At 44.6% G+C, this 72,089-nt stretch overlaps 8 non-coding genes across 8 annotated transcripts; all 8 read left to right on the top strand.

Annotated features, from left to right (window-relative positions):
• The first annotated feature begins 2,305 nt into the window (after positions 1-2,305).
• On the top strand, positions 2,306-2,378 carry trnas-gga (transfer RNA serine (anticodon GGA)). The gene has a single exon. It is a non-coding gene; the product is annotated as a tRNA-Ser (tRNA).
• A 3,530-nt stretch (positions 2,379-5,908) lies between these two features.
• On the top strand, positions 5,909-5,997 carry trnap-ugg (transfer RNA proline (anticodon UGG)). Its single transcript is given in 2 exon segments — positions 5,909-5,944; positions 5,962-5,997. It is a non-coding gene; the product is annotated as a tRNA-Pro (tRNA).
• Positions 5,998-6,913: 916 nt separating this feature from the next.
• On the top strand, positions 6,914-6,986 carry trnas-gga (transfer RNA serine (anticodon GGA)). The gene has a single exon. It is a non-coding gene; the product is annotated as a tRNA-Ser (tRNA).
• Positions 6,987-10,517: 3,531 nt separating this feature from the next.
• On the top strand, positions 10,518-10,606 carry trnap-ugg (transfer RNA proline (anticodon UGG)). Its single transcript is given in 2 exon segments — positions 10,518-10,553; positions 10,571-10,606. It is a non-coding gene; the product is annotated as a tRNA-Pro (tRNA).
• A 916-nt stretch (positions 10,607-11,522) lies between these two features.
• trnas-gga (transfer RNA serine (anticodon GGA)) lies at positions 11,523-11,595 on the top strand. Its single transcript has one exon. It is a non-coding gene; the product is annotated as a tRNA-Ser (tRNA).
• A 4,536-nt stretch (positions 11,596-16,131) lies between these two features.
• Positions 16,132-16,204, top strand: trnaf-gaa (transfer RNA phenylalanine (anticodon GAA)). The gene has a single exon. It is a non-coding gene; the product is annotated as a tRNA-Phe (tRNA).
• Positions 16,205-40,353: 24,149 nt separating this feature from the next.
• trnan-guu (transfer RNA asparagine (anticodon GUU)) lies at positions 40,354-40,435 on the top strand. The gene has a single exon. It is a non-coding gene; the product is annotated as a tRNA-Asn (tRNA).
• A 30,139-nt stretch (positions 40,436-70,574) lies between these two features.
• Positions 70,575-70,657, top strand: trnal-uag (transfer RNA leucine (anticodon UAG)). Its single transcript has one exon. It is a non-coding gene; the product is annotated as a tRNA-Leu (tRNA).
• Positions 70,658-72,089: the final 1,432 nt, after the last annotated feature.

Genomic DNA, 72,089 nt, shown 5'->3' on the forward strand with positions numbered 1-72,089 from the left:
AGAAATTAAGGAAAGTATTAGATCCAAGGAGGAGAAATATCAAATGGCCAGAACAAGCAGCAAACCTGAAGATTGTGAGCAGTTTGGAATTTAGCAGAGGAGGACAAAAGGATTGATTAAGAAGGGGGAAATAGAGTATGAGAGTAAGCTAGCAGAGAACATAAAAACTGACTGTAAAAGCTTCTATAGATATGTGTAGAGAAAAAGATTAGTGAAGACAAATGTGGGCCCCTTACAGTCAGAAACGGGGGAATTTATAATGGGGAACAAAGAAATGGCAGACCAATTAAATACATACTTTGGATCTGTCTTCACAAAGGAGGATACAAATTATCTCCCAGAAATTTTGGGGAACATAGGGTCCTGTGAGAAGGAGGAACTGTATGAAATCAGTATTAGTAGGGAATGTTTGGGAAATTGATGGGATTGAAGGCCGATAAATCCCCAGGGCCTGATAATCTACATCCCAGAGTACTTAAGGAAGTGGCCCTTGAAATAGCAGATGCATTTCTGGTCTTTTTTCAAAATTCTATCGACTCTGGAACAGTTCCAATGGATTGGTCGGTAATTAATGCAACTCCACTATTTAAAAAAAGAGGCAGAAAGAAAACAGCGAATTATATACCGGTTAGCCTGACATCAGTCGTGGGGAAAATGCTGGAGTCCATTATAAAAGATGTAATAGTAGAGTGCAATAATAACTCGTCTCCACTCCTAGTATTTCTAAATCCCACACATTCACTATAATGAGAACAATTATTTCCTGTTGTGTCTCTCTCAGATTTGGAAACTTCACTGTATTGGAGTGAGGTGACATCTACTGGCGGGAAGCAAGAACTGCAATCAAGCTGCAGAAACTCCACAGTCTGTCAGGGTTCAAGAAACATTGCAATGTGAGGAAACAGCGAAGTGGTTTGATTGGGTAGATGGAGACATGATTCCACTTGTGGTGGTGTCTGAAGCAAAGGCCAGAAATACAAAATTGTCATTAATAAAAGAAATGAGGAATTCATGAAAAATGTAGCAACGTAGTGCATGGTTAGAATGTGGATAGAATAGAAAGTGAGATTGGATGGACAGAAGCAGTCTGAAAGGATGGCTGAAACAAAAGGTGAGTGCCCTGAAACGTAAACTGTGTTTCTCACAGCACAGATGCTGCCAGAGCTGCTGAACATTTCCAGCACTTTCTGTTTTTATTTCAGCATTTGCAGGATGTTGCTTTGATCTGAAAAAAAATGGATGATTGGCTGGGGGGTTCGAGTGAAATTCCACAGCAGCTAATAAAGCCTGAACTGTCAGTGGCTCGTTGGTCTAGGGGTATGATTCTCGCTTTGGGAGTATGGTTTAATTAACATGCGAGCGATCCCGGGTTCAAGTCCGGACGAGCCCTCGTCTGCTGGCATTTTTAGATTAAGGTTATCTATTGGTTTCAGCCTTGCAGAAGGTGGAATTGACTTCCATACGGAGCTGGCTTGAGGACCAGACAACTGGATTCAAAGAGCTTGTCGACAAAATTGTAAGTAACTAAATGTCCAGATAGCCAAGTGGGAATATAAAGTTGTTGCTGTAATCGTGACCTGACTCCAAAAACAACAGGACTGGGTTCTGGACTGGAATGGAATGGAATTCTTCAGTGTTTCTGTTGTTTGGCTTGCATTGACTCATCGATTTTCTTGTTTTTCACTTTGTCGATGCCTTTGAATAATTGTGGATCCTTCTTCAGGGTGTCTTCTTTCACCAGGTAGTTCTGACCTCTGATGATGTTGATTGTAATCAGCTTCAATTCGCTGATAGTTTTGGAAGTGAGCAGATTTCCTTTGCTTGAGTCGACAACATGGAACTCAGTCTGACATGTGGACCCATGGGAGGATTTGAATGCCACCCCTGCGTTGGAGTTGCATCCATCCAATAAGAGACCGAGTAGAAGTGACAGTTCTGTCAGTCGAATATGAGACTTTTAATGGCAGGGTTGTGAGTTTGAGTGCCATTCTGTTTTTCCCTTTTGTAAGGCTTCATGAGCAGAGAGTACAGGGAGTGTTTGAAATGAGCAAGTCTCGCTTTGATTCAGGACTCTTACCTCTCAGCAGCATCTCACTATGAAAGATTGAATTTGATCTCATTTCATTCTCAGCTCGGGGTCTGTGCGGCTCAGTGGCACTTCTGGCTGTCTCCCGCTTCACAATCCATCACTACTGAGAAAGCAATGGGGAATATTACTCACATGTTGTGTTCTTTAATTTTTTGGAAAACTTCAATGTATGTATTTTCTTCCAAAACAAGGACACCAAGCCGCTGTTAATGCAGGGCTGAAATAGCTCAGTTGGGAGAGTGTTAGATCGGAGATCTAAAGGTCCCTGGTTCACTCCCGGGTTTTAGCAATTTTGCTTCCTTATGCGTCCCTTGCCTTGGTTCTGATTTTCCAGTTGCACAATTTACTTTGAGATTATTTCCCAAGCCCCATTGGATTGAATTTGAGAAACAACACAGAGTCATTTACAACACAGAAGGTGGTCATTTGGCCTATCACGTCCATGCTGGCTCTCCCCGGAGCAATCTAGTCAGTTCCACTCACCAGCTCGATCCCTTTCCTCCTGCAAGTTTCTTTCCTTCAAGTATCCATCCAATTTCCTTTTCAAATCATTGATTGTCTCTGCTTCCACCACACTCGTGGGCCAAGACATTCCCACACACAACAGAAAAAATTCCACCTCATCAAGGATGGGAAATACTTACATGTTCTATATTTGCTTATTCTCTATTTCTATGAGAATAGACTGGCAGTCAACATGAAAGGAAACCCAAAAATCTTCGTGCAGCATGTAAATGATAAGTGGGTAGTAAGAGGTTGAGTCGCGCCTATTAGGGACAAAAAGGATAATATAAGCTTAGAGGTGCAGGGCAATGTTAATCTACTTAATGAGTACTTTGCATCAGTGATCACTAAGGAAGTGGATTTTGACAAAATATCAGTTGAAGTGAAGAAAGTAGAGTCAATGGAGAGGGTACAAATTGAGAGAGGGAGGTACTAAAAAGGCTGGCTGTGCTTAGGGAAGATAAATCACCTGGTCCGGATGGCTCACATCCCAGGTTGCGAAAGGAAATGCGGATGCAGATAACGGAAGGGCTTGCTATAATCTTCCAATCTTCCCTGGATACAGGGGAGGTGCCAGAGGATTAAACAGTGGCAAATGCGACACCCTTATTCAAGAAAGGGTGTAAGGACAGTCCGGGTAACTACAGGCTAGTTAGATTAACAGCAGCGGTGGGTAAGGTTTTAGAAAGAATAATCAGGGTATAAAATCAACAGTCACTTGGAGAGGTTCGAGTTAATTAAGGAGAGTGAGCATGGATTTATAAATGGGAGTTCATGCTTGACTAATCTAACTGCATTTTTTGATGAACTAACAGAGCAGCTTGATGAAGGGAATGCAGTGGATGTTGTTTGTATGGATTTTAAGGAAGCGTTTGACAAGGTACCACATAAAAGGGCGGTTAACAAAATTGAGGTTCGTGGGACAGGAGGGTCAGTGTCCAATTGGATAGAAAATTGGTTTAAGGGCAGAAAACAGCGAGTCTTATTAAATGGTTCTTTGTCAGACTGGAGGATAGTTGACAGTGGTGTTCCCCAAGGGTCAGTGCTAGAACCACTGTTTTTTTTGCTCAAGGTAAGTGACTTGGATCTTGGAATACAGAGTAGAATCTCAAAATATGCCGATGACACCAAACCTGGAGGAGCGGCAAACAGTGAAGATGATATGAACTGCCTGCAACAGGCCAGTGATAGGCTAGCAGAATGGGCAGACAGGTGGCAGATGGAATTTAAAAGTGACAAGTGTGAGGTGATGTATTTTGGCATAAGGAATAGGGAGAGGCAATATATACTTAATGGCACAGTTCTAAAGAGTGTTCTGGAATAGAGGGACTTGGGGTTCATGTGCATCAATCTTTGAAGGAGGCAAGTCATATTGCGAGAGTGGTTCGCAAAGCATATGGGATCTTGGGCTTTATAAATAGAGGCATTGAGTACAAAAGCAGGGAAGTTATGCTGAACCATTATAAAACTCTGGTTAGGCCCCAATTGGAGTGTGGCTTCCAGTTCTGCTCAGCAGACTTTAGAAAGAATGTGAGGGTCCTTGAGAGGACGCAGAGGCGATTTACCAGAATGGATCCAGGGATGGGGGATTTTAGTTACAAGGTTAGGTTGGAAAAGCTAGGATTATTCTGCCTTTCTCAAAGGAGATTGAGTGGAGAATTGATAGAGGTGTATAACACCTCTAGAGAACAGGCCACCCTGGACTGGGTATTGTGTAATGAGAAAGGATTAGTTAACAATCTTGTTGTGTGGGGGCCCTTGGGGAAGTGCGCCCATAATATGATAAAATTCTTCATTAAGATGGAGAGTGAGAGAGTTGATTCCGAGACTCGGGTCTTGAATCTAAACAAAGAGAACGATGAAGGTATGAGGCGGGAGTTGGCTATGATAGATTGGGGAACGTTACTTATAGGGTTGACAGTGGACAGGCAATGGCTAGCATTTAAAGAGCGCATGGATGAATTACAACAATTGTTCATTCCTGTCTGTGCAAAAGTAAAACAGGAAGGGTGGCTCAACTGTGGCTTACAAAAGAAATTAAGGAAAGTATTAGATCCAAGGAGGAGAAATATCAAATGGCCAGAACAAGCAGCAAACCTGAAGATCGTGAGCAGTTTGGAATTTAGCAGAGGAGGACAAAGGGATTGATTAAGAAGGGGGAAATAGAGTATGAGAGTAAGCTAGCAGAGAACATAAAAACTGACTGTAAAAGCTTCTATAGATATGTGTAGAGAAAAAGATTAGTGAAGACAAATGTGGGCCCCTTACAGTCAGAAACGGGGGAATTTATAATGGGGAACAAAGAAATGGCAGACCAATTAAATACATACTTTGGATCTGTCTTCACAAAGGAGGATACAAATTATCTCCCAGAAATGTTGGGGAACATAGGGCCTAGTGAGAAGGAGGAACTGTGTGAAATCAGTATTAGTAGGGAATGTTTGGGAAATTGATGGGATTGAAGGCCGATAAATCTCCAGGGCCTGATAATCTACATCCCAGAGTACTTAAATAGCAGATGCATTTCTGGTCTTTTTTCAAAATTCTATCGACTCTGGAACAGTTCCAATGGATTGGACGGGAGTTAATGTAACTCCACTATTTAAAAAAAGAGGCAGAAAGAAAACAGCGAATTATATACCGGTTACCCTGACATCCGTCGTGGGGAAAATGCTGGAGTCCATTATAAAAGATGTAATAGCAGAGTGCAATAATAACTCGTCTCCACTCCTAGTATTTCTAAATCCCACACATTCACTATAATGTGAACAATTATTTCCTGTTGTGTCTCTCTCAGATTTGTAAACTTCACTGTATTGGAGTGAGGTGACATCTACTGGCGGGAAGCAAGAACTGCAATCAAGCAGCAGAAACTCCACAGTCTGTCAGGGTTAAAGAAACATTGCAATGTGAGGAGACAGCGAAGTGGTTTGATTGGGTAGATGGAGACATGATTCCACTTGTGGTGGTGTCTGAAGCAAAGGCCAGAAATACAAAATTGTCATTAATAAAAGAAATGAGGAATTCATGAAAAATGTAGCAACGTAGTGAATGGTTAGAATGTGGATAGAATAGAAAGTGAGATTGGATGGACAGAAGCAGTCTGAAAGGATGGCTGAAACAAAAAGCGAGTGCCCTGAAACGTTAACTGTGTTTCTCACAGCACAGATGCTGCCAGAGCTGCTGAACATTTCCAGCACTTTCTGTTTTTATTTCAGCATTTGCAGGATGTTGCTTTGATCTGAAAAAAATGGATGATTGGCTGGGGGGTTCCAGTGAAATTCCACAGCAGCTAATAAAGCCTGACCTGTCAGTGGCTCGTTGGTCTAGGGGTATGATTCTCGCTTTGGGAGTATGGTTAATTAATATGCGAGAGATCCCGGGTTCAAGTCCCGGACGAGCCCTGGTCTGCTGGCATTTTTAGAATAAGGTTATCTATTGGTTTCAGCCTTGCAGAAGGTGGAATTGACTTCCACACGGAGCTGGTTTGAGGGCCTGACAACTGGATTCAAAGAGCTTGTCGACAAAATTGTAATTAACTAAATGTGCAGATAGCCAAGTGGGAATACAAAGTTGTTGCTTTAATTGTGACCTGACTCCAAAAACAACAGGACTGGGTTCTGGACTGGAATGGAATGGAATTCTTCAGTGTTTCTGTTGTTTGGCTTGCATTGACTCATCGATTTTCTTGTTTTTCACTTTGTCGATGCCTTTGAATAATTGTGGATCCTTCTTCAGGGTGTCTTCTTTCACCAGGTAGTTCTGACCTCTGATGATGTTGATTGTAATCAGCTTCAATTCGCTGATAGTTTTGGAAGTGAGCAGATTTCCTTTGCTTGAGTCGACAACATGGAACTCAGTCTGACATGTGGACCCATGGGAGGATTTGAATGCCACCCCTGCGTTGGAGTTGCATCCATCCAATAAGAGACCGAGTAGAAGTGACAGTTCTGTCAGTCGAATATGAGACTTTTAATGGCAGGGTTGTGAGTTTGAGTGCCATTCTGTTTTTCCCTTTTGTAAGGCTTCATGAGCAGAGAGTACAGGGAGTGTTTGAAATGAGCAAGTCTCGCTTTGATTCAGGACTCTTACCTCTCAGCAGCATCTCACGATGAAAGATTGAATTTGATCTCATTTCATTCTCAGCTCGGGGTCTGTGCGGCTCAGTGGCACTTCTGGCTGTCTCCCGCTTCACAATCCATCACTACTGAGAAAGCAATGGGGAATATTACTCACATGTTGTGTTCTTTAATTTTTTGGAAAACTTCAATGTATGTATTTTCTTCCAAAACAAGGACACCAAGCCGCTGTTAATGCAGGGCTGAAATAGCTCAGTTGGGAGAGTGTTAGATCGGAGATCTAAAGGTCCCTGGTTCACTCCCGGGTTTTAGCAATTTTGCTTCCTTATGCGTCCCTTGCCTTGGTTCTGATTTTCCAGTTGCACAATTTACTTTGAGATTATTTCCCAAGCCCCATTGGATTGAATTTGAGAAACAACACAGAGTCATTTACAACACAGAAGGTGGTCATTTGGCCTATCACGTCCATGCTGGCTCTCCCCGGAGCAATCTAGTCAGTTCCACTCACCAGCTCGATCCCTTTCCTCCTGCAAGTTTCTTTCCTTCAAGTATCCATCCAATTTCCTTTTCAAATCATTGATTGTCTCTGCTTCCACCACACTCGTGGGCCAAGACATTACCACACACAACAGAAAAAATTCCACCTCATCAAGGATGGGAAATACTTACATGTTCTATATTTGCTTATTCTCTATTTCTATGAGAATAGACTGGCAGTCAACATGAAAGGAAACCCAAAAATCTTCGTGCAGCATGTAAATGATAAGTGGGTAGTAATAGGTTGAGTCGCGCCTATTAGGGACAAAAAGGATAATATAAGCTTAGAGGTGCAGGGCAATGTTAATCTACTTAATGAGTACTTTGCATCAGTGATCACTAAGGAAGTGGATTTTGACAAAATATCAGTTGAAGTGAAGAAAGTAGAGTCAATGGAGAGGGTACAAATTGAGAGAGGGAGGTACTAAAAAGGCTGGCTGTGCTTAGGGAAGATAAATCACCTGGTCCGGATGGCTCACATCCCAGGTTGCGAAAGGAAATGCGGATGCAGATAACGGAAGGGCTTGCTATAATCTTCCAATCTTCCCTGGATACAGGGGAGGTGCCAGAGGATTAAACAGTGGCAAATGCGACACCCTTATTCAAGAAAGGGTGTAAGGACAGTCCGGGTAACTACAGGCTAGTTAGATTAACAGCAGCGGTGGGTAAGGTTTAAGAAAGAATAATCAGGGTAAAAAATCAACAGTCACTTGGAGAGGTTCGAGTTCATTAAGGAGAGTGAGCATGGATTTATAAATGGGAGTTCATGCTTGACTAATCTAACTGCATTTTTTGATGAACTAACAGAGCAGCTTGATGAAGGGAATGCAGTGGATGTTGTTTGTATGGATTTTAAGGAAGCGTTTGACAAGGTACCACATAAAAGGGCGGTTAACAAAATTGAGGTTCGTGGGACAGGAGGGTCAGTGTCCAATTGGATAGAAAATTGGTTTAAGGACAGAAAACAGCGAGTCTTATGAAATGGTTCTTTGTCAGACTGGAGGATAGTTGACAGTGGTGTTCCCCAAGGGTCAGTGCTAGAACCACTGTTTTTTTTGCTCAAGGTAAGTGACTTGGATCTTGGAATACAGAGTAGAACCTCAAAATATGCCGATGACACCAAACCTGGAGGAGCGGCAAACAGTGAAGATGATATGAACTGCCTGCAACAGGACAGTGATAGGCTAGCAGAATGGGCAGACAGGTGGCAGATGGAATTTAATAGTGACAAGTGTGAGGTGATGTATTTTGGCATAAGGAATAGGGAGAGGCAATATATACTTAATGGCACAGTTCTAAAGAGTGTTCTGGAATAGAGGGACTTGGGGTTCATGTGCATCAATCTTTGAAGGAGGCAAGTCATATTGCGAGAGTGGTTCGCAAAGCATATGGGATCTTGGGCTTTATAAATAGAGGCATTGAGTACAAAAGCAGGGAAGTTATGCTGAACCATTATAAAACTCTGGTTAGGCCCCAATTGGAGTGTGGCTTCCAGTTCTGCTCAGCAGACTTTAGAAAGAATGTGAGGGTCCTTGAGAGGACGCAGAGGCGATTTACCAGAATGGATCCAGGGATGGGGGATTTTAGTTACAAGGTTAGGTTGGAAAAGCTAGGATTATTCTGCCTTTCTCAAAGGAGATTGAGTGGAGAATTGATAGAGGTGTATAACACCTCTAGAGAACAGGCCATCCTGGACTGGGTATTGTGTAATGAGAAAGGATTAGTTAACAATCTTGTTGTGTGGGGGCCCTTGGGGAAGTGCGCCCATAATATGATAAAATTCTTCATTAAGATGGAGAGTGAGAGAGTTGATTCCGAGACTCGGGTCTTGAATCTAAACAAAGAGAACGATGAAGGTATGAGGCGGGAGTTGGCTATGATAGATTGGGGAACGTTACTTATAGGGTTGACAGTGGACAGGCAATGGCTAGCATTTAAAGAGCGCATGGATGAATTACAACAATTGTTCATTCCTGTCTGTGCAAAAGTAAAACAGGAAGGGTGGCTCAACTGTGGCTTACAAAAGAAATTAAGGAAAGTATTAGATCCAAGGAGGAGAAATATCAAATGGCCAGAACAAGCAGCAAACCTGAAGATTGTGAGCAGTTTGGAATTTAGCAGAGGAGGACAAAAGGATTGATTAAGAAGGGGGAAATAGAGTATGAGAGTAAGCTAGCAGAGAACATAAAAACTGACTGTAAAAGCTTCTATAGATATGTGTAGAGAAAAAGATTAGTGAAGACAAATGTGGGCCCCTTACAGTCAGAAACGGGGGAATTTATAATGGGGAACAAAGAAATGGCAGACCAATTAAATACATACTTTGGATCTGTCTTCACAAAGGAGGATACAAATTATCTCCCAGAAATGTTGGGGAACATAGGGCCTAGTGAGAAGGAGGAACTGTGTGAAATCAGTATTAGTAGGGAATGTTTGGAAAATTGATGGGATTGAAGGCCGATAAATCTCCAGGGCCTGATAATCTACATCCCAGAGTACTTAAATAGCAGATGCATTTCTGGTCTTTTTTCAAAATTCTATCGACTCTGGAACAGTTCCAATGGATTGGACGGTAGTTAATGTAACTCCACTATTTAAAAAAAGAGGCAGAAAGAAAACAGCGAATTATATACCGGTTACCCTGACATCCGTCGTGGGGAAAATGCTGGAGTCCATTATAAAAGATGTAATAGCAGAGTGCAATAATAACTCGTCTCCACTCCTAGTATTTCTAAATCCCACACATTCACTATAATGTGAACAATTATTTCCTGTTGTGTCTCTCTCAGATTTGTAAACTTCACTGTATTGGAGTGAGGTGACATCTACTGGCGGGAAGCAAGAACTGCAATCAAGCAGCAGAAACTCCACAGTCTGTCAGGGTTCAAGAAACATTGCAATGTGAGGAGACAGCGAAGTGGTTTGATTGGGTAGATGGAGACATGATTCCACTTGTGGTGGTGTCTGAAGCAAAGGCCAGAAATACAAAATTGTCATTAATAAAAGAAATGAGGAATTCATGAAAAATGTAGCAACGCAGTGAATGGTTAGAATGTGGATAGAATAGAAAGTGAGATTGGATGGACAGAAGCAGTCTGAAAGGATGGCTGAAACAAAAGGTGAGTGCCCTGAAACGTAAACTGTGTTTCTCTCAGCACAGATGCTGCCAGAGCTGCTGAACATTTCCAGCACTTTCTGTTTTTATTTCAGCATTTGCAGGATGTTGCTTTGATCTGAAAACAAATGGATGATTGGCTGGGGGGTTCCAGTGAAATTCCACAGCAGCTAATAAAGCCTGACCTGTCAGTGGCTCGTTGGTCTAGGGGTATGATTCTCGCTTTGGGTGTATGGTTAATTAACATGCGAGAGATCCCGGGTTCAAGTCCCGGACGAGCCCTGGTCTGCTGGCATTTTTAGAATAAGGTTATCTATTGGTTTCAGCCTTGCAGAAGGTGGAATTGACTTCCACACGGAGCTGGCTTGAGGACCAGACAACTGGATTCAAAGAGGTTGTCGACAAAATTGTAATTAACTAAATGGACAGATAGCCAAGTGGGAACATCAAGTTGTTGCCGCAATTGTGACCTGACTCCAAAAACAACAGGACTGGGTTCTGGACTGGAATGGAATGGAATTCTTCAGTGTTTCTGTTGTTTGGCTTGCATTGACTCATCGATTTTCTTGTTTTTCACTTTGTCGATGCCTTTGAATAATTGTGGATCCTTCTTCAGGGTGTCTTCTTTCACCAGGTAGTTCTGACCTCTGATGATGTTGATTGTAATCAGCTTCAATTCGCTGATAGTTTTGGAAGTGAGCAGATTTCCTTTGCTTGAGTCGACAACATGGAACTCAGTCTGACATGTGGACCCATGGGAGGATTTGAATGCCACCCCTGCGTTGGAGTTGCATCCATCCAATAAGAGACCGAGTAGAAGTGACAGTTCTGTCAGTCGAATATGAGACTTTTAATGGCAGGGTTGTGAGTTTGAGTGCCATTCTGTTTTTCCCTTTTGTAAGGCTTCATGAGCAGAGAGTACAGGGAGTGTTTGAAATGAGCAAGTCTCGCTTTGATTCAGGACTCTTACCTCTCAGCAGCATCTCACTATGAAAGATTGAATTTAATCTCACTTCATTCTCAGCTCGGGGTCTGTGCGGCTCAGTGGCACTTCTGGCTGTCTCCCGCTTCACAATCCATCACTACTGAGAAAGCAATGGGGAATATTACTCACATGTTGTGTTCTTTAATTTTTTGGAAAACTTCAATGTATGTATTTTCTTCCAAAACAAGGACACCAAGCCGCTGTTAATGCAGGGCTGAAATAGTTCAGTTGGGAGAGTGTTAGATCGGAGATCTAAAGGTCCCTGGTTCACTCCCGGGTTTTAGCAATTTTGCTTCCTTATGCGTCCCTTGCCTTGGTTCTGATTTTCCAGTTGCACAATTTACTTTGAGATTATTTCCCAAGCACCATTGGATTGAATTTGAGAAACAACACAGAGTCATTTACAACACAGAAGGTGGTCATTTGGCCTATCACGTCCATGCTGGCTCTCCCCGGAGCAATCTAGTCAGTTCCACTCACCAGCTCGATCCCTTTCCTCCTGCAAGTTTCTTTCCTTCAAGTATCCATCCAATTTCCTTTTCAAATCATTGATTGTCTCTGCTTCCACCACACTCGTGGGCCAAGACATTACCACACACAACATAAAAAATTCCACCTCATCAAGGATGGGAAATACTTACATGTTCTATATTTGCTTATTCTCTATTTCTATGAGAATAGACTGGCAGTCAACATGAAAGGAAACCCAAAAATCTTCGTGCAGCATGTAAATGATAAGTGGGTAGTAAGAGGTTGAGTCGCGCCTATTAGGGACAAAAAGGATAATATAAGCTTAGAGGTGCAGGGCAATGTTAATCTACTTAATGAGTACTTTGCATCAGTGATCACTAAGGAAGTGGATTTTGACAAAATATCAGTTGAAGTGAAGAAAGTAGAGTCAATGGCGAGGGTGCAAATTGAGAGAGGGAGGTACTAAAAAGGCTGGCTGTGCTTAGGGAAGATAAATCACCTGGTCCGGATGGCTCACATCCCAGGTTGCGAAAGGAAATGCGGATGCAGATAACGGAAGGGCTTGCTATAATCTTCCAATCTTCCCTGGATACAGGGGAGGTGCCAGAGGATTAAACAGTGGCAAATGCGACACCCTTATTCAAGAAAGGGTGTAAGGACAGTCCGGGTAACTACAGGCTAGTTAGATTAACAGCAGCGGTGGGTAAGGTTTTAGAAAGAATAATCAGGGTAAAAAATCAACAGTCACTTGGAGAGGTTCGAGTTAATTAAGGAGAGTGAGCATGGATTTATAAATGGGAGTTCATGCTTGACTAATCTAACTGCATTTTTTGATGAACTAACAGAGCAGCTTGATGAAGGGAATGCAGTGGATGTTGTTTGTATGGATTTTAAGGAAGCGTTTGACAAGGTACCACATAAAAGGGCGGTTAACAAAATTGAGGTTCGTGGGACAGGAGGGTCAGTGTCCAATTGGATAGAAAATTGGTTTAAGGACAGAAAACAGCGAGTCTTATTAAATGGTTCTTTGTCAGACTGGAGGATAGTTGACAGTGGTGTTCCCCAAGGGTCAGTGCTAGAACCACTGTTTTTTTTGCTCAAGGTAAGTGACTTGGATCTTGGAATACAGAGTAGAATCTCAAAATATGCCGATGACACCAAACCTGGAGGAGCGGCAAACAGTGAAGATGATATGAACTGCCTGCAACAGGACAGTGATAGGCTAGCAGAATGGGCAGACAGGTGGCAGATGGAATTTAATAGTGACAAGTGTGAGGTGATGTATTTTGGCATAAGGAATAGGGAGAGGCAATATATACTTAATGGCACAGTTCTAAAGAGTGTTCTGGAATAGAGGTACTTGGGGTTCATGTGCATCAATCTTTGAAGGAGGCAAGTCATATTGCGATAGTGGTTCGCAAAGCATATGGGATCTTGGGCTTTATAAATAGAGGCATTGAGTACAAAAGCAGGGAAGTTATGCTGAACCATTATAAAACTCTGGTTAGGCCCCAATTGGAGTGTGGCTTCCAGTTCTGCTCAGCAGACTTTAGAAAGAATGTGAGGGTCCTTGAGAGGACGCAGAGGCGATTTACCAGAATGGATCCAGGGATGGGGGATTTTAGTTACAAGGTTAGGTTGGAAAAGCTAGGATTATTCTGCCTTTCTCAAAGGAGATTGAGTGGAGAATTGATAGAGGTGTATAACACCTCTAGAGAACAGGCCATCCTGGACTGGGTATTGTGTAATGAGAAAGGATTAGTTAACAATCTTGTTGTGTGGGGGCCCTTGGGGAAGTGCGCCCATAATATGATAAAATTCTTCATTAAGATGGAGAGTGAGAGAGTTGATTCCGAGACTCGGGTCTTGAATCTAAACAAAGAGAACGATGAAGGTATGAGGCGGGAGTTGGCTATGATAGATTGGGGAACGTTACTTATAGGGTTGACAGTGGACAGGCAATGGCTAGCATTTAAAGAGCGCATGGATGAATTACAACAATTGTTCATTCCTGTCTGTGCAAAAGTAAAACAGGAAGGGTGGCTCAACTGTGGCTTACAAAAGAAATTAAGGAAAGTATTAGATCCAAGGAGGAGAAATATCAAATGGCCAGAACAAGCAGCAAACCTGAAGATTGTGAGCAGTTTGGAATTTAGCAGAGGAGGACAAAAGGATTGATTAAGAAGGGGGAAATAGAGTATGAGAGTAAGCTAGCAGAGAACATAAAAACTGACTGTAAAAGCTTCTATAGATATGTGTAGAGAAAAAGATTAGTGAAGACAAATGTGGGCCCCTTACAGTCAGAAACGGGGGAATTTATAATGGGGAACAAAGAAATGGCAGACCAATTAAATACATACTTTGGATCTGTCTTCACAAAGGAGGATACAAATTATCTCCCAGAAATGTTGGGGAACATAGGGCCTAGTGAGAAGGAGGAACTGTGTGAAATCAGTATTAGTAGGGAATGTTTGGGAAATTGATGGGATTGAAGGCCGATAAATCTCCAGGGCCTGATAATCTACATCCCAGAGTACTTAAATAGCAGATGCATTTCTGGTCTTTTTTCAAAATTCTATCGACTCTGGAACAGTTCCAATGGATTGGACGGTAGTTAATGTAACTCCACTATTTAAAAAAAGAGGCAGAAAGAAAACAGCGAATTATATACCGGTTACCCTGACATCCGTCGTGGGGAAAATGCTGGAGTCCATTATAAAAGATGTAATAGCAGAGTGCAATAATAACTCGTCTCCACTCCTAGTATTTCTAAATCCCACACATTCACTATAATGTGAACAATTATTTCCTGTTGTGTCTCTCTCAGATTTGTAAACTTCACTGTATTGGAGTGAGGTGACATCTACTGGCGGGAAGCAAGAACTGCAATCAAGCAGCAGAAACTCCACAGTCTGTCAGGGTTAAAGAAACATTGCAATGTGAGGAGACAGCGAAGTGGTTTGATTGGGTAGATGGAGACATGATTCCACTTGTGGTGGTGTCTGAAGCAAAGGCCAGAAATACAAAATTGTCATTAATAAAAGAAATGAGGAATTCATGAAAAATGTAGCAACGTAGTGAATGGTTAGAATGTGGATAGAATAGAAAGTGAGATTGGATGGACAGAAGCAGTCTGAAAGGATGGCTGAAACAAAAGGTGAGTGCCCTGAAACGTTAACTGTGTTTCTCACAGCACAGATGCTGCCAGAGCTGCTGAACATTTCCAGCACTTTCTGTTTTTATTTCAGCATTTGCAGGATGTTGCTTTGATCTGAAAAAAAATGGATGATTGGCTGGGGGGTTCCAGTGAAATTCCACAGCAGCTAATAAAGCCTGACCTGTCAGTGGCTCGTTGGTTTAGGGGTATGATTCTCGCTTTGGGAGTATGGTTAATTAACATGCGAGAGATCCCGGGTTCAAGTCCTGGACGAGCCCTGGTCTGCTGGCATTTTTAGAATAAGGTTATCTATTGGTTTCAGCCTTGCAGAAGGTGGAATTGACTTCCATACGGAGCTGGCTTGAGGACCAGACAACTGGATTCAAAGAGGTTGTCGACAAAATTGTAATTAACTAAATGGACAGATAGCCAAGTGGGAACATAAAGTTGTTGCTGCAATTGTGACCTGACTCCAAAAACAACAGGACTGGGTTCTGGACTGGAATGGAATGGAATTCTTCAGTGTTTCTGTTGTTTGGCTTGCATTGACTCATCGATTTTCTTGTTTTTCACTTTGTCGATGCCTTTGAATAATTGTGGATCCTTCTTCAGGGTGTCTTCTTTCACCAGGTAGTTCTGACCTCTGATGATGTTGATCGTAATCAGCTTCAATTCGCTGATAGTTCTGGAACTGAGCAGATTTCCTTTGCTTGAGTCTACAACATGGAACTCAGTCTGACATGTGGACCCATGGGAGGATTTAAATGCCATCCCTGTGTTGGAGTTGGATCCATCCAATAAGAGACCGAGTAGAAGTGACAGTTCTGTCAGTCGAATATGAGACTTTTAATGGCAGGGTTGTGAGTTTGAGTGCCATTCTGTTTTTCACTTTTTTAAGGCTTCATGAGCAGAGAGTACAGGGAGTGTTTGAAATGAGCAAGTCTCGCTTTGATTCAGGACTCTTACCTCTCAGCAGCCTCTCACTATGAAAGATTGAATTTGATCTCATTTCATTCTCAGCTCGGGGTCTGTGCGGCTCAGTGGCACTTCTGGCTGTCTCCCGCTTCACAATCCATCAGTACTGAGAAAGCAATGGGGAATATTACTCACATGTTGTGTTCTTTAATTTTTTGGAAAACTTGAATGTATGTATTTTCTTCCAAAACAAGGACACCAAGCCACTGTTAATGTAGGGTTGAAATAGCTCAGCTGGGAGAGCGTTAGACTGAAGATCTAAAGGTCCCTGGTTCAATCCCGGGTTTCAGCAATTTCGCTTCCTTATGCGTCCATTGCCTTGGTTCTGATTTTCCGGTTGCACAATTTACTTTGAAATTATTTACCAAGCACCAGTGGATTGAATTTGAGAAACAACACAGAGTCATTTACAGCACAGAAGGTGGTCATTTGGCCGATCACGTCCATGCTGGCTCTCCCCGGAGCAATCTAGTCAGTTCCACTCACCACCTCGATCCCTTTCCTCCTGCAAGTTTCTTTCCTTCAAGTATCCATCTAATTTCCTTTTCAAATAATTGATTGTCTCTGCTTCCACCACACTCGTGGGCCAAGACATTATCACCCACAACATAAAAAATTCCACCTCATCAAGGATGGGAAATACTTACATCTTCTATATTTGCTTATTCTCTATTTCTATGAGAATAGACTGACAGTCAACATGAAAGGAAACCCAAAAATCTTCGAGCAGCATGTAAATGATAAGTGGGTAGTAAGAGGTTGAGTCGGGCATATTAGGGACAAAAAGGATAATATAAGCTTAGAGGTGCAGGGCAATGTTAATCTACTTAATGAGTACTTTGTATCAGTGATCACTAAGGAAGTGGAATTTGACAAAATATCAGTCGAAGTGAAGAGAGTAGAGTCAATGGAGAGGGTACAAATTGAGAGAGGGAGGTACTAAAAAGGCTGGCTGTGCTTAGGGTAGCTAAATCACCTGGTCTGGATGGCTGGCATCCCAGGTTGCGAAAGGAAATGCGGATGCAGATAATGGAAGAGTTTGCCATAATCTTCCAATCTTCCCTGGATACGGGGGAGGTGCCAGAGGATTAAACAGTGGCAAATGCGACGCCCTTATTCAAGAAAGGGTGTAAGGACAGTCCGGCTAACTACAGGCTAGTTAGATTAACAGCAGCGGTGGGTAAGGTTTTAGAAAGAATAATCAGGGTAAAAAATCAACAGTCACTTGGATAGGTTCGAGTTAATTGAGTAGCGTGAGAATGGATTTATAAATGGGAGTTCATGCTTGACTAATCTAACTGCATTTTTTGATGAACTAACAGAGCAGGTTGATGAAGGGAATGCAGTGGATGTTGTTTATATGGATTTTAAGGAAGCGTTTGACAAGGTACCACATAAAAAGGGGGTTTACAAAATTGAGGTTCGTGGTATAGGAGGGTCAGTGTCCAATTGGATAGAAAATTGGTTGAAGGACAGAAAACAGCGAGTCTTATGAAATGATTCTTTGTCAGACTGGAGGATAGTCGACAGTGGTGTTCCCCAAGGGTCAGTGCTAGAACCACTGCTTTTTTTGCTAAAGCTAAATGACTTGGATCTTGGAATATTGAGTAGAATCTCAAAATATCCCGATGACAACAAACTTGGAGGAGTGGCAAACAGTGAGGATGATATGAACTGCCTTCAACAGGACAATGATAGGCTAGCAGAATGGGCAGACAGGTGGCAGATGGAATTTAATAGTGACAAGTGTGAGGTGATGTATTTTGGCATAAGGAATAGGGAGAGGCAATATTTACTTAATGGCACAGTTCTAAAGAGTGTGCTGGAATAGAGGGACTTGGAGTTCATGTGCATCAATCTTTGAAGGTGGCAAGACATATGGCGAGAGTGGTTAGCAAAGCATATGGGATCTTGGGCTTTATAAATAGAGGCATTGAGTACAAAGCAGGGAAGTTATGCTGAACCATTATAAAGCTCTGGTTAGGCCCCAGTTGGAGTGTTGCTTGCAGTTTTGCTTACCACACTTAAGAAAGAATGTGAGCGTCCTTGAGAGGATGCAGAGGTAATTCACCAGAATGGATCCAGGGATGGAGGATTTTAGTTACAAGGTTAGGTTGGAAAAGCTAGGGCTGTTCTGCCTGTGTCAAAGGAGAGTGAGGGGAGAATTGATGGATGTGTTTTCGGCTGTGACAGTTTTAAATAAGTTGGCAAGGAAACATTGTTCCCGTTAACTATTGGTACAAGGACTAGGGGACACAGATTAAAGGTTTTGGACAGGAGGTACAGGGGGAATGTGCGCAATAACTTTTTTACACTGATTGGTGATGATCTGTAACTCGCTGCCCACGAGGGCGTTGGAAATGGAGACAATCGAGGATTACAAAAGGAATTTGAATGGGCACTTGAAGGAAATAATTTTACAGGGCTATGGGGATCGAGCAGACAAGTAATAACTCGTCTCCACTCCTGGTATTTCTAAATCCAACACATTCACTATCATGGGAACAATTCTTTCCTGTTGTTTCTCTCTCAGATTTGTAAACTTCACTGCATTGGAGTGAAGTGACATCTACTGGCAAGAAACAAGAACTGCCGTGATGAGATCAGCCATGATTGTATTGAATGGCTGAGCAGGCTCGAGTGGCTGACTTGCCAACTCCGGCTCCTCGTTCTTATGTTCATCGAATCATACAGCACAGAAGGAGGCCATTCGGCCCCATTGTGCCTCTGCTGACTCTCTAACAAAAATATGCAATTAGTCCAACCCCCTGCCTATTTCCCCATAATCCTGGAGAATTTCACTTTGAAATATTTGTCCAATTCCTTTATGAAAGTTATAATTGAATCTGTTTCCACCACCCTGTCAGACAATTCATTCCAAATCCGAATCAGTTACTGGGTAAAAAGATCTCTCCTCACCTCCCCTTGACATTTTTGGCCGATTATTTTAAATCTGTGTCCTCTGGTTACTGACCCCCAGGACAGTGGAAACAGTTTCTCCCTCTCTACCCGATGAAAATCCTTCATGATTCTGAACATCTCTATTAAATCTTCCCTTAACCTTCTCTACTCTGAGGAGAACAATCCCAGCTTCACCAGCCTGTCCAGAGAACTGACACCCCTCATCTCTGGTATCATTCTAGTAAATCTCCTCTGAACTGTCTCAGAAGCTTTGATGTCCTTTCTAAAGCCTGGTGCCCAGAACTGGACACATTACTCGAGCTGAGATCGAGCCAGCGACGCCCACATCCCACGAACGAATAATAAAACACTCCCTAACCAGTCCCCAATTCTTAAGCATTTATCGACGCTCCCTGCCCAGTCCCCAAATCTTATTCATTTAGAAACGCTCCCTGCCCAGTCTCCAACTCGTATTCAATTTTACAAACTCCCTGCACAGTCCCCAGTTCTTATCCATTTACAGACGCTTCCTGACCAGTCCCCAATTCTTATCCATTTACAGACGCTCCCTGACCAGTACCCAAATTTTATTCATTTCGAGAAACTCCCTGCCCAGTCCCTAATTCTTACCCATCTACAGACGCTCCCTGACCAGTACCCAAATCTTATTCATTTAGAGACGCTCCCTGACCAGTACCCAAATTTTATTCATTTAGAGACGCTCCCTGCCCAGTCCCCAATTCTTATCCATTTACAGACGCTCCCTGACCAGTACCCAAATTTTATTCATTTAGAGACGCTCCCTGCCCAGTCCCCAATTCTTATCCATTTCTCGACGCCGTTTCGGGAAGCCTCACTGGGAAAAGCCTCACCACCGCCATCTGCAGGGATACAGATGGGATTGTTCATGTTATTGTGGCCCTGAGGCCCTGATTCAGCTGTGTGAGCCAACAAAGTCTTCTGGCACTTTGTGAATATTCCGCTCCAACTCCGAACCCGCAGCTCCAGCTGCTGACAGAGCTGTCTCTACTGCGCCTGCGCGCCCCGCTCCTGTCACAGATCGGGCGGATTCTAGGCCGCTGAGCATTCTGGGTACCACACCTGTCATTAATGCTATTCTTTCAGCTGAAAGATTTTATTACGTACATTTCATGACCTGGAATCGTCGTGAGTGTTTTCTTTTGCACCTGTCAATGCCTGGGAGGATAGAGTCAGCTTCACTTTGTAGCCATGAGTTTCTGGTGTGAGAAAGTGATGTTTAACTCAGTATATTTCAGTTTTTGAGCTGTGACTGTGGGTATTATTCAGTACCTGTTTGTTTCTGCTATTGCTCTGTGAGTTTCACCACATATCTTTCAACAACTTGTATGTGAGCATCAGCTTTTGTCGAGATCTATCAGTTTCTGAGAAGTGAGAAAGGGTTTGATTCTATCCCTATCAGTTTCTGTTACATGCATGTGTCTTGAATCTGCACCTCCTCTGAGTGTGTCTTCGTCTCTGTACTTGTAGGTGAGTATGTGTTTTGCTTTGTATCTCTCAGTCTTTGAAGTGTGAGCCTGGGTTTGTACCTAATTTCCTTTGTACCTTGCAGTTGGGATATGAAAGAAAGAATTTTACACGTTACCTGCCAACTGCTGCAACGTGACTGTGGGTTTCACACTGTATCTGTCAATTTCTTGTCTGGTAATGCGAAGTTTACAGTGTACCTGTCACTTTCTAGTCCAGGACTGATTGGTTTTACTCTGTCCCTAGCATTCGCTGGTATGTTAGTGTGGGGATTACATTGTACCTGTCAGTTTCTTGTATGTGAGTGTTGATTTCACTCTGAAAAGAATCATAGATCATAGAATAGTTACAGAACAAAAGGAAGCCATTCAGCTCATTGTACTTGTGCTGCTTCTCTGCACGAGCAACTCAGCTCATGCCACAGACTCATGTATTCCATGAAAACATGCAATTTTTTTCACTTCAGATAATTATTTTATACCATTTTGAAAACCATGGTTGAATCAGCCTCCATCACACTCTCAAACAGTGCATATCAGATCTTAACCACTCGCTGTGCAAAATAAGTTTTTCCTCATGTTGCCTTTGGTTCTTTTGCCATTCACCTTAAATCGGTGTCCTCTGGTTACAGAGCCGTGAATAATATTCCCCATTGCTTTCTCAGCACTGATGGATTGTGAAGCAGGAGACAGCCAGAAGTCCCACTGAGCCGCACTGACCCCGAGCTGGGAATGAAATGAGATGAAGTTCAATCTTTCACAGCGAGATGCTGCAGAGAGATGAGTCCTGAATCAAAGTGAGACTTTCTCATACTTTTGCTGAATTTCATTTCAAACACTCCTTGTACTCTCTGCTAATGAAGCCTTAAAAAAGGGAAAAACAAAATGGCACTCAAACTCACCACCCTGAAAATAAAAGTTTAATGTTTGACTGACTGAACTGTCACTTCTACTCGCTCTCTTATTGGATGGATGCAACTGTATTCTTCAATGCAGGGGTGGCATTCAAATCCTCCCATGGGTCCACATGTCAGACTGAGTTCCATGTTGTAGCCTCAAGCAAAGGAAATCTGTTCAGTTCCAAAACTATCAGCGAATTGAAGCTCATTACGATCATCATCATCAGAGGTCAGAACTACCTGGTGAAAGAAGACACTCTGAAGAAGGATCCACAATTATTCAAAGGCATCGACAAAGTGAAAAACAAGAAAATCGATGAGTCAATGCAAACCAAACAACAGAAACACTGAAGAATTCCATTCCATTCCAGTCCAGAACCCAGTCCTGTTGTTTTTGGAGTCAGGTCACAATTACTGCAACAACTTTATATTCCCACTTGGCTATCTGTACATTTAGTTAATCAAGCTCTTTGACTCCAGCTCTCTGGTCCTCAAGCAGGCTCCATATGGAAATCAATTCCGCCTTCTGCAAGGCTGAAACCAATCAATGACCTTAAACTAAAAATGCCAAAGAAGAAGGGCTTGTCTAGGATTTGAACCCAGGATCTCTCACACATTAATTAATCACTCACCCTAAGCAAGAATCAACATGCCACTGATATCAGAACTTCCTTTTAGCTCCTGTGGAATTTCACTGGCAGCCAAAGCCGATCATCCATTTTTTTTTCAGAGCAAAGCAACATCTTGCAAATTCTGAAATAAAAACAGAAAGTGTTGGAAATGTTCAGAAACTCTGGCAGCATCTGTGGAGAGAGAAACAGAGTTAACCTTTCAGGGCGTTTACCTTTTGTTTGAGCCATCCTTTCACACTGCTTCTGTCCACCCAATCTCACTTTCTATTCTGTCTAGGTTCCACCCACTCACTACCTAAATACATTTATCATGAATTCCTCATATCTTTTAATAATGACAATTTTATATTTCTGGCCTTTGCTTTGGACTCCACCACAAGTGGAATCATGTCTCCATCAACCCAATCAAACCCATTCACTATTTCCTCACATTGCAATGTTTCTTTCACCCTGACAGACGATGGAATTTCTGCTGCTTGATTGCAGTTCTTGCTTCCTGCCAGTAGATGTCACCTCACTCCAGTACAGTGAAGGTTACAAATCTGAGAGCACACAAGAAGTAATTGTTCACGTGACAGTGAACAGGTCCCTCTATTCCTGCACACTCTTTCGAACTGTGCCATTAAGTATATATTGCCTCTCCCTATTCCTTCTGCTAAAATGCATCACCTCACACTAGTCACTATTAAAATCCATCTGCACCTGTCTGCCCATTCTGCTAGCCTATCACTGTCTTGTTGCAGGTGGTTCATTTCATCCTCACTGTTTGCCACTTCTCCAAGTTTGGTGTTATCGGCATATTTTGAGATTCTACTCTATATTCCAAGATCCAAGTCATTTATCTGTCGCAAGTAAAAAGCAGTGGTTCCAGCAGTGACCCTTGGGGAACAGCACTGTCGACAACCTTCCAGTCTGAGAATGAACCATTTATTGCGACTTGCTGTTTTCTGTCCTTAAGCCAATTTTCTATCCAATTGGACACTGACCCTCCTATTCCATGAACCTCAATGTTGTTAACCACCCTTTTATGTGTCGCTTCTTAAAATCCACATAAACAACATCCACTGCATGCCCTTCATAAACCTTCTCTGTTAGTTCATCAAAAAATGCAGTTAGATTAGTCAAGCATGAACTCCCATTTATAAATCCATGCTCACTCTCCTTAATTAACTCGAACCTCTCCAAGTGACTGTTGATTTTTTCCCTGATTGTTCTTTCTAAAACCTTACCCACCACTGCTGTTAATCTAACTGGCCTGTAGTTAGCCGGACTGTGATTACACCCTTTCTTGAATAAGGGTGTCACATTTGCCACTGTTTAATCCTCTGACACCTTCCCCGTATCCAGGGAAGATTGGAAGATTATAGAAAGCCTTTCTGTTATCTGCATTACATTTCCTTTCGCAATCTGGGATGAAAGCCATACGGACCAGGTAATTTATCTTCCTGAAGCATAACCAGCCTTTTCAGTACCTCCCTCTCTCAATTTGTACCCTCTCCATTGCCTCTACACTCTCCACTTCTACTGATATTTTGTGAAATTCCACTTCCTTAGTGATCATTGATACAAGGTACTCATTAACTAGATTAACATTGCCCTGCAGCTCTAAGTATATATTACCCTCTGTCCCTAATGGGGCCCACTTCACCGCTTACTACCTGCTTATTATTTAAAGACTGCTCAAAGATTTTTGGGTTCCCTTTCATGTTGACTGCCATTCTATTCTCGTAGAGATAGAGAATAAGCTAAATATAGAAGATATAAATATTTCCCATCCTTGGGTGAGGTGGAATTTTTTTATGCCATGAGTGGTAATGACCTGACCCACGAGTGTGGTGGAAGTAGAGACAATCAATGATTTGAAATGGAAATTGGATGGATACTTGAAGCAAAGGAACTTGCAGGAGGAAAGGGATCGAGCAGGTGAGTGGAACTGAGTAGCTGGCTCCGATAATTGCTGCAGTCACTTCGATCCCCCTTAATTTTGTACAAGGTGACAATGTTTGTATCACGCATGTTTTGAGCCCTTGTTGAGCTGGACTATGGTGGGCTCACTGTCCAGTTCCTCCATGACAGGGAAGTCTGGAATGGCACTGAGAGCTACTTGAATGACAATGTTCTCCGTTATGTAGAGTTCAAGGTAATGCTCCACTCACCTTTCCATCTGCTTGTTAGGTTCAGTGATGATCACCCCTGTCTTTGTCTTCAAAAGGTGCTGATTTAGTTACTACTGGGCCCATTGCTTTCTTAATTCCTTCATACATCCCTCGAGCATCCCCGGATTCAGCAGCAGAGTTTTAACCAGTATTGATTGGTGCAGTGCTGAGCAGTCTGCAGAGACTTGTTTCTGGCAGCTCTGAGAGCATCTCGATGTTGTTTGCTGGGGACTTGTTTGTAGTTCATGAGGGCTCTCCTCTTAGTTGCAGTAACTGACTCCATTTCAGTCCAATAAGCCTCAAACCAGTCAGCATTCCTCCCATCTCTTTTCCTATACACAGTGAGTGCAGAGTTATTGATGGTGGCGTGCGGATGATTCCACTTTGACACTGCACTGAGGCCTTGAGCATTGTTGTCTGAAAGAGCCTGATCGAGGATGTTGAGGAACTCCTGGGTCATTGGTTCGGCAAGTGTTGATCAGAGGACGACCTTTCTTCATGGATGGATGAAGCTTCCTTGGCTGAAGCCTGACCTTGTTACACACCAGGGAGTGGTCAGTGTCACAGTCAGCGCTGTGATAGCTGTGAGTGATGAGGACACTGCTGAGGGTGGTATGTCTGGTGATGATAAGGTCTAGCTGGTGCCAGTGGCGTGATCTCGGATGTCTCCAGGACACCTTGTGGCACAGCTTGACCTGGAAGTAGCTGTTCATCACACAGAATCCATCTTGACAGCATAGCTCCAGCAACCTCTGTACATTTTCGTTCATCTTGCAAATCCCCTGGTGCTCTATGCACATTGGCAAAGCTGTGTAGTCAGTATCCAAGCTTGTGTTGAAGTCTCCTAGAAGGTACAGTCCCTCAGTGCTGGGAATTCTACTGATGGCAGTGTCAAGTGTCACATAGAATTGATCCTTGACATCTGGGGTGGAGGTGAGTGTCGGGACATAGATGCACATGAGATTAACTGGGCCCACGCTTGTTGACAAGTGAAGAGTAAGAAGTCTCTCTGAGCCTACTGTGGGTGGTTCACTCATCTCAAGTAGCGTGTTTTTTACTGTGAAACCCACTCCATGCTCACGAGTTGCCTCTTGGGCTTTCCCCTGCCAGAAGAAGGTGTAGTGTTTCTCTTTGAGGGATCCACTTTGAACGAGTCTAGTTTCTTGCAGCTCAGCAATGTCCACATTGAGCCTTGTGAGTTTCTTGTCGATCACAGCTGTCTTGTGTGTGTCATCAACCTGCAGAAGGTTGTCGGTAAGGCCAGGACACATGGTCCTCACATTCCAGCTTGTGATGCGAAGGACTGGTGTCTTCTTTGTTGAGTTTGTTTTTCTTGGTGCATAGATTATCGATCCGCCTGTTGAGAGATGACTCTCCAAGCTCCAAGCACTCATTGAAGCAAGCAGGTCGTGGCAGGACAGCACCTAACTGACTGGGGGCTGCCCAGCTTGGAGTGAATGGTAGCTATCCAATGAGACACTAAGAGCTCTCCCACTGTCCGAAGTAACCCCTGGCGCTCATACTCTGCACCAATTCAATGAGAGCTTATAATCAGTAACTGTTTATTCCCGGGTTGTGCTAATGTTTAACCAAGAAGCTGGAGTGTCCTCTCCAGGGCACAGGCCTGGGCAAATAGTATGGTGACCCTGAGAATCAGGACTCCCTCTCAGCATTGCTAGTATTGTCCAAAGGAAAGGAAATGCCAGTACTGTTTGTTAACAGCTCTGCTGTTGGAGTTGCTGGAAAACTGCCTGATAAGTAACAGGTAACTGCCTCCAGGACTCCACTCCGGATTTACTCTCCAGGTTTACTCCCTCAGCCTTCTTATTCATTTATTTCGAGATACAGTACTGAAACAGGCCCTTCCAGCCCACCGAGTCTGTGCCGACCATCAACCACCCATTTATACTAATCCTGCATTAATCCCGTATTCCTACCACATCCCCTCAATTCCCCTACCACCTACCTACACTAGGGGCAATTTACAATGGCCAATTTACCTATCAACCTGCAAGTCTTTGGCTGTGGGTGGAAACCGGAGCACCCGGCAGAAACCCAAGTGGTCACAGGGAGAACTTGTAAACTCTGCACAGGCAGTACCCAGAATCGAACGCGGATCACTGGAGGTGTGAGGCTGCGGTGCTAACCACTGCGCCACTGTGTCTTCTCGAGACACCCATCGAGAAGTGAGACTTTTTGCCCAGAGATGGGGCTCTGTTTCTTGGCATCAGGATGGAACCACACACCAGTGGGCCTGTATGACATGCACAAGGATATCACACACTGCCCCATCCCTGGTGCAGATCAGAGTCAGACACTGAACAGATTGCAACCCACAAGGACATCACAACCTTCCCGCTCTCTGGGACAGGTCAGTGTGACACACCAAACAAACAGCACCCCACAGGGACCTCATAAATGCCACGTCCCTGTGACAGATCAAGTTCAGACACTGCAAATATTGCAACCACAGGAACATCACAAATTGCCCCATCCCTCGGACAGCTCGGGGTCTGACATTGAACATATTGCAACAACAAGGACATTACTGTATAACTCCATCCATTCTGAAAAACAAGCATTCACCCTACTTTTTACCCTGCAGCCAATTTTGGATCCACACTGCCACTTCCCCTTTAATCCCATCTGCTTGAATTTTGTTAACAAGTCATAGAGAGATGCAAAACTGAAACAGGCCATCCGGCCCACTGAGTCTGTGCTGACCAACCACCACCCATTTATAGTAATCCTACACCATAATCCCATATTCCCTACCACATCCCCACCATTCTCTTACCTACACTAGGGACAATTTACAACAGCCAATTTACCTATTAACCTGCAGTCTTTGCTTGTGGGAGGAAACCGGAGCACCCAGCAGAAACACACACAGTCACAGGGAGAACTTGCAAACTCTGCACAGGCAGTACCCAGAACAGAACCTGGGTTGCGAGAGCTGTGAGGTTGCAGTGCCAACCACTGTGCCATTGTGCTGCCCCAAGTCTAGTTTATGGTACCTTTTCAAACACAATTTTGATGTCCAGACACGCACCATTAACCTCACCACCCTGGTCAACTCTCTCTGAAACTTCATCAAAGAAATTAATTCATTAATTATTTCAGACACAATCTTCTGTTAACCAATCTGTACTGGCTGTCATTTATCAGCCCATGTTCTACCAAGTGACAGTTAATTTCCTCTTGGATAATTGTCTCTAAAAGTTTCCCCACCACCGACATTAGACTAATTGGTCTGTAGTTCCTGGGTTTATCTCTCTTTTTAAACAGGGCTGTAATATTCACAATCCTTGCAGGCTTATCTTTTAATTCTGGAAAGTCTATTGTAGACAATCACTTTGGGAATGACTTTAACCAATTAAAGCAACAGGATACTTGATTAATAAGTCCAGAACTTTTATTGAGAGTAAAATAGTACTTAATAATTGAAAGTAAAATTATACTTAACAAACTTGCGGAATATAACTTTACAGCTCTGGGGACTGGTCGAGCTTGGTCTCAGAGTGTCACGGTCCTCTTTGTCCAGTCGAGATCCCTCATCAGGTGGAGAACTTGGTTGATGATCTGAGCCTTTACCCCTGAGATCTTCTAGTGTTCCTGCACACTGAAACCTTACAAGCTCCCTACTTTTAACCCCTGGATGGCCATCACACCACCATGTAAAATAATAATTGGTCCTAGCTGTTGCTAGGTACATTTAATTAGTTCTTAATAATGTCTTCCACTAACAGTCACCTGTCCTCAGAATCTCAGACATGAGTACAATGGAGTGGTTTCACACTGTCTCCCAATCTGATCTGAAACAAGTTTCTTGTTCATTAAATCAAGACTCTTGAAGGTCACGATGTACCATACCATGGGTTTTATCAGGGGTCCGAGAAAGATCCATTGTTTGAATACATTTAGCTGAAACTGTCCTTTCCCACACAGACACAGAAACTCACAGTAATTAGATTGAACTACCTTGAAATGAAAACCCATTCTCTCTAAAATGTTTATTGATTCATTAATTATAACTCAATCAAGGTTCATTACTTTTACAATCATCTGTTTCAGGATGGGTAGCTACTCATTAATTATACAGGATATAAACGTTAGTACTGAACACAAAATGGTTCCTTTGGTCATGTGTTCATTATAAAATGGCTTTCTTAACGTTGTTAGTTATGACAATGGATACATGATAAAAATGGTCAAGTTAAACTGAGATCGAACTACCCAAGCTTACCTCCATCCTCCAGTCCTCTGGCGTCATTCCCATATTCAAGGAGGATTGAAAGATTGTGGTTCGAGTCTCTGCTATTTCCACCCTGACTTCCCTCAGCAACCCAGGATGCAGCCCATCCAGACCGGGTGACCTTTCTACTGTGAGCATTGCTAACCTTGTAATTGTCTCCTCTTTATCTATTTTCATCCCCTCCAAATTCTCCACTTCCTCCTCCTTTACTGTGACATTTGCAGCACCCGTTTGTTTTGTGACAGATGAAATGTACTTAATTAGTGCCTCAGCCACACCCTCTGCCTCCACAGGATCTCCTAATTGACCCACCCTTTCATTGACTGTCCATATGTTGGGAAAAGACTTCAGTGTTCCCAGTTATGTGACCTGCCAATCTTTTCTCATACAGCTTGCTGATCTCTTTTCCTTTTTCAGCTCTCCTCTGCACTTTCTGTATTCTGCTTGTTTCTCTACTGCACATGAGTCCTCACATGATTTCTCAGTGAATGGTTTTTGAACTATTTTGTAAAAGGATTTAGTTTTGTAAATTTCTCCCTAGCTCCCCTCATGGTCAGGCAGAAAGTTTAACTGCTGTGTTTTCAAACAGCAACAGCTTTATTTGAAAAGCCATTGGGACAGGATTCCGGGTTTTAATCCAGTCACAAATCTGGTTCTGACGTCTTGTGGCTCCAGCTGTCACATGACCTGTCAGAGGATGACCTCATAATTGACCCAGTCATGGAGCTGTGGGTTGATGTTTAAATTGTTTCAAAATAATTTTCCAGAAGGACAATCAAAATGAATCGATATATAAAAGGTAGATTTTGTGAATTTGTGCTCCCAGTGGAAATTCCTGCAGAGTCTGCTGGTTTTCATATCCCCAATTCCCCACAGGAAGCTCTGTGCTCGGAGTCTGTATTCATTACATCAACATGATACAGAAGCATTTCATGGGAGACCCCAGTGTGAATTGTAGACAGGTGGGTCAGTTTTAACTTTCAAAGTAACACAGAAGCAAAATAATGATGATACTGGAAATCTGAAATAAAAACAGAAAATGCTGGAAATACTCAGCAGGTCTGGCAGCATCTGTGGAGAGAGAAACAAAGTTAACGTTTCAGATCTGTGACCTTTCATCAGAACTGAGCTGAAATTGTCTGAGGGACTGCGATTGTGGAATCAATTTCAGGGTCAAAGACATTGTACTTGGTAAGGATAGGAAGATGGAGATTATTAAGTGCAGTGCTAAAATATAGATGCTTTGACATTATTTTAATCAAAATTGATTTAAACTTTGTGCTCATGAATCCTATCTTTTGATCACAATGACACTGCAAGCAATGGAAAAAGCAAGACTTGCATTTCACGACCACAGGACATTGCAAAGCCTTTTCCAGCCAATGAAGGAAGGACTTTTCAAGTGTAGTCACTCAACAGTACAATAGAGTACCCTACAATAAAGATGTATAAGATTCTCACCACACAACTGCCAGATTATGACCATCCCAAACAAGAGAGAATCTAACCATCTCCCTTTGACATTCAATGGCATTACCATCGCTGAATCCCCCACTCTCAACAACCTGGGGGTTACCACTGAGCAGAAACTGAACTGCAGTAGCCATATAAATATTATGGCGACAAGAGCAGGTCAGAGACTAGGAATCCTGCGGCACGTAACTCACCTCCTGACTCCCCAAAGCCTGTCCACAAGTTAGGAGTGTGATGGAATACTCTCCACTTGTCTGGCTGGGTGCAGCTCCAACAATACTCAAGAAACTCAACAGGACAAAGCAGCCCGCTTGATTGGCACCCCATTTACAACATTCATGCCCTCCATCACTGGCACACAGTGGCAGCAGTGTGTACCATCCACAAGATGCACTGCAGCAATGCGCCAAGGCTCCTGAGACAGCACCTTCCAAACCCGCGACCTTTATCACCGAGAAGGACAAGGGCAGCAGATGCATGGGAACACCACAACCTGCAAGTTCCCCTCCAAGCCACACACCATCCTGAATTGTAACTGTATCACCGTTCCTTCACTGTTGCTGGGTCAAAATCCTGGAACTCTCTTCATTACAGCAGCACATGGACTGCAGTGGTTCAAGAAGGCAGCACAGCACCACCTTCTCAAGGCAATTAGGGATGGATAATAAATGCTGGCCGAGCCAGCGACACCCACCTCCCATGAATGAATAAAAAAAATGATAATATCCTGTAATCCTCCAAAGTAGAAAATACAGATGGAAATGAAAAATAATAAAACACAGTCAGCATGGATTTCACAAAGAAAGACTTGATTAACCTTATCATTGAAAAATCAACAGCAAGAGTAATATAGCAGATGTAGAAGAGTTTTAGTTAATAAAGCCTCATCCATTTATGTGCTTGAACCATCAAATTGTGGGTTAACAAACAAACACACTAACTGACAGAGCTGCATGTTGTGCTTTCTAAATTACCCTAAAGGAGAGTGTTAATGAGTTAAAGCTTCAGGTTGCTGCAACCAGAATAGCCATTGTCCACGATCAGTTTTACTGTCATAAATAAAGGGTGGAAGATTCATTGTGAATCTACAGAAACAGTCTGGTCCTGCACACTGCACACACATCCACGTCATCACCAACCAGCTCTCCTATAATTGGTGCAGTTATTTGACTTTGCCCCATTCGCTCCATGGAATTACTTTTAAAAGATTTTAAATTACAAGCAGTTTTGTTAATATTCAGCCTTTGAGAAGAAATCATTCCCTGGCCACAGTGGAGAGAGCATTGAATATAAAACTGTAGACTACCAGGTAACACAGTGAAAGCTGATCAGCTAATTTATAATTACTTACTTTTCTTATTTTTGCTCTTGCTATTTGGTTTTTCATCATTTTCAGCTCCTGACTGTGGATATTTTTGTGATTAAATGTGAAAAGATGCACTGTTTCTCAGCCCCGGTATATTGGCTCTTTCTCTGTACAGTGCTGTACACACTCAGATACTGACACTGTCTCTCCCTCCCTCAACTTTACAGCCCTGACGGTGCAGAAAGCGCTGCTCAAAGTTACACATTCTGACTGTTTGCAGTTGATTAGTGAGAGATTATTAACGTATCCTTCTGCAGCGCTGCCTCGGTTAATAACAGCAGATCGAAGTCACATTTCAGATACAGAAACAGACGCATCAATTATTCACTCTTTCCCAGAGTGAGTGAGGCCGGGACAAGCAGCAACATTCCGGCCCCACACTCTGCAATTACCCAGCACCAGTGGAAAGCAGTGAACACAGATTCAATCAGTGGGTTAATGTCCATTACAGTGATGCAAGATTCCACAGCCCAGGACAAACATCAAACATCCCCATACACCTAGAACAAGCTCAGGAAAACCCGGGGGAGTTAATATCCCAGTCACTGAGCATTCCAGTCACATTGAACAAGTTCCTGAACTGAGTGAACCTTTCAAAGTACATAAGTGATGACGAGGTCAAAAAGGTCTGAACAGTTAAGGTGACTGAGCGGTTTCAGCTTCTCTGTTCAGGTTGCAGCTTTCACTGGAGGCATGTGCTAAAATCCCACTTCTGACAACTTGATTTTCAGTTACTTTGCAGAGCTTCCTTGAAGGTTTGAGGTAGAGTAAATACTGAGGAACTGTTTCTAACTGCTGAAGGGTCAATAACCGAAGGTTATAGATTTAAGGTGACTCACAAAACCAGAAGGAACTTGAGGAAAAATTCCTTTCTGCAACGTGTGGTTAGCATTTCAGTTATGTGGATAGATTGGAGAAGCTGGGGTTGTTCTCCTTGGAGAGGAGATTTGATAGAGGTGTTCACAATCATGAGGGGTCGTGACAGACCCGATAGAAACTGTTGGTAGAAGGATTGAGACTCAGGTAAAATCTGTGGCTCAGTTGGTCACACTCACCTCGAAATCACAAGCTTCTGGGTTCAGATTTCACAGCTGACACTCCAGTACAGCACTGAGGGTGTTGAAGGTGCTGCCTTTCAGGTGTGATGTTAAACCAAGACCTGGTCTGCATGTTTGGGTGAATGTAAAAGATCCCATGCTGCAATTTCAAACAAGTGAAGAGCAATTCTCCCTGGTGTTGTGATCAATATTTGCCTCTCATTCAGATCAGTTGGTCATTATCACATTGCTGTTTGTGGGTATTAGCTGCTGCATTTCTGACATTACAACAGTGATTACACTTCAAAAGTATTTCATTGTCTACAAAGTGCTTTGATATGTCCAGTGGTCTTGAAAGGTGCTATATAAATGCAAGTCTTTTCTTTCTTTATCACAACACATTGCTGTGTAAAAAATGGTTCTTCTGCCAATCACCTGATATCCGTGTCCTCTGCATACTGACCCTTTTGCCACTGGAAACAGTTTCTCCTTATTTAAACTATTGAAGAACTTCATGATTTTGAACAAATGTGTCAAATCTCTTCTGAATTTTCTCTGCTGCAAGGAGAACAACCCCAGCTTCTCCAATCTCTCACTGAAATCCCTCACCCTGCTACCATTGTGGCAAATCTCTTTTTTATTCTTTCATGGGATGTGGGCACTGCTGATACAATGTGATTCCTGTCAACGCAGCGGCCCGCTGACATCATCGGACTGTGCCAAGCTGTGCATCGGCACAGCTACATCTTGCCAGGATTAAGTGGCACATGCGTAGGATGATGTCATTGCGCAGCGCCAACATCATCGCATATCCGCGCCTGGTCCATCTTCACACACGGGCGCGAAAGCATCATCGTGTATCCAGCCCCTCACTCAGCTGGAGGAAGCGGCTGAATAGGAGACTTTGAGGCTGGAGCTCTCCCCCCTCGGCAACTCGCTCCAGGCCTCGACGCTTCCTCCCCTCAGCTACTCGCTCGACACCTCGATGCTCCCCTTGACAATTGTTCCCCACTCGCGTCATCCAGCTCTCTGGCCACTTGCTCTCTGCCCCCCAACCCCCGCTCCAGCCGCTAGCTCTAGGCCGTGCCACCTCCCTCCTCTAGGCCACTCACTACTCACTCCTACGTCACACTTTGCAGCCCACCTTGCTTCTTCGGGCGGCGCGTGGAGACTGGACAAACGTGGGAGCAAGTGGCCGAGAGAATGGAAGCAGCGCAGCCTAGAGCTAGCGGCTGGAGGGGAGGGGGGTGGGGAGTGAGCGAACGACTGGAGAATGGGGTGACATGATCGGGAGACAATCGGCCAGGGAAGTAGCGGGGGGGTGAGCAGTGAGGTCTGGAGCGAGCGACAGTGGAGGGTGGAAGCGGCCGGTGCAAAGCAGGGGGAGAAAGCGAGTTGTGCCACCTAGTGGTTGCGTTGTCAGCAAACGCAGCCTTTATTGTCCATCCTTAATTGCCCTTGAGAAGGTGGTGGTGAGCTGCCTTTTTGGAGCTGCTGCAGTCCATGTGTTGTATGTAAACCCACAGTGCTGTTAGGAAGGGAGTTCCAAGATTTTGATCCAGTGACAGTGAAGGAATGGTGATATAGTTCCCAGTCAGGACAGTGTGTAACTTGGAGGGGAGCTTGCAGATGGTGGTGTTCCCATTCATCCAATATCCTTCTAGGTGGTCGAGGTTGGGTGTTTGGAAGGTGCTGTCGAAGGAGGCTTGGTGAGTTGCTGCAGTGCATCTTGTAGATGGTACACACTGCCGCCACTGTTCACTGGTGGTGCAGGAAGTGAATATTTAAAGTAGTGGATGGAGTGCTGATCAAGTGATCTGCTTTGTCCTGGATGGTGTTGAGTTTCTTTGGTGTTGTTGGAGCTCCACTCATCCAGGCAAGTGGGGAGTATTACATCACACTCCTGACTTGTGCCTTGTAGATGGTGGACAGGAGGTGAGTTCCTTGCAGCAGAATTCCCAGCCTCTGACCTGCTCTTGTAGCTACGGTATTTATATGACTGATCCAATTCAGTTTCTGCTCATTGGTAACCCCCCGGATGTTGATTGTGAAGGATTCAGCAATGGTAATGTCATTGACTGTCAAGGGGAGATGGTTAGATTCACTCTTGTTGGAAATGGTCATTGCCTGGCATTTTTGTGGCGTGCATGTTACTTGCCACTTATCAGTCCAAGCCCAATCTTGCCCAGGTCTCTCTACATTTGGACACGGACTGCTTCAGTATCTGAGGAGTTACTAATGCAACTGAACATTTTGCAATCATCAGTGAACATTTCCACTTCTGACCTTATGATGGAAGGAAGTTTATTGATGAAGCAACTGAAGACGGTTGGGGCCGAGGACACTACCCTGAGGAACTCCTGAGCGATGTCTGGTACTGAGATGATTGGCCACCAACAACCAGCACCATATTCCTTTGCGAGAGGTATGCCTCCAACCAGTGGAGGTTTTTCTCCTTGATTGCCATTTACTTCAATTTTGAAAGGGCTCCTTGATGCCCTTGGCAAGAGCAGTCACTGTCACCTCACCTCACCTCCTGAATTCAGCTCTTCTGTCCATATTTGAACCAAGGCCATAATGAGGTCAGGAACCGAGTGGCCTTGGCGGAAACCAAAATGAGCATCGGTGAGCAGGTTATTGCTGTGTAAGTGCTGCTTGATAGCACTGTCAACGACACCTTCCATCACTTTACTGATGATCAAGAGGAGGCTGACGGGGCAGTAATTGACCGGGTTGGATTTGTCCTGCTTTTTGTGTACAGGACATACCTGGGCAATTTTCCACATTGCCGGGTAGATGCCAGTGGTGTAGCTTGGCAGGCGGCATGGCTAGTTCTGGAGCACAAGTCTTCAGCACTGCAGCCAGGATGTTTTCAGTATCCAGAGCCTTCAGCCATTTCTTGATATCATGTGGAGTGAAGTGGATTTAGCTGAAGGTTGGCACCTGTGATGCTGGGGATCTCAGGAGGAGGCCGAGATGGATCATCTACTTGGCACTTCTGGCTGAAGATGTTTGCAAATGATTCAACCTTGTATTTTGCACTGATATACTGGTCTCCCCTGTCATTAAGGATGGGGATATTTGTGGAGCCTCGTCCTCCTGTTAATTGTTTAATTATCCATCACCATTCAGGACTGGATGTGGCAGGACTGCAGAGCTTTGATCTGATCTGTTGGTTGTGAGATCACTCAGCTCTGTCTATTGCATGCTGCTTCCGCTATATGACATGCAAGTAATCCTGTGTTGTAGCTTCACTCATTTTTAGGTCTGCTTGGTGCTGCTCCTGACATGCCCTCCTGCACACTTCATTGAAGCACCATTGCTCCCTTGGCTTGATGGTAATGGCAGAGTCAGGGATATGTCAGGCCATGAGGTAACATATTGTGTTTAAATACAATTCTGCTGCGGCTGATGGCCCACAGTGCCTCATGGATGTCCAGTTTTGAGCTGCCAGTTCTGTTCATTTCTTCCCTCAGATATAATTGACTACTCCGCCCCCACCCCCTCCCAGTGTGGTTGACAGGACTCTCAACCTCTGCCTTCCCCCTTCCCCCTTCCCCTCCCTCCCAGAACTGCGACAGGGTTCCCCTAGTCCTCACTTACCACCCCACCTGCCTCCACATCCAAAGGATCATCCTCCACCATTTCCACCACCGCCAGCGTGATGCCACCACCAAACGCATCCTCCCCTCCCCTGTCAACATTCTGAAGGGATTGTTCCCTCCGCGACACCCTGGTCCACTCCTCCATTACCCCCGATACCTCATCCCCTTTCCAAGGCACCTTCCCATGCTATCGCAGGAGATATAATACCTGCCCTTTTCCCTCCTCTCTGCTCATTATCCAAAGCCCCAAACACTCCTTTTAGGTGAAGCAGCGATTTACTTGTACTTCTTTCAATTATGTATACTGGATTCACTGCTCACAATGTGGTCTCCTCTAAACTGGGGAGACCAAATGCAGATTAGGTGGAACACCTCTGCTCAGGCCGAAATCATGACCCTGAGCTTCTGGTTGATTGCCATTTCAACACTCCCCACTGCTCTCATGTCAACATTTCTGTCTTTGGCCTGCTTCAGTGTTCCAGTGAAAATCAACCCAAGCTCGAGGAGCAGCACCCGACCTTTTGATTCGGCACTCTACAGCCTTGTGGATTGAACATTGTGTTCAATAACATCAGAGCATGACTGGTGTCAGGCAACCACAAGCATTAACACACTCTTTACCTTTATCCCAGGACAGCTTTGTTATTTAATCTCTCCTGCCCTCTGCTCTATCAAACACCTTCCCTTTTGTTCTCTCCCACATGCCCCTCCCCTTCACTTGTTTAAAACCTAATTCTTTTCTATCCTGTGTCAGTTCTGATGAAAGGTCACAGACCAGAAACGTTAACTTTGTTTCTCTCTCCACAGGTGCTGCCAGAGCTATTGAGTATTTCCAGCACTTTATGTTTTTATTTCAGATTTCCAGCATCTGCAGTATTTTGCTTTTATTGTGTCAGAAAGTCTTTCCTTCATTCAGGACTCTTACCTCTCTCCAGAATCTCTCTGCTAAAGATTGAACTTTATCTCATTTCACTCACAGCTCAGGGTCAGTGTGGCACAGTGGGACTTCTGGCTGTGTCCCACTTCACAATCCATCAGTACTGAGAAAACAATGGGGAATATTACTCACATGTTGTGTTCTGTAACTTTTTACAAACACTTTAATGTATATATTGTCTTCCAAAGCAGTGACAGAATGGTAGCTTTAGTGTGTTGTTGAGATAGCTTTGTTGAGTTCGTGCTGTACTAACAGTTAAACAGTTCTTGGTTCAATCCCAGGTTTTGGCACTTTCAACCTCTCCTGTGTCTTTTTCTTTGGCTCCAATTGTCAAGCTGCATGATTTACTCTGAAATTAGCACCAGAGAACCAAGGCACCAGCGAGCATGAGGAGCTGAAATTAGCACAGATCAAATCCACTTAATATTTCTGACTGAAGATGGTTGCAAATGCTTCAGCTTCATCTTTTGCACTGACGTGCTCAGCACCACCATCAGTGAGGATGTGATTGTATTTGGAGCCTCCTCGTCTTGTTAGTTATTTAATTATCCACCACCATTCACGACTGGATGTGGCAGGACTGTGGAGCTGTGATCTGATCCTGAGGGAGATATCCATGCGTGGAATGGCAGGATGTATGGAGAGTGATCCTGAAGAGGGTGTCTGAGCCTGGAGTGGAAGCTTTCCGTGGAGGTGCAGAAGTAGGTCATTCAGCCCCAGTGTTTTATAAAGGTTTAGCATAACTTATTTGCTTTTACTCTATGCCTCTATTCATAAAGCCAAGTGTCCTGTTTGCTCTTAGCAACCTTTTCAAACCTTGATTCAAAAAAGATTGGTGTACATTGTCTCATTCTTCCTCCCAAACTGTATCACTTCACAATTTTCTGTGTAAAATTTTATCTGTTGTGTGAAAGCCCATTTTACCAGTGTGATTAAGTTCCTCTGAAGTGTGTTACTGTCACTGGCATAGGACGCAATTCACGAGCATTCTTTGATGCTATCTCTGTGGAAAGAGCAATCTTACACACTAGCTCAAATTGGGATTTTGTTTGTTTAGTATCTTTCCTCATCCACCAATATAAGCACAAATCTGTCTCATAATGTACGGTCTAAGAATGTGCCAATGTTGCAATGTGGTGATAAATTCTTCAGTGTCACAATGTACTCACCAACTGTTTCACTACTTTTCTGATTTCTAGATCCAAGTTTGTAGCTTTCCGCGATCTCCAGTGGCTTAGGGTTGAGCCTCACTTCAACGAAGAAACGGAAAATTATAATTTAAAGATTACACTGTCAATCATTCACATCTCTGTCTTCTCCTGAACTTCGAGTTCAAATTTGTTTGTGAAGTTGATTCACACGTTAAGACAGCACAGTCTTTGTCTTTGTGAAGGAAGTGATTTGGGAATGGCTGTTTGAAACTGTCCCTTCTTGCACAGAAATTCAGTGCAAATACTCGATCACTCACAATTTCCTTGAGAGAAATTTGTTCACAATCGCATTCGACACGGAAACTGCCTCAGCATTAATCTCACTGAAGCAGAATGTGACCGTGTTGTATGTTTCAGAATGTTGGTGCCGTTATTTGTCGCTTTTAACCGAGACTGGGACACAGGGCAAGGTTGATCCGAGGTTGGAATATGTTATCATTCAGGAGCAAGAAAAATCAAAAGGAACAAAATAAGAAAACCCAGTCTCTGGATTTGAGAATCTGTAGATTCGCTTTGGGAAAGTGAATCAGAGCAGAATGAAGGGTGAACTGTCCAGAAGAGATGAAGACACAGCTCAGTCAACACGTTCCCCTGGTTTATGATGCTGGAACATTCCTCACACAGAAATGATTCAACCCAATGACAAACATTCTTACAGCTGATAATTTATGCTACTGATTTAAGGACTGTCTCATGTGGTTACCGAGTGATGACGAGAAGATATTAAACTTTGTTCTATTCAATCGAGCTGTGATGAAGTTTGAATTTTTCTACCTTTTATAAACAGCATTTGAAGGGTCTTGGTAACAATGTTCAGTGTTGATGAGAGTGGGGTCTGGGTGAGAAGCTGCTGAGTGTGACAGGGTCAGGACTGGATGCAGGAAGTTCTCTGACAGTCTCCCTCTATCTTTCTGATGGGTTTGAGTTGATTTACGACTGGTAGCTTTTATTTTACTTTTCTTATTTAGAGATACAGCACTGAAACAGGCCCTTCGGCCCACCGAGTCTGTGCCAACCAGCAACCACCCATTTATACTAATCCTACATTAATCCCATATTCTCTACCACATCCCACCATTGTCAAACCATGTACCTACACTACGGACAATTTACAATTTACCTACCAACCTGCAAGTCTTTTGGAGGTGGGAGGAAACCAGAGCACCCGGTGGAAACCCACAGAGACACAGGGAGAACTTGCAAACTCCACACAGGCAGTACCCAAAACTGAATCCTGGTCGCTGGAGCTGTGAGGCTGCGGTGCTAACCATTGTGCCACTGTGCTGCTGTTGGTGTTTTGATAAATGAAGGAAGTTCCCTCCACCCATTTTCTTTGGACAGACAGTGTGGTACAAGGATGTAAAGGGTTAATGCTGAAGATAGTGGGATCAACCCCTCCCAGTGTCAGAGTGATGATGTAACAGTCACATGAGATGAAGTTTGGGAGAAGAGAGAGCAGCACCAAGGATGCTAGCTTAGCAGGCTTGATGAGTGTGCATCGAGTATTGTGCAAATTAGAAAAGAGTTCTTAGTTCTTTCAGCAGGAACTGTGTCCAGAAAATATCGAGAAACTCACAATTTTATTATTCAGGAGTCGGAACACAGATATTAATTCCAAGTGACAGTTCTGGGAACAATTAACAAAAAAAGTAGAGAATAATATTGCTGACTGATTGAAATCCCCTAGTGAGGAGACAGTTAAACAGGTGATCTGTTGGAGCATCCTTCGATCCAAGGTTTCAGCAACATTTAATCTCCCTTTTCGGTGAAATTCTCTGTTATTTGCAACTTTTTGTATTAGCTTTAATGGGCGAGTGAAAAAACTGAAAAAATTGAACAGTTCCATCCTTTCTTTTCTTCCTTCTTCTCTTCTTTCCATCTGTCCCAGATCAATATAATGATGAGAATCCCACTTTAATCTGCTGTTTCTGGTGTTTTATCCATTCCAATCAAAACTTCAACATTCCAAACAAATCTATTTGTTATTCCACAGTGTCTCTCCATGTGTTTTATTCTGTTGTCTGCTTTCACAGTCTGTTTGATGATCAATGTTACATCTCACTCTCTGTTCTGGTGAAGATCAGAAGCAGTGATATCTGTTTACACCACCCGACAAGTCGGCCTGAGGCTGTGCCTCGCTGATCATGTGGAGTTTAAGCAATTCTTCCAGTCAGTTGGTTCAGTTGTCATTTCATGAGTAATTCGGTCATCATGACTTCGTCAGTGACCTAATGGTTCAGGTGTCTGAGTGATGTTAATCATGATGTGTTGAAATGATTGTATGTTCCAGTCTTTCCGTGGTGGGTTTTCACACCGAGTAGAAACGTGTTGGACATGGTCTGGAAATGTTTCACACCGCTCCATTCCCAACTTCATTTCCTTGCAGAAGATATATTTCCATCATTGCACAGCTGGCTGCACAGCCAGAAACTGTGCTGAATGTGACAGCTGTGCTCCTGCAACTGACAAAGTGGCCGAGAGGTTAAGGCGATGGACTGTTAATCCATTGTGCTCTGCACACGTGGGTTCGAATCTCATCCTTGTCGCTAGTTTATGAACTGTTTAGTGCATTGTTGATGTTTAAAGTCAGCCTCGAAACCTGTTCTTGTCAATGTCCAGACAGTGATTCCAGAATTGGTTATACTTTATTAAAATTGAGACAGACAATTGGAATTCTTCACCCAAACTGCACTGGAATGAAGATCAAATAGGGATCACGAAACAGAGCAGGATTTTTCCTCCGCTCCTTCCTTCCATCTTTACTTTCTCTTGATTTGCACCAAGTGAAAGACAAATGGGAAAAGCAAATGGCGAGGGAGCAGATGCAGAAAATTATCCTTTGGCAAGAAATTTATTTTCAAATCTTCCTGATAGATTAAGTGAGTGAGCGATGCTTTGGCAGATGGAGTTTGAAATGAGGGGTCATCTACTACCTACGATAGATCAGAGTGTTTTTTGTAAGAGGTGAGATGTTAGAAACGGCGGAGGAGCAGAGACCCGAATACTGAATTAATAAAAGCTAGTGGACTGGTAGAAAATAATGTGAAAAGTGAACAGAATACGAAGATTGGAACTCATGTTGCAGTGATATAAAGCTCTGTGCTCCTGAAGTAAATGTCCAAGCCCAGATTGTGGGGGAATCTGTGGAGAGTGATTTGGTTTTTATTCATTCTTGGGTGTGAGTATCGCTGATAAGGCTAGCATTTATTACCCATTCCTATTGCCGTTGAGAAGGTGGTGGAGAGCTGCCTTCTTGAACTGATGCAGTCCATATGGTGCAGGAACACCCACAGTGCTATTGGGGAGGGAGTTCCAGGATTGTGACCCAACAACAGTGAAGAAATGGCGATATCGTTCCAAGTCAGGATGGTGAGTGTCTTGGAGGGGAACCTGCAGGTAGTGAGTTCCCATGCATCTGCTGCCCTGGTCCTTCGAGGTGGTAGTGGTCACGAGTTTGGAAGGTGCTGTTGAAGGATATTTGGCGAGTTGCTGCTTTGCATATGGAAATGGTACACACTGCAGCCACTGTTTACTGGTTGTGGGGGGATTGAATGTTTAAGGTGGTGGGTTAGGTGCCGATCAAGTGCGCTGCTTTGTCCTGGATGGTGTTGAGCTTCTTGAGTGTTGTTGAGTGGGATGTATTCCATCACACTCCTGACTTGTGCCTTGTAGATGGTGGACAGGATTTGTGGTGTCAGGAGGTGAGATACTTGCTGCAGAATTCGTAATCTCTGACCTGCGCTTATAGCCACAGCATAGATGTGACTGGTCTAGTTCCGTTTCTGGTCAAGATGTTGATGGTGGGGGATTTAACGATGATAATGCTTCTGAATATCAAAAGGTAGATTTTTTTTCTCTCTCATTGGAGATGTTCACTGCTTGGCACTTGAGTGGCCAGAAGGTTGCTTGTCACTTTTCAGCTCAAGCCTGAATGTTGTTCAGGTCTTGCTGCTTGCAGGCACAGACTGAAGAGTTGTGAATCATCATCTAACATTCCCACTTCTGACTTATGTTGAAGAGAAAGTCGTCAATGAAACAGCTGGGATGTTTGTGTCTCGGACACTACCCTGAGAAACTCCTGAGGCAATGTCCTGGGCTGAGATGATTGGCCTCCACTAACCACAACATCTTGCTTTGTGCGAGGTATGACTTCAACAAGTGGAGAGTTTTCCCCCTGATTCCCATTGACTTCAATTTTGCTGGGGATCCTTGATGCCACACTCACTCAAGGGCAATCACACTCACCTCTCCTGTGGAATTCCACTCTTACGTCTCTTTTTGGACCAAGCTGCAATGAGATCATACGAACATAAGATCAGAAGAACTAGTAGCAGGAGTAGGCCATTTGGCCCCTCGAGCTTGCTCCGCCATTCAATAGGATCATGGCTGACCTGATCATGACATCAACCCCACTTTCTTGCCTGCCCACATAACCCTTGGCTCTCTTGTAGATAAAAATCTTGAAGACATTCAATGACTGCTCTCTGCGGTAAAGAATTCCAAAGATTAATGACCCTCTGAGAGAAGAAATTCCTTCTTAAATGAAAAACCCCTAAATCTGAAACTATGTCCCCTCGTTCTAGATTCCACCACGAGAGGAAACATCCTCTCAGCATCTACCCTGTCAAGCCCCCTCAGAATCTTATATGTCTCAATACGTTCACCTTTCATTTTTCTCAACTCCAATGAGTATCGGTCCAATCTGCTCAACTTTCCTCATAAGACAACACCTTCATCACAGGAATCAATCCAATGAACCTTCTCTCAACTGCCTCCAATGCAAGTATATCCCTCCTTAAATAAGGAGACCAAAACTGTACACAGTACTCGAGGTGTGGTTTCACCAGCACCATGTACATTTGTAGCAAGACTTCTCTACTTTTATACTCCATCCCCCTTGCAATAAAGGGTAACATTCCATTTGCCTTCCTAATTATTTGCTGTACCTGCATGGTAACTTTTTGTGATTCATGCACGAGGACACCCAGATCCTTCTGCACCGCAGCATTCTGTAATCTCTCACAATTTAAATAATATTTTCCTTTTCTATTCTTCCTACCAAAGTGGATAACCTCACATTTTCCCACATTCTCCTCAATCTGCCAAATTATTTCCTGGAGCTGAGAGACCCTGGCAGAACCTAAATTGAGCATCGATGATCAGATTATTGCTAAGTGTCTGGTGCTTGATAGCACTGTTGGTGAAATCTTCCATCGCTTTGCTGATGATTGATAGCAGACTGATGGGGCAGCAAGTAGATGCCTGTGTTGTCGCTCTACTGGAACAGCTTGGCTGAGGGCGCAGCGAGTTCTGGAGCACAAGTCTTCAGTACTAGAGCCGGAATGATGTTCGGGCCCATAGTCTTTGCTGTATCGAGTGCCTGCAGCTGTTTCTTGCCATTATGTGGAGTGAAGCAAATTGGCTGAAAACTGGAAGCTGTGATGCTGGGGAACTCAAGAGGCCAAGTTGAATCATCCACTGAGCAATTTCTGACTGAAGACGGTTTCAAATGCTTCAGCTTTATCTTTTGCACTGACGTGCTCGGCTCCACCAACATTGAGGATAGGGATGTTTTTGGAGCCTCCTCATCTGGTTCGTTATTTAATTGTCGACCACCATTCATGACTGGATACCTAGTTTCTCAGGGCAGTGTCCTAGGCCCAAACATCCTCAGCTGTTTCATTGATGGCTTTCTCTTCAACATAAGTGAGAAGTGGGAATGTTCGCTGATGATTCACAACTCCTCAGATACTGAAGCAGTCTGTGCCTGCAAGCAGCAAGACCTGAACAACATTCAGGCTTGAGCTGATAAGTGACAAGCAACATTCTTTGATCTGATCCTGAGGGAGATATCCGTGCGTGGAGCGGCGGGATGTATGGAGAGTGATTCTGAAGAGGGTGTGTGAGCCTGGAGGGCAGAATCTGTGGAGAGTGGTCCTCAAAGGATATCCATGTCTGGAGATTTAGGATCTCTGAAGAGGGTCTCCAAGCCCGTAGTGCTGGGATCTTTGGAGAGTGATCCTGAAGTGGGTGTCCGAACCTGGAATGGCAGGATCTGTGGAGAGTGATCCTGAAGTGGGTGTCCGAGCCTGGAGTGGCGGGATCTGTGGAGAGTGATCCTGAAGTGGGTGTCCGAGCCTTGAGTGGCGGGATCTGTGGAGAGTGATCCTGAAGTGGGTGTCCGAGCCTGGAGTGGCAGGATCTGTGGAGAGTGATCCTGACGAGTGTTTGTAAACCTGGAATGGAAGCTTTCTGTGGAGGTACAGGAAGAGGCCATTCATTCCCAGTATTTTATAAAGGTTTAGCATAATTTATATGTTTTTACTCTATGCCTCTATTAATAAAGCCAAGTGTCCTGTTTGCTCTAAGCAACCTTTTCAATCCTTCTAACATTGGTGTACATTGTCTCTCTGCTCCTGCACCCAGTTTAGAATTGTAACCTTTCATTTATATGGCATTCTTCCTTCCAAATTGTATCACTTCACACTTCTCTGTGTAAAATTTCATCTGTTATGTGAAAGCCCATTTTACCATTTTTTTTTAAGTTCCCCTGAGGTGTGTTCCGATCACTGGCATAGGACAACATTCCTGAGCATTCTTTGATGCTATCTCCATAGACAGAGCAATCTTATAAGCGAGCTCAAATGTAGGATATTGTGTGTTTAGTATCTTATTTCACCCACCAATATAAGCACAAATATGTCACGTAAATCTTGTTCACTGCAGTCCCTGCTGCTGTTTGCTGCCTATATTTACAGACTTTTATCTCAACCTCGTCACCATGTTCTCTAATATATTCAGGGGGCATCAGCAGAGAAAATGTTCAACAAGCATGGCAAGTGCAAGGAAATGTTTATTTATGTTATTATGTCATGAACATAATATACAAATTTTTACATGTGTGAATCATCAAGATGTGTCCTCATAAATGGAACCCCGTCACAATAAACACTGTCACCTTTCAATGTTCAGCGGACAGGTTTGACGGCCTGATGTGTGTGATTCCCATATTAATGTGTTTGTACAAAGTTCGGGGAAAGATGGAGATATGAATAATTTACAGGGAAATCTTTTAAACATATTACCACATCTCTCACTCACAAAGATCTGCAAACACATGGATTCCAAAAGAACCTGAGTACAAAATCACCTAAAATAAACACTGCCAGAGAGACTTGCAATAACCTGTAGCTCAGGGAAAGTACATGATGTTATGGAAGGGATTCTGTTTCTTTTGTTAAAATATTTTTTGAAGAAGTCATAATCAAACTGAATAAGTGTAGGACCAGTTCTTTTTCAAGAGGACACCAAAAGAACCAATTTGGCAACTATGTTTACTTGTTGTCACATGATTCAAGTTAAGTATAGAACAGAGCGCCCTGGTAACAGGGAGAAATGTGGACAGAGAAGTCAGTCATGCCCCTTGATTGGACAAGCTTGGCAGCAGCAGCGCAAACCTAAGACGGCAGAAAACTCACAACCTTTGGTTGTAGCAGTAAGTGTGTTTTACCTGCTGGAGTGAGCAGCTGATAAAGTTAACCTGAAGAATCGTCAAGGAAGGAGAGAAGACCACAACCCAGTTTGTTTTCCAGAAGATCTTTAAAAGACCCTGAGAAGTCCACTGAGTTAATTCATCTTGTCGCATGTCTTTGAAGAAGGCCTGCTAAAATTAATTCTCAATGCCTTCTGAAAAGAACTGTTCTAAAATACCCTAGTGAACTGTCTACGTATACTCGGAAGTTAGACTGTATTCCAGTTTTGGAGCAACATATCTCATCTGATGATTTCTTCAAAAATGAGCAAATAAACAGCCCAAGAGGTTGTTTTTGTCTGTAACAGAGTGCTGAATTTTTAAAAAATCCCTTTTATTTTTTAGCTATCCGGTGTGTGTGTGTTTGCATGTGGCTCGAAGATAAAAAAAAGGACTTTAAAAGTTGGTAAAGGTGAAAAAGGAACTTTTAAAATTTCCACCTGTGTGTTTATGCTTCACTTCATGACTAGTTAAAACTTGTTCGACAATAAATGGATAATTTTGTTGTTCATTAAAGAAACCTGGTCAGTGTCTTCTATTCTGGGAAAAATAGAGTACATGATTGACTGTATCAGTATGTGGGAAAAGTTCACATAGATGTTGTGACCTGTGGAGAAGTGGGATGAGAATAAAGAGTGCCCTCCTCTGCCCTTAGTTGTCACAGCACTTGTGATCTGGCTCAGTAGCTTAATTGGTTCGAGTGTTTGTCTTCTAATCAGAAAATCTTGGATTCATATCCTTGCTGCAAAAGTTTAGCTATCAATCATTTACATCCATTTTCTTGTGAACTTTAACTTTTCTTATGAATTTCATTCACAAAAGAAAACAGCTCAGTGGTTGCCTTTGTGAAGGATGTGAGTTTGAAATGGCTGTTCCTGCTCGTACAGATGTCCAGTGCTAATATTACAACGGCAACTCAATCCCCTACAATTTCTTTGAGAGCAATGTGTTTGCAGTTGCATTTAACCTGGAAAACAGCTCAACATTAATCTCACTGAAGGAAAGTGTGACCGTGCTGTATGTTTCAGAGTGTTTGTGCCATTTTGTGTCTCTTTTAACCAAGACTATAACACGACGCAAAGGGGAGGGTTGATCCGAGGTTTAGAATATATTATCATTCAGGAGCAAGAAAAATCAAAAGGAACAAAATAAGAAAACCCCGTCTCCAGATTTGAGAATCTGTAGATCCGCTTTGGGAAAGTGAATCAGAGCAGAATGAAGGGTGAACTGTCCGACTGCCCAGAAGAGATGAAGACACAGCTCAGTCAGCACGTTCCCCTGGTTTATGATGCTGGAACATTCCTCACACAGAAATTATTCAATCAATATTCATCTGCCAAGTCGGTCTGAGGCTGTGCCTCTCTGATCACGTGGAGTTAAAGCAATTCTTCCAGTCAGTTAGTTCAGTTGTCATTTCATGAGAAATTCGAAGTCATCATGACTTCGTCATTGACCTAATGGTTCAGGTGTCTGAGTGATGTTAATCATGATGTGATCAAATGATTGTATGTTCCAGTCTTTCCGTGGTGGATTTTCACACTGAGTAGAAACGTGTTGGACATGGTCTGGAAATGTTTCACACCACTCCATTCCCAACAGGCCATGACCTGATGTGATGGAAATGTCATTTACTAAAAGAAGCTACATTTCCATCATTGCACATCTGGATGCACAGTCAGGATCTGAGCTGAAGGTGACCATCCTGCCCAAATTTCCATAGAGGCAAAAAAGACATGTGATGGGTTGCTGGCACAAAGCTGGGTGATGAAGTGTTTGAGAGGTTAAGATGATGGATTATTAATTCCTTCTGTTTTACATGTATGAGTTTGAATCCCATCTGCATCAACAGTTTATAAAATGCTCAATACATTGTTTCTTTGTAATTCACCAGCTTTTGCAGAAAGTAGGACTGAAGCTGTTACAGTACCTGTTAGAACGATAGTCTAAGTTATTCTGAAGCCATCTTCCAATGTCATCGACATGTAAGCAGGATTTTAAAGGATATGATGTAGTTTTTAAAAGTCATTTCAATCTTACTCGAGTCTTTACAAAGAAGCCAGATAAATCTCGATAAAAAGTCATATATATTTAGAGATCTTTTAAAAGCACTTCAATCTTGTTCATAAAACGTCATATGTAAATTTAGGAACTCTGATAAGGCGATGCTAAAAAGTTACATACAATTAAGAAACAAAATACAAAATTTAAAATGTCTGAACTCCCTCTGAAAGTTGACCCCTGCTGCTGCCGGTGTCTTCCTGGAATAGTGGAGCTGTTGTGTCAACAGAAAAGTCCTTCCCGAGCACCCCTGAGCCTGTTGGTACCGGCTCTAATCCAACCCAGGTAAAAATCAGGGTACGTTGTGGGCAATGTGCCCAAATTGCTGAACTACAGGTCCCTGTCACTTTAAAGAGTGGGCTGGTGCGATTATGATCAGAAGCTCCTTCTAAGCACATTTCTCACCACCACAACTTCCAGATGCTGGTGTGAGTGTGTGCATGTACTGGCAGTTGCAGTGCTGTTCAGACCCTCAATAGCAGTGAAAGTCTCAGAGTTCACCACTATTGGGCTGCAGAATCCAGGCCAATATCTCACAGTCCTGTTAGATTTGCTCTCCCTCTGTACAAAATCAAACTCCACACATTGTCTTTCACTCACTCCTGTTTCCAGCCCTGACGGTGCTGAAATCCCCTCTCAAAGGTACACAATCCAGTTGATTTCTGATCAAATACCTCCTTCCTCATTCAATAGAGGAAACAGAGACATGAACAGGAGTCAGGTGCAAGAAAGTTTCACCAACAGAGCAAAGAAAGGCACCAACAAAAGTCACACCTACTTTCCAAATCATTTCACTGGAATATTCTTTCACTTGTTTTGTAAGTGACTGCAATAAATCTGAAAATGAGCACCATGAGGTTTGTGTTCACTAGTCACTTGTTCTCCTGTGTTTGTCTGTCAGGTTTGTAATTCAATTTGTATTGGATATTGAAGAGAATTTCTTTTCAGATGATTGCACATTGTACTGTGTTTGAAGCAACCAACTTGTAAAATGGCAGATAATGAATGTTTCAATACCTGTGTGACCAGATTCTTCCAATGCTTTTCAACAGCTAGATTGATGATGCTTGCAATCTGTATCCTGTGGAGAATGGGAGAGGAGAATAAAAACATGGTGCATGAACAGGACAGACTGTGTAAAATGGGAGCACAGAAATACTGCCACCTCATTGAAAGTTAATGAGATTTATTCGAAGTCAGACACCTGTCCACAATGAACAAGTGAATACATTAATTGTCCACTTTCAATCTAAATGGGACTGAGGTTCCAACAGAGAAGTTTTCTGGAAAATACCTGCTGCAGTTTTAAAATTGATGAACTGGAACATCTTATACTAACTTTCAAATAACTGGAGTGATTGCATAGTTCTCATAGTGGAGAGAAGGAGTTGTTTATAAATATAAGCAGAAAGACACATTTGTGGATTGGTGAATGAGCTTTAACTTTCTGAAATGTATTTGTCCATTGGTTGCAGGTCACTGGAAATTCTTTTTTACATTTCAATTGTAGCAGCAGCAATTAGCAGCAAAATGTCTGATTAATCAGAGTAGTGGGTCTGGGAAACACTTAAACAGCCGAGACCCTGTAAAACAGAACTCCAAGTAATAGTTTAAATAAGGCACTGAACTGACAGAGCGGTAAAGGCCTGCTCAGGTCAGGAAAAAATACCCGACCCGAACCCGACAGAACCACATTGGACCCAAGCCCGACCCGGCCCGAGTATCTCCATTTATTCCCATGCCCAAACTAACCCGAGCCTTCCCCGACCACCGGAATGTTCACTTTACCTACCTCCCGATTTAGAATCTACAGGAAGCTGCAGCACGAGCGCAATGACGTCATAGAGATGCTCACTTGCTCACTGAGCAGACTCAGAGTTTCCCTCCTTAATAACCCGGACTCCCAGCTTTGGTTGGCTTTTCAACTTTTGACACTTATTAAACTCAACTTCCCAGCTGAGTTAAATGTAATACTTACTGTGTGTGTCACACCCGGACTCAGTCCAACCTGGACCCAGCCTGATCTGAACCTGGCCTGACCCTACCCGAGTCCAAAAGCCAGACCCGGAAGAGCGACCCGACATGACCCGAACCCGACACAGGTCGTCGGGTCCCGTCGGATTCAGGTCGGGGAGCAGGCCTTTGCAGAGTGGAGGTCAGATGAGGATTGAATTAATTTCAATCACTGAATCTAAACAAGAAGTAAATCTGCCAGGAATGGAAGATTTTGCTGTATCAGTGAGCTTGTGGCACAACGGTAGTGCGTCTGACTCCAGATCAGAAGATTGCGTGTTCAAATCGCATCAGGCTCAGTTATGTTTTCCAGCAGCTCAAGTTCTTGGATTTTTTATCAGAAGAGAGTTCGATCTGTTGGAATGTTCAGTGAATGGTTGAATTTCAAGATCAACTTTCATAGATTAAAGTCCTGATTTCTGGTTCCGTTCCATTTCCATGCTCAGTTCTTATTTCACACTGTTTTATATCAGAACAATGTTTCAGGGATGTGATGTGTCCATTGTTTGTACAATTGCTCTGTCACCCAGTGTGAGAAATAAAACACAAACCGCCCAGCGTGCGGCTCAAACCCATACCTGGCTCTGTCTGTAGGCCGCTTAGTTCAGTTGGTTAGGACGCAGTGTTGATAACAACAAGGCTGTGGATTTGATCCCCATGTGCACTGTCACATGGTCAGTCATTAATTTGACACATTTGTGTAACACTTAAAATCCAACTTTTAGATACAAACAAGTTTACATAAAATGTCAGAGGGAATTTATTTTGAATAACATCCATTATATCTTTGTCACTGGTCTGGAGTAACACAGAATTCTTTCCAATTATCTTCCGTTTGCTGATAAACGTTGAACTCGTGGCCTGTTCTCGTTAATGGTCATGAGCAACAAAAACAGACAGAGCGAGTCTGACCGCCCAGAGATGTGGAAAAGGCTTCAGTTTGGGACAAATGCAGCAAATCAAATGTTCACCCTGCCCCGAGAGAGTCAAAAACTGGGGGAAAGGACACAGGGAGATAGAGAATAAGCTACAGCAGACAATGTAAATATTTCCCATCCTTGATATCTCTCTATTCCAATCCAACCTTCAGAGTTGGGTAAATAATTTCAGTGTAAATTGTGCAGCTCAAGAGTCAAAACCAAATGGCGATGCAGAATAAAGGAGAACTGCCAAAACCCCAGATTGAACCAGGGATCTTCAGTCTAACACTCTCCCAACTGAGCTATTTCAGTCACACAGGCTTGGGATGATAAGTGGCAAGTAACATTCGCACCACACAAGTGCCAGGCAATGAATATCTCCAACAAGAGAGAATCTAACCATCTCCCCTTGACATTCAATAGCATTACAATCACTGAATCCAGCACTATCAACATTATGGGGGTTACCATGGGGAGCCATACAAATAACGTAGCTACAAGAGCAGGTCAGAGGCTTGGAATCCTGAGGCGAGTAATTACAGTGCAGCTGTTGGCTCCACCCCAGGGGCTGAATTTGTTCTGTAAACCATGAAGCAGCTTCCTCTCAAATCCCAGGTTTATCAATAAATCCTCTTACAGGGCGGCACAGTGGCGCAGTGGTTAGCACCGCAGCCTCACAGCTGCAGGGACCTGGGTTCGATTCCGGGTTCTCCCTGTGTCTGCGTGCGTTTTCTCCGGGTGCTCCGGTTTCCTCCCACAAGCCAAAAAACTTGCAGGTTGATAGGTAAATTGGCCATTATAAATTGTCACCAGTACAGGTAGGTGGTAGGGAAATATAGGGACAGGTGTGGATGTTTGTTGGGAATATGGGATTAGTGGAGGATTAGTATAAATGGGTGGTTGATGTTCGGCACAGACTCGGTGGCCCGAAGGGCCTGTTTCAGTGCTGTATCTCTAATCTAAAATCTAATCTAAATCTAAAAAGCCCCAAAGTGTGATATATTCCTCTCACTCATCCATGACTCTTGACTCCCCAAAGCCTGTCCACCATCCACAAGGCACAAGTCAAGAGTGTGATGGAATACTCTCCACTTGCCTGGATGGGTGCAATTCCAACTCAAGAATCTCAACACCGCCAGGACAAAGCATCCCGCTTGATTGGCACCCCATCTGCAAACATTCACTCCCTCCACCATCGACGCACAGTTGCAGAGTGTGTACCGTCTACAAGATGCACTGCAGCAATGCACCACGACTCCTGAGACAGCACCTTCCAAACCCAGCGACCTTTACCACCTAGAAAGGTAAGGGCAGCAAATGCAGGGGATACCACCACATGCAAGTTCCCCTCCAAGCCACACACCATCCTGACTTGGAACTATATCGCCGTTCCTTCACTGTCGCTGGGTCAAAATCCTGGAACTCCCTTTCTCACAGCACTGTGGGTGTACCTACCCCACATGGACTGTAATGGTTCAAGAACGCAGCTCACCACCACTTTCTCATGGGCAATAAATGCTGGCCTAGCCAGCGATGCCCACATCGCATGAATGAATGAATGAAAAAGTGAAGTATCCCTTGTGTCATTGTTTTGGTAGAAAATATAACCCTGGTGGAATTGCCCCTCCCAATCACACCTCACTTCATAGAACATAGAAAATGGAGTAAATTTATGGCACAGAATGAGACCATTTAGCAATCGTGTCTGTGCCAGCTGAAAAAGAGCATTCCAGCCCAATCCCACTTTCCAGGTCTTGGGAATGGGATCTGAACAGATCTCAGAGCTCACATTATGTGAATGTTCTGTTGAAGTATTGGTGAGCTGATATACCAGGGGAGATTCACACTGTTAGACACAGTGTGAAATACATTCAAGTATTTATAAAACATTGTAACATGTGAGTAATATTCCCCATTGATTTCTCAGCACTGATGGATTGTGAAGTGGGAGACAGCCAGAAGTCTCACTGATTCACACTGACCATGAGCTGAAAATGAAATGAGATAAATTTCAATCTTCAGCAGCGAGTTGCTGCTGAGAGGTAAGAGTCCTGAATCAAGGAGAGACTTTCTCATACTGCTGTTGAATTTCATTTCAAACAGTCCTTGAACTCACTGCCGAGGAATTCAGAGCTGGAGAATGCCTGTAAAATCAGCCTAAAAAGGAAATAAAAAACACCCATCGTGGGGCTCAAACTCAAAAACTTGAGATTCAGAGTTTCATGCTTTCATCGACTGAGCTCACCAGGCCTGAGACAGTGTCCCCGTCCTGTCTGTTATTGGACGGTGCAGCTGTTGCCTCCACCCCAGGGACTGAATTTGTTCTGTAAACCATGAACCAGCTTCCTCTCAAATCCCAGGTTTATCAGTAAATCCTCTTAAAAAGCCCCAAAGTGTGATATATTCCTCTCACTCAACCAGAATAAAAGTTACATCTTTTGCTCTTTTTACCTTCCAAACATTGACTTCTATTTTTCTCAGCATTTATTTCTCTCTCTTTTTTATATTGTGCATTTCCTAATAAACATTTCATTTCAATTATTTATGAGGGATGAAATGAACAGAAGAGATTTTCTGCAATGGTACCAGGGGTGTGGGACAGAGTGAGTGGTTCAGATCTGGATTACACTGCCTGAGAGTGCTGGAGGCAGATTCAATCGTGGTTTTCAAAAGGGAATTGGATAAACACCTGAATAGAGAAAATTTGCAGGGTTACAATGAAAGGGCAGAGGAGTGGAATTAGCTGATTTGCTCTTGCAAAGAGCTGTCATGGACATGATGGACTGAATGGTCTCCTTCCGTCCTGTAACCATTTGATTCCTTGATTCTAACTCTGTCAAAGTTGTTCTGAACTTGCTCTGCTCCAAGGAGAACAACCCCAGCTTTTCCAGTCTGAAGTTATGAGGAACCATGGGGAACCCACTGTAAACCTTCCTCCAGACAGAAATACAACTGTTCACCACTACACTGTGACCCAGCTGTTCACAAAATACACCAATGATTCGGATGTGGGGACCAAATGTAGTATTTCCAAGTTCGCAGATGACACAAAACTAGGTGGGAATGTGTGTTATGAGGAAGATGCAAAGCGGCTTCAAGGGGATTTGGACAGACTTAGTGAGTGGACAAGAAAGTGGCACATGGAATATAATGTGTAAAAATGTGAGGTTATCCACTTTGGTAGGAGGAACAGATGTGCAGATTATTTCTTAAATGGTAAGAGATTAGAAAGTGCAGATGTACAAAGGGGCCTGGGTGTCCTTGTCAATAAGTGACTGAAAGCTAACATGCAGGTGCAGCAAGCAATTCAGAAGACGAATGATATGTTAGCATCTATCACAAGAGGATTTGAGTACAGGAGTAGTGAAGTCTTGCTTCAATTGTATATAACCTTGGTTGGTCTGCAGTTTGGAATACTGTGTGCAATTTTGGTCCCCTTACCTTAGGAAGGATATCATTGCCATAGAGGGAGTGCAATGAAGGTTCACCAGACTTGTTCCCGGGATGGCAGGACTGTCCTATGAAGAGAGATTGGGGAAACTGGGTCTGTATTCTCTAGAGTTTCAAAGAATGAGAGGTGATCTCATTGAAACTTACAAAATATTTAAAGGGATAGACAGGGTAGATGAAGTTTTTCCTCTGGTTGAGGAGTCTGGAACCAGGGGACACAATTTCAACAGAAGGGGAAAGCCACTTAGGACAGAGACCAGGAGAAATTTCTTTACTCAGAGGGTTGTGAATCTTTGGAATTCTCTACCCCAGAGAGCTGTGGAAGCTCAGTCATTGAGTATGTTTTTTTTTAGATTAGATTAGAGATACAGCACTGAAACAGGCCCTTCGGCCCACCGAGTCTGTGCCGACCATCAACCACCCATTTATACTAATCCTACACTAATCCCATATTCCTACCAAACATCCCCACCTGTCCCTATATTTCCCTACCACCTACCTATACTAGTGACAATTTATAATGGCCAATTTACCTACCAACCTGCAAGTTTTTTGGCTTGTGGGAGGAAACCGGAGCACCCGGAGAAAACCCACGCAGACACAGGGAGAACTTGCAAACTCCACACAGGCAGTACCCAGAATCGAACCCGGGTCCCTGGAACTGTGAGGCTGCAGTGCTAACCACTGCGCCACTATGCCGCAGAGATTGACAGATTTCTAAATACAAATGACATAGGGGATATGGAGATAGTGTGGGAAAAAGGCATTGAAGTGGATGATCAATCATCATCATATTGAATGGCGGGGTGGTCTCAATGGGCTGAATGGCCTACTCCTGCTTCTATATTCCTATCAGTCTGCTAACTTCATATGCATGCTGTCATTGTCCCTTTTATTCCATGGGCTTCAGTTTTACTGGCAGTCTAGTATGTGACATCATCAAGAAGGTTTTCAATAAGTTAAATAAGGAGAAATTGTTTCCAGTGGCAAAAGGGTCAGTAACCAGAGGATGTATTTATCAGGTGATTGAGAAAAGAACCAGAGGCGAAATGAGGAATGATTTTTTATACAGTGATGTGTTGTGATCTGGAATGCACTGTCTGATCAGGACTTGAAAGCAGATTCAGTAGTAACTTTGAAAAGCAATTGGGATAAATACTGGAAGGAAAAATGTACGGATTCCAGGAAAAAGCTGAGCAGCAGGACTAATTGGATAGCACAACCAAAGAGACAGCACAGACACAATGGACCAAATGGTCTCCTTCTTTGGGTATCAGTCTATGGTTTTATGAACATAATGTTGATACAATTCGCTGAGTTGGAAGGGAAGTGAACCCAGATTCCGGGTATTCTAAACACCAGACCCAAACCAACTGAACAAGCCTGTTGTTTAATCTCTGTTTTTCACACCAGCTTCTCCTCGCTCTTTCTGTGTTTCCAGCCTGGTCTGTTCCTCTGACCTTCATTCCTGACACTTTATTGAGAACGGCCAATTGGAATGGAATACATTGGAATGGATTTTTCTGTCGGCGGCTGACATGGAGGGCAGACTTCGCACATCCACACGGCAAGAAGGCATTTCAAGTATTTATGAGTCCAATTGTCAGCAATGTTATTCACTGGATCCAATTGAACTAATAGCACACGGGAACCACGGGGCTTCAGAGCCTCGCCTGGTTAAAGGAGGTGACTGGGAGGTGGGAGCTGAGTGTTGGCTTCACTGGGAAGCTGTCGGGTGAGGTAGCGTAACTTGGCAGCAAGGGTGGAGGGGGAAAGGGCATCCGGAATCACTGTCAGGAGTGGGGGCCAATGTGCCAGCTCTGCAGGAGGAGCTACACCAGGGTGCCATTGAGGCAGTGCCTCCTCAATGAGGGTAAAAGTGAGTGGGTAAAGAGTGAGGTAAATGTGGCTGGGTGTTGTTTACTGTGAAGGCCTTGCACTCAGGGAGGGGCTACCTGTCATGGGCCTCATTCACCCTGGATTCGAGGCTCCCATTGAGGAGGAGTAGAGAGGGAGGGAGGGAAGGGCAGGCACCAGCAGGGACACCACAGCAGCTTGGGTGCCCACAGGAAGGCCAGCCTCGAACAGGAGGCTGGAGAAGGAGGCAGAGGAACACGTCAGCCAAGGTTCGACTACCGACAGATGTCCGAGTGACAGTGTCTCCACAGACTGCACCTCTCCACGGAGGTTGTCACTGATCTCTCTGCCATGATGCAGCTGTGCCCCATGGGACTTGGTGGGCACCTGATGCCGGTGTCACTGAAGGTCACTGTGCCACTGAACTTCTCGATGACCAGATCATTGCGGGGATCCACTGGAGATATGTGTGGAATCTCACAGTCTGTGGTGAATCAGTGCATGAAGGAGGTCACCAATGTCCTGTTCAGGAGGGCCGGTGACTATGTGCACATCGATCCAAACAGTCACGCTAAGAGGGCTATAGGATTCAGGGCCATCGCTGGATTTCCCCAGGTGTAGGGTGTCATTGACTGCACCCATGTGACCATCAAGGCTCCTGCAGACCAGCCAGCAGCCTTCAACAGGAAGGGCTTCCATTTGCTCAGTGTGCAACTGGTCTGTGACCATCACAAATGGATCCATTAGGTGTGTGCACAAATCCCGGGAAGCAGCCACAACGCCTGCATACCAAGGCAGTCGCAGGTGCCAGAACTTTTCCGTGGCCCCATGCGCTTTCTGAGATGGATCCTTGGAGACAAGGGCAACCCAGTGAGGATATGAGTACTGACGCCTGTGAGGAATCCACACAAGGATGCCGAGGAGAGGTACAAAACCTGCTGCGGGTCAACCCGAGTGACCATCAAGGAGGCCATTGGTCTCCTGAAGATGAGACTGAAGCGCCTGGATTGTTCCAGTGGAGTCCTTCAGTATGTCCCGGCGAGGGTCTCGTATATCGCGGTGGTTTGCTGTGCACTGTGGCATTACAGAGGGGTGAGGTGTTGACTCGTGAGGAGATCATGGAGTGTGATATCTCCTCTGATGGTGAGGATGTGGAGGAGGATGCTGCTCAGGCAGTGCCAGATGAAGGACCTCAGGCACAGCAGGAAAGCCACCATGAGAAACACACAAGGGAGACATGAGACACCCTTATACATTCACGTTTCCTTTGAGCCTTACCACCTTCTGGAACCAAGTCAATAAAGTCTTAGCTTTGATCAGCCCTGTTGTCACCTCCTTCCTTCTGCACTACAGGGCCCAGGTACACATCGCACAGTGGCAAGGCCGAAGCTTTGTGAACTCAGGGCTTGGTCCCTCACTTCCAGCCCCTTGGGAGGAAGGGTTTAAATGAAGTCCCAAAGGGCATCAACAATTAGAAGGACAGAGTGAGAGAACATCATTTCTTTATTCTGTGTGACACCAAACACAACCCTATCCATCTGGAATGTACATTCACCCGTGAACCCCTCAGTGAATCTAGGTGCTCTTCTTAAATCTTTTCTGGGTGCTCCTACGTGGTGCTCCCCCTGCTCTGGCAGCTGAGGTGGAGACAGGCTGCTGACCTTGCTGCCCCATGGCTTGGGATGACATTGGTGGCCGTCCTCTTGCTGCCTGAGGCCTGGAGGGCCCCGGCACACTAAGGGCATCCTGCACAGGTACAGGGACCCCCCTCTGTCATCGAGGATGATGGAGACACTGGCATCACTGGTGTCACTGGCAGAGGGACTTTCGAGCTACTGTCCACACCAGGAGCACCCTGAGAGGAGACCCCAGATGTAGCAGCCAGCTGCTCCTCCCCCTTATAAGACACACTTGTACCTCCCTGCTGACCTGAGAGGGACGTGGACCTGGTGGAGAATTCAGGTGCCTCGTCCCCCCTCTCACCTTGTCACCGCTGGATGGAGCTCATGGACAAAGTGATGGAGTGCAGGTCTGCGAACATCTCTGGCAGCCACTGATTGATCGGCTGGATCTGGCTCTCCATGAGAGTCACCAATCTCTCAATGGAGGAAGCCAGACACACCCCCATCAGAGACAGTGCAGCACCCAAGGCCTGGATGGACTCCTCCACCATCCTTGTTTGGGTACACATAGCCTCTGGCAACTCTGCCAGATGTTACCTGACCTCTCGCTGCAGCTGCGGTATTTCCCGTGTTGCTGGTGACACCCGAGGCATGTCATCAGCCTGAGGCTCAGTGTGGGCCTGGCCTCCCACAGACCACCAACTGTCAGTGGCCTCGGCTGTCACAGCCTCCGTCAGCTGCCCGGGCCTGTCTGTGAAGTGCTCATCAGTTTGCGTGAGCGTTTCTGTTCTGGTGGAGGGTGCAGGGGAATGATGTGATGGTGCACCATCTGAGGCTCCTTCCTCCTCCTCAGACGTGTCCGGCTGTCTCCCAGTCTCTCCAGCGCTTTGCTTTTGTCGTTCATCCGGGCCTTCATGAGAAAACAGGGACATTGAAGGGTTACGGTCTGCCCATCGTGACATTCCAACCACCCCTACTGTGCAGCTCCATTGATGCAGTGGTGAACAGATGAGCAGTGTGGCTCCTTTGCAGCGGATGCTCACTTGTGCCCCAGGAGATGTTCACTCACTCTCTTGGGTAGATGCCCCTGTCTCTCCATCAGCTATGGAGCTGCTGCTTTGCTGCCCTGCCTGTTCCATGGCCTCCTCCTCCATCGGGATGAGGACACGGAGATAAGGCACTCCACCGCCAGTCTTGACACGCTCTTTCCAATTGTGGGATGTCTTCTTCTGCAGACACAATGATGAACAAAGTTAGTCTCCCAGCGGGGACAAGCCCGACATCTCTGATGGTGATAGTCCAGCAGTCCATGATGTGGACACACATATGCCTCCTGCATGCGGCCCCTCTCGAGGGACTGTGTGAGGTTATATAATGACTGACGTGTGCCTCTCCTGCTGCCCTTCCCCAATACACATGACTGGGTGGTCACTCCCTTTCCACTAAACATCCCCTCTCACTCTGCCACATGCAATGTCCAAACGGTCCAAAGTGTTTTGAGTTGTCACCTGAGCAACCTGGGTCATTGACCCACTTCCTGCACTGGATCCATGTCCTGGGGGTGAACCCATGGCTGCTGACCTCACCTACTATCTCCAGCCAGCTTTGCTTGGTCAGGTGGACAGGTCTCCACCTCCCATCCCTGGGGAAGAGGATCTTGCAACTTTCTCTTGCCACCTGGAGGAGAACCTGCAGGGAGGCATCGCTAAACCGTGGCACCATGGTCACTGCAGGCTCGCATTCAGCTCCTTACCCATCAGGCAACAGAGGCAGCAGAACGGGTCCTGGGGCATCAGAGGCAGCAGAACTGGTCCTGGGACAGCAGATGGCTCTCAGGAAGACATTCCTTTAAACCAGGCAGCAGTGAATGCAGGGCTGGCAGCCCTTTAAATATGGTGCCAGCACCTGCCGTTCTTTCAGATGTCAGTGTCATCGGCACCTCATTCCCTACCTCTGGTCCTTGTTTACATAGGCCCCACGCCTCCCCTTCATTAATTTGTCGGCTGCTCCGTGATCGGAGTCGGTCGGCCACATTTCACTCGTGTGGTGACGACACCCGCTTCCGGTGCCTCTGCCGAGAGCCGCACCGTTAGTTTAAAATTCAGCCCATGGGGTCAAGAGTGGAAAATCTCCCCTCTGATTCTCTCTACTTAAACTGATGGAGACACCAAAGTAAAACTGATGAAACCAGGGATTGTATTCTGGTTCTTCAATCTAGTGTTCTCCCAACTGAGCTATTCCATCCTCACTGTGAGCTCATCTTCATTGGAGACAAATATAACTCCAGGCGGAATTTCCCCACCCGTTCATTCCTCACTTGAGGGGAATGGGACCCGACCAGATCGCGGAACTCAGATTATGTTAATGTTCTGCTCTTGATATCTTCATATTATTTTGCGTTTGAGCCACTTTTAATCAGGTTCACGGACAAATTCTTCCATCATCCCTTCTCCCACATTCTCTCTCTCTCATTCATTCTTTATTCCTCACAATCCAGAAAGGGTTAGGAATCAGAGCTCACCCCCAAACCCTCTGCACACAGACCTCTGTCTGTCACCCTGTTTGCTCCAAGATCCAAGAGACCAGTCAATAAATTACACTCTTCATAAACACAGTGCTGGACACAGAGTTAAATACACTGAAGTCTTTTGAAAAAAGTTCATCTTACGGGTTGTTACTGAGCCCACAGAGCAGGGCGAGCCCAGGCTCCAGCCCCAGCCCCAGCCTGTGCTGTGTTAGCTGATGCCACCTGGTGTCACCTGGTGTGATACTGAGCCACATGGAGCAGGAAAGGGCCTGGTTGTATTCATGGCCTGTGTTGAGTTAACTGAACCCACCCAATGTTGTAGGAGCCACACAGAACAGAATGGGCCCAGGCTCCTTCCTCAGCCTGAGGGATGATAGTTCATCTCACACGGTGTTGTACAGAGCCCCACACAGAACAGGAAAGTCCCAGGCTCCATCCACGGCCTGTGGTATTTTACTTCATCACACCTGGTATGGTACGGAGCCCCCAGAGCAGGAAAGATCCAGCTTCCATCTCCAGCCTGTGCTGAATTAGCTGATCTGACCTGGTTGGCACTGAACCACAATCAGGGGAGGATGGGCCGAGGCTCCCTGGCCTGTGGTGTGTTAGTTATTCTCATTTGGTGAGGTACTGATCACTATATAGAGCAGGAAGGGCCTGTGCTCAGTGAGCTGATCTCACCTTGTGCCTTCCTGAGACCCACACACAGAGCAGGACAGGCTTAGGCCTCATCCCCGCCCTGTGCACAATTAGCGGATCTCAGCCAAAAGATTTTGATAAGGTTCCACACAAGAGGCTTCTCTATAAGATTAAAGTCCCTGGTATCAGTGGTAATATATTGATCTGGATTGGGAACTGACTGGCACGACGTAGGCAGAAAGTAGTTACAGATGGATCTGGATCTGTTTGGAGACCAGTTACCAGTGGTGTCCCACAGGGATCGGTGTTGGGTCTGTTGCTCTTTATTATTTATATTAATGATCTGGATGTAGGTGAAGGGGGCACCATCTGTAAATTGACAGATGATTTGAAGATCTGTGCGAGTGTTCAGACTGCAGACGATGCTCGACTGTATCAGGCTGATCTTAATGTGTTGGGAGATTGGGTTCAGGACTGGTAAATGATGTTTAATTTGGGTAAGTGCAGTGTTACTCATGTGGACAGGGCGAATGCTCAACATTCATACACCCTTCAGGGAAAAACATTAAAGCAGGTGGAGAAAGAAAATAATTTTGAGCAGAGATCTGGATGTTCTAGTGCACAGATCTCGAAAGGTACAGCAGCAATGCTGTGAAGTGATAGCTGGAGCAAATAGGGGGTTGGGCTGCATTCAGAGGATAACTGCATATAAGATGGGGCATATTCTTTCATGGCATGTGAGCGACACTGGCAAGGCCAGAATTTGTTACCCATCCCTAATTGTCCTTGACAAGATGGCGGTGAGCTGCCTTCTTGAATTGCTGCACTCCATGTGGTGTAGGTACACCCACAGTGTTGTTAGGAAGGGAGATCCAGGATTTTGACCCAACATCAGTGAATGAACAGCGATCTTGTTGCAGATCAGATGGTGTGTGACTTGAAGGGGAACTTGCAGATGGTGGTGTTTCCATGCATCTGCAGCCCTTGTCCTTCAAGGTGGTGGAGGTCTTCGGTTTGGAAGGTGTTTTTGAAGGAGCCTTGGTGAGTTGCAGCAGTGCATCTGGCAGATGGTACACACTACTGCCACTGTGCGTCAGTGGTGAAGGGAGTGAATGTTTAAGGTGGTGAATGGGGTGACAATCAAGGCAGCTGCTTTGTCCCGAACAGTGTCGAGTTTCTAGAGTATTGTTGGAGCTGCACTCATCCTGGCTTGTGCCTTGTAGATGGTGGACAAGTTTTGGAGAGTCAAAAATCACAAAATTATGACAGTGCAGAAGGAGGCTATTCGGCCCATTGTCTCTGCATAGAATCATTGAACATAGAAAGTTTACAGCACAGGAAGGCCAAAAATCGGGCAACCCAGCGGAATCCCATTGTCCAGCATTTGGACCGTAGCCCTGCAGGTTCAGGTACTTGAGGTGCACATCCAGACTCCTCTTAAATGAGTTGAGGGTTTCTGCCTCAACTACCCTTTTAGGCAGTGAGTTTCAGACCCCTCGCACCCTCTGGGTGAAAAAAACGGTTCCTCATCTCCCCTCTAATCGTTCAACGAATCACTTTAAATCTATGCCCCTTAGTCATTGACCTCCCTGCTAAGGTAAATAGACCCTTCCCATCCACTCTATCCAGACCCCTCACAATTTTATACATTTCAATCAAATCTCCCCTCAGCCTCCTCTATTCAACCCCAGCCGATCCAATCTTTCCTCATCGTTGCATTTTTCCAGAGCTGGCAACATCCTCGTAAATCTCCTCTGTAACCTCTCGAGTGCAATTACATCCTTTCTGTAATGAGGTGACCAGAACTGCACACAGAACTGAAGTTGTGGCCTAACTAATGATTGATACAGTTCCAGCATAACCTCCCTGCTCTGATATTCTATACCTCGGCTAATAAAGGAAAGGATTCCATAAGCCTTCTCAACCAACTTATCAACCTGTCCTGCTACTTTCAGGGATCTGTGGACATTCACTTCAAGGTCCCTCACTTCCTCTAGACCTCTCAGTATTCACCCATTAATTGTGTATTCCTTTGCCGTGTTTGACCTCACCAAAGGCATCACCTCACACTTCTTCAAGTTGAATTCCATTTGCCACTTTTCTGCACACCTGACCAGTCCATTTTTCCAGCTCTCCTAATGAGCATTTCACCTCGTGCCGAGAGCTGAATTATTCATTGCAGAATTCTCACTGTCTGTTTTACCTTTGCTGCCACATGATTTATATGAATGGTCCAGTTAAGCTTGTGTCTATGGTTACCCCCAGGATGTTGATGGTGGGGGGGATTCAGCGATGGTAATACTGTTGAACGTCAAAGGGAGATGGTTACATTCTCTCTTGTTGGAGATGGTCATTGCCTGGTACTTATGTGGTGTGAATGTTACTTGCCACTTAGCAGGCCAAGCCTGAATGTTGTCCAGGTCTTGCTTCTTCTGGACACGGACTCCTTCAGTATCTGAGATGTCCGGAATTTGTCTTTTTATGAAACCTTGGTCAGGCCTCACTTGGAATATTGTATCCAGTCTTGGTCTCCTCACATGATGGGTGCTATTGAGGCTTTTGACAGGGTACAGAGGAGAGACATTAAACTAATTCCCAGTGTAAGACATCTTCGTTATCAAGTTAGACTAAAAGAGTTGGAACCCTACACCTTAGAGAAACCTAGATTGAGCGGTGATCCAATTGAGGTTCATAAGTAATGAAGGGTCCAATTTAGCATGGGAGAGGAGTCATAATTGTATATTGTAAAAGGCCAGATGTAACCCGGATCACATTAAATTTCATTTTCAGCAACGGGTTAATGAACCAGGCGGGCTGAGTGGTTAAGGTGTTGGACTTAAAATCCAATGAATATATGTCTGTGTGTGTTCAAACCCCACTCCTGGTATCTGTGCCGGCCAAATGTTACTTGTTGTTTCCCTGACTTTTGCCTTGCACCATCATCTCTTCTGTCATTTAATCACTCCTGCCTTCCAACCGATCACAGCTTCCTATTATTTGCCCCAGCACCGTTTCTTGTCTCTGCACTTGCTTATCAGCTGGGAAACCTTGAACTTAATCTCCTCTGTCCCCTCACAATGACCTTCTCATCTTTCCTGAACTGTGGTTCCTCACAGGATCCGCTGCCTCTCCGACTCCCCTCCAGGGGAAACTGAAGGCCCTGAGCCTGGGTCTTGCTTTCTACGCTTGCTGGTAGTTGAGTCCTTGCATGTCTAGACTCCTCCAGGAAGGGCTTGCCATAATCTTCCAATCTTCCCTGGATAAGGGGATTGGAGAGTGGCAAATGACACCCTTATTCAAGAAAGGGTGTAAGGACAGTCCAAGCAACTCCATGCCAGTTAATTTAACATCAATGCTGGGTAAGGTTTCAGAAATGTTAATCAGGGAAAATATCAATGGACATTTAGAGAGGTTTGAGTTAATTAAGGATATCCAGCATGGATTTGTAAAAGGCAGATCATGCTTCACTAATCTAATTGAATTTTTTGATGAAGGAGCAAAGAAGTTTGATGAAGGAAATGCAGTGGATGTTGTTTCTATGGATTTCACGAAAGCATTTGATAAGGTATCACATAAAAGGCTGGTTAACAAAATTGAGGCTCATGGAATAGGAGGGTCAGTGTCCAATTGGTTAAAAAATTGGATTAAGGGCAGAAACAAGCAAGTTGTGTTAAAAGGTTTCTTTTCAGACTGGGGGATGGTCGACGGTGGTGTTCCCCGAGGGTCAGTGCTGGAATCACTGCTTTTCTTGCTATGTATAAAATATGTGGATCTTGGAATACGGAACAGAATCTCAAAATTTGCTGACAATACCAAACTTAGAGGTGAGGCAAACAGTGAGGATGATATGAACCGCCTGCAATAGGACATAGATAGGCTAGCAGAATGAGCAGAGAGGTGACGGATGGAATTTAATACTGTTAAGTGTGAGGTGATGCATTTTGACAGAAGGAATAGGGAGAGGCAATGTATCCTTAATGGCACAGTTCTAAAGAGTGTTCAGGGACAGAGGGACCTGGGGATGCATGTGCATCGATCTTTGCAGGTAGCAGGGCATATTGAGAGAGTAGTAGTAAAATATATGGCATCTTGGGCTTTATACAAACATACAAGCATACGAACATATGAATTAGGAGCAGGAGTAGGCCACTGGGCCCTTCCAGCCTGCTCCACCATTCAATAATTTCATAGCTGAACTGATGACCCACATTTCCAGCTACCCCTGACCACCCCCTTGCTTATCAAGAATCTATCTACATCTACCTTAAAAATATTCAAAGACTCTGCTTCCACTGCGTTTTGAGGAAGAGAACTGCAAAGACTCACAACCCTCTAAGAGAAAGAAATTCTCCTCATCTCTGTCTTAAATGGGCGACCCCATATTTTTAAACAGTGACCCCTAATTTTAGATTCTCCCACAAGAGGAAACATCCTTTGTACATCCACCCTGTCAAGACCCTCAGGATCTTATGTGTTTCAATCAAGTTGCCTCTTACTCTTCTAAAATCTGGTGGATACAAGCCAAGCCTGTCCAATTTTTCCTTGTAAGACAGCCCACCATTCCAGGTATTTGTCCAGTAAACCTTCTCTGAACTGCCTCCAATGCATTCACATCCTTCCTTAAATAAGGAGACCAGTTCTGTAGACAGTACTCCAGATGTGGTCTTACCAATGCCCTGTATAGCTGAAGCATAACCTCCCTACTTTTGTATTCAGTTCCCCTCGCGATAAACACGAGCATTCTATTAGCTTTCCTAATTTCGTGCTGTACCTGCATACTAACCTTGTGCGATTCATACACGAGGACACCCAGATCCCTCTGCATCTCAGGGCTCTGCAATCTCTCACCATTTAGATAATATGCTTCTTTTTTATTCTTCCCGCCAAAGTGGACAATTTCACACTTTCCCACATTTTACTCCATTTGCCAGGTTGTTGCCCACTCACTTAACCGATCTACATCTCTTTGTAGCCCCCTTATAAGAACATAAGAAATAGGAGCAGGAGTAGGCCATTCAGTCCCCAAAGCCTGCCCCACCATTTAATAAGATCAGGGATGATTTGCCCCAGGCCTCAACTCCTCTTTCGTGCCAGCTCCTCATAGCCCTCAACTCCCCAATATTTCAAAAATCTATCTACCTCCTCTTTAAATGCTTTCAGTGATTTAGCCTCCACAACTCTCTGGGTAGAGAATTCCAGACATTCACTACCCTCTGAGAGAAGAAATTCCTTTGCATCTCAGTTTTAAATGACTGTCCCCTTATTCTGTAACTATGTCACCTAGTTTGAGATTCCCCCACTAGTGGAAACATCTACCCTGTCAAGCCCCCTCAGAATCGAAACATTTCAATAAGATCACCCTTATTCTTCTAAACCTTAATGTATAAAGGCCTAACTTGTTAGCCATTCTTGATAAGTCAACCCCTTTCTCCCAGGAATCAGCCGAGTGAATCTCTTTTGACTGTATCCAATGCCAATATATCCTTTCTTAAATACGGGGACCAAAACTGTACACAGCACTCCAGGTGTGGCCTCACCAACACCCTGTACAGCTTTAACAAGACTTCCCTATTTTTAAACTCCAGCCCCCTAGCAATAAAGGCCAAAATTCCATTTGCCCTCTTAATTACTTGCTGCACCTGCATGCTAACTTTTTGTGTTTCAATCACAAGAACACCCAGATCCCTCTTTTTTGGAGTCTCTGTCTATTTATATAATAGTCTGCATTTTGATTCTTCCTACCAAAGTTTATGACCTCACACTTTCCTACATTAAACTCCATCTGCCAAGTTTTTGCCCACTCACTCAACCTATCTATATCCCCTTGGAGATTCCTCATGTCTTCATGACAACATGCCCTACCTATTTTTGTATCATCAGCAAATTTGGATATATTACACTCTGCCCCCTCCTCCATGTCATTAATATAGATAGTAAATAATTGAACTCCAAGCACTGATCCTTGTGGCACTCCACCAGTCACATCCTGCCAATGAGAAAATGGCCCATTTATGCCTACTCTTTGTTTCAAGGAATTGGTAACTCGTGTGTGCATCATCACTTCAGGAAGTGATGTCATACAGTATGTGACAGAGTAGGAGATGGGATGATCCCCGGTAAGATGTGCCTGTAATACTCTCCTGTAAATTGTATATAGTATTGTCAGTCTTCAATAAAAAAGTCAAATTATTTGTTGGCGTTGATCAGTGTGTGATTGGTAAGTCTGTGTGATGAACAGGGGTTGGCAACATGTCTGTACATGGACACCAGTGTCCACGTTAAAACAGTTCGGTCCGTGACTGATAATTTCAGGGATGAGAAATTTCCCTTTGGCTTCTTCTTCCAGACCAGTCTGACTTTCAATCAAATCGCAGCCGTCAGTTTCACAGCTGACAGGTCCTGAGAGCAGAGACAACGTTTCAGAACCTCGGACAAGTTCGGAGCTTTCCGGAAGTTCTGATTTCATTTAAAAGCCCTCCAGAAAAACCCGAGCTTGTCCGAGTTTCGGAAGTGCTGTCTCTGCTCAAAGCACCTGTCAGCTGTGAAACTGACGGCTGCGATTTTTAAAAAAAGACTAACCATAAAGCTGAGAGTTCTCGCTCTCTGCAACTGTCAGAGAGAGGGAGAGAGAGAGAGGAGAGTAAGAGGGAGAGAGGAGACCGGGGGTGGGTGTCGGCAGAGAGAGGGGCAGAGAGAGAAAGGACAACCTGAAAGGTTTACCCCGTATCCTTAGATTATGACCCCTGGTTCTGGACTCACACCCAAATCCCATGAACGAATAAAAAAAGTCACAACTGTGATTGGCTCTTGTAGCGGACTCTGGTTAACAGACAATATTCGGAGCGCCGGCCCCAGACTGTTTAACACTGACTGAGCTGAGAAAATACAACTCACCCCCGAGAATCCGCAGCACAGACCGAGCGGAGGGGAAAACCTGTCCTGGGAACTCGACATTCAGGGAACAGTTTGTCCTGTGAATATGCAGATGTGAATATTGTGGAAGAGAGATTGTATTAAAGGGGAGGGCGGGTTAGTCTGAAGCCACTGTGTTTGTGGGTCCGCTCTCACCGCCGGATTTCAGAGTCATTCTTGTGTAAAATCAAATGATTTTCCAGTCAAAGAACCGCCCTGCTCCCTGCTCAGCCCCAAAGTGGGAATTCGGAATCATTTTTTTTAATTTCAAGATTTCAGTTGAAAAGTAGAGAACATGTCAGCGAGGGGTGAGAGAGGGCGGTCAGTGCAGCAATAAAACCAGGTTAAATGGAAAATGGAGTCCTCAATCCTAGTGAAAGCTTTTCAACAGCAAACTTACTGGAGTGAGAGACAGGAAAGATCTAGTCTGGAAGTCTGGAGTCCCTGAATTTCAATGGAATTGTAGAGTTTGTGAGGAGAGAGAAACACAGAGAGACAGCAGGAGCCGAGAGCTGACAGCAGCTTGTCTCCGCCCCGTCCTCTCTCTGCCTTGAAGTTGCTCTGTGCCACCATCACCGGCTTCATTTCTGACCCAGTTCACACTGACAGTGAGAATTTGTGCAGAGTCCCGGACATGACCGACAGTGCAGCAGCCCAAACGGCTCCTCCAGCCGCCGCCGCCGCCCAAGTCAAGACCCCCAAGAAGAAGAAGGCGGCTCCCCGGAACAAGCCAGCCGGTCTCCCGTTGGGCGAACAGATCCTCAAGATTGTGCCGGCTTTCAGCGATCGCAAGGGGATGTCCCTGGCCGCCATAAAGAAGGCTCTGGGTAGCAGCGGTGTCGATGTGGAGAAGCTCAGGACCCAGATCAAGCAAAGTATCAAGAGGAATGTGAACAAAGGCTCCCTGGTGCAGAGCAAGGGACAGGGAGCCTCCGGCTCCTTAAAAAATCAGCAAGCAGGAAAACACAGGGAAAAGTGGGAAAGAAGGTGAAGAAACTAGCAGACAAGAAATCTTTAGTGAAGAAACCAGCAGACAAGAAATCTTTAGTGAAGAAACCAGCAACCAAGAAATCTTTAGCGAAGACACCAGCAGCCAAGAAATCTTTAGTGAAGAAACCAGCATATAAGAAATCTTTAGTGAAGAAACCAGCAGACAAGAAATCTTTCATGAAGAAACTAGCAGACAAGAAATATTTCATGAAGAAACCAGCAGCCAAGAAATCTTTAGTGAAGAAACCAGCAGACAAGAAATCTTTAGTGAAGAAACCAGCAGCTAAGAAATCTTTAGTGAAGACACCAGTAGACAAGAAATCTTTAGTGAAGAAATCAGCAGCCAAGAAATCTTTAGTGAAGAAACCAGCAGACAATAAATCCTTCGTTAGAAACCAACAGACAAGAAATCATTGGTGAAGAAACCAGCAGCCAAGAAAGTGACAACAAAGGAAGTAACAGCCAAGAAAACGAGCAGCAAGGAGGCGGCAATGCCAAATAAGGCGGTGAAGAAAGCAGTGCTTCAGAAAAAGTCTCCTGCGAAGAAGGTCAAAAAAGGCAAGAGTGCGGCGGGCGGAAAGGCGCTGAAGAAAGTGCAGACATGGAAGAGCAAGGTCAAGCAGAAAGCAGCGAAGGCTCAGAAAGCAGGGTCTGGAAAGAAGTGAAAGAGCGCGGGAAACTTGTAAACATCTGAACACAAAGGCTCTTCTCAGAGCCACCCACATCTCTCAGGAAAGAGCTGATCCCCTGATCAAATGATCCCTGTCCCGGCCCCGCCTGCAGATTCCACATGGAAATGATTTGGAGTCAATCCAGGATCCCTGGTGACTCGCTGACATCCCCTCCACCCAGCCCTTTCCCCACTCTCTGTAATAAAACAGAAGGATGTCCGACCCTCACTCGAACTGGAGATGTGTTCGGTGTAGTCTCAGTTCACAAATTCAGGGGGAGAGTCCTGTAAGGCAGCTCGGTCACTCTGACTGAAACCGCCAGTTCCCCGGGGTTGCAGACCCTGACACTGCGGGGAGAGAATCCCCGACTCTATCCCGCCGCCGGGGGAAACAGACAGCTCTGTGGCCGGAGAATAGGGAGGGCCGGGGAGATGGCACATATTAAAGCGCTGCAATGGACTCAGCTCCTGTGTGTGCACAACTCTCACTGATTCCGTCCTCTGGGAACAGTGCGGTCTAAACAGATCAGGTTAGGAGAGAAACACACAGCCCGAGAATGGCTTCTTTCTTCCTGCATTTACTCTGTTCTGGGAGCAGATTCTCATTAAGAAGCGGCGCTCAGATCACCGGAGAGAAAAAAGAAACACAATTCAAACTGTCCAAATGAAAAACAGAGAATTAACCCGAACACTTCCATTATTAAATTAATTCATCAGCTCCGAACCAGTTCCCGTTAATGTACCGGGATAATCTCGGGATTTATCAAATCGAAGGCAGCGGGATTGATTAAATTGTTGATTCTGACACCCTGTAGTTCAGTTCTTCACTTAACTAGAGGGGGAGATGTGTGAGCAGAGAAACAGAGCGAAATCCAGAGAGGGAACTGAAAACACACCTGGCCGGATGTGAAACAGGTCAATCCACTGTTACAATAACTCCATCACTGATTCCCTCCTGACAGTAACCAGTCCTTTCACAGAGACTGTGGGTGGCTCTGAAAAGAGCCTTTGGTTTCTGAGATGACATTTTGGCCGCTTTACTTTTTCTGGGAGCTCGAGTGCTGGTTTTCTTGGGCAGCAGCACGGCCTGGATATGAGGCAGCACCCCGCCCTGAGCGATAGCCACCCCTCCCAGCAGCTTGTTGAGCTCCTCGTCGTTGCGGACGGCCAGCTGCAGGTGTCTGGGGATGATGCGGGTCTTCTTGTTGTCCCGGGCCACGTAACCGGCCAGCTCGAGGATTTCAGCGGTCAGATACTCGAGCACAGCAGCCAGATAGACCGGGGCTCCAGCACCCACACGCTCAGCATAGTTGCCCTTTCTCAGGAGCCTGTGAACACGGCCCACCGGGAACTGCAGTCCAGTCCGGGAGGAGCGAGACTTGGCCTTGGCCCGAGCTTTCCCGCTGGTCTTTCCTCTTCCAGGCATTTCCACAACCTCACAAATACTTTCACAAAGAATGAATAATTTCCTTAGCATTAATGGTAGCCAGTAAGCGGTCAGGATGGCCGAGCGGTTTAAGGCGCTGCGTTTAGGTCGCAGTCTCCATTGGAGGCGTGGGTTCGAATCCCACTTCTGACACCTTGCGTTTTGACTGCACTGGAGGCGTTTGGGAGCAGCGGTGAAGAGCAAAGAGAGAACAGGAAAGAACATGGACAAGCAAAATAACAATGGACCCAAAGATGTTGCATCAAAACATTCGAGTCAGAGGCAACTAAGCAAACAGCAGGGCACATAAAAGATCAAAAATGTAACCTTTGTATCGGGGTGGAAGATGTTGCCAATATCCTTAATGAATACATTACTGTCTTCTCAAATGAGGGGGTGATGCAGATATTGTTATGAAGGAGGAGGAGTGTGAAGTATTGGACGTGATAAGTTAAGGAGAGAGGAAGTCTTCATGGGATGAGCATCCTTGAATGTGGATAAATCACCAGGACCAGATGAAATGTACCCCAGGCTGTTGAATGAAGCCAGGGAAGTAATAGTGGAAGGTCTGACCATCGTTTTCCAGAGGATTGGAGGTCTTGTAACGTTGCAATAAAAGCAAAATACCACGCAGATCAAGCATGGCTGAGCCTTGAGAGTAGGGAAACAGGGCTGAATTCCCTGAACCAGTGCGACAGCTTTCAGAATAGAAGGAGCCTATACAAACCTGATGGGTTCCACTTAAACAAAAGAGCTGGAGGTGTTGACAGTCAGAACAGATAAAATGTGGAGGAGTGTTTGAAGCAGATTCTGTGTGGTTACTGTCGTTGTACTATGGAGTTATTTCAAGGAGGTGATTCTGAATGTAATGGATCAACGTGGACCCACCCAAGGCAAAGGTCACTGAAAGTGGCAACGCAGGTGGATAAGGTAGTCAAGAAGGCATACGGCATGCTTGCCTTCATCGTTCGGGGTATAGAGTATAAAAATTGGCAAGTCATGTTGCAGCTGTACAGAACCTTAGTTAGGCCACACTTAGAATATTGCGTGCAATTCTGGTCGCCACACTACCAGAAGGACGTGGAGGCTTTGGAGAGGGTACAGAGGAGGTTTACCAGGATGTTGCCTTGTCTGGAGGGCATTAGCTATGAGGAGAGGTTGGAAAAACTCAGATTGTTTTCACTGGAACGACGGAGGTGGAGGGGCGACATGATAGAGGTTTACAAAGTTATGAGCGGCATGGACAGAGTGGATAGTCAGAAGCTTTTTCCCAGGGTGGAAGAGTCAGTTACTAAGGGACATAGGTTTAAGGTGCGAGGGGCAAAGTTTAGAGGGGATGTGCGAGGCAAGTTTTTTACACAGAGGGTGGTGAGTGCCTGGAACTTGCTGCCAGGGGAGGTGGTGGAAGCAGATACGATAGCGACGTTTAAGAGACATCTTGACAAATACATGAATAGGAAGGGAATAGAGGGATATAGGCCACGGAAGTGCAGAAGGTGTTAGTTTAGGCAGGCATCAAGATCGGCGCAGGCTTGGAGGGCCGAATGGCCTGTTCCAATGCTGTACTGTTCTTTGTTCTTTGTTC

Source organism: Heterodontus francisci, unplaced genomic scaffold (assembly GCF_036365525.1).
Source record: "Heterodontus francisci isolate sHetFra1 unplaced genomic scaffold, sHetFra1.hap1 HAP1_SCAFFOLD_43, whole genome shotgun sequence".
Classification (NCBI taxonomy): Eukaryota; Metazoa; Chordata; class Chondrichthyes; order Heterodontiformes; family Heterodontidae; genus Heterodontus; species Heterodontus francisci.